The 71,857-nt window shown below is 47.8% G+C and overlaps 1 protein-coding gene across 1 annotated transcript; it reads right to left on the minus strand.

Moving 5' to 3' along the window:
* Positions 1-19,730: 19,730 nt before the first annotated feature.
* ZDHHC22 (zinc finger DHHC-type palmitoyltransferase 22) lies at positions 19,731-27,872 on the minus strand. The gene is made up of 3 exons (XM_004371069.1): positions 27,684-27,872; positions 25,323-25,862; positions 19,731-20,371 (listed from the first exon to the last, which is right to left on the minus strand). Exons 2-3 carry the CDS (start codon positions 25,846-25,848, stop codon positions 20,106-20,108), a joined length of 792 nt encoding a protein of 263 aa, XP_004371126.1. The 5' UTR covers positions 25,849-25,862; positions 27,684-27,872; the 3' UTR covers positions 19,731-20,105.
* Positions 27,873-71,857: the final 43,985 nt, after the last annotated feature.

Raw genomic sequence — 71,857 nt, forward strand, 5'->3', positions numbered from 1 at the left:
GTTCTTAGTGTTCAGGTAAGCTGATTTTCTATTACAGTGTTCTGTCAGATTTTTAACTTCTTATATGTGACTCTGGGGGCAGGAACATCTTGCCAGTCTGCACTGGCTTTGCCTTTCTTGTGATTATGTGGTTGCTGCTAACGTGGATTCACTACTTCCCACGTAAAGACTGCTCGGAATCAAAGAATTCTGATTCACCCAAAAGGAGAATAATTTGGAATTAAATCGTGTCCTTCCCTGGTCAGTCATCTCCAAACCTTTTCATCTGAGGTGAAAGACGTAACTGGTTTGACATTTTAGAAAGTATGTTAATTAACTTTTGTTTCCTTCCAGAGTTCTCTCCCCACCAGGAGCGGATTAACCAGTAAGCAAGGTTCGCATTGGCTTTACTTACTCATCTGTAGTGCATCATTTCACATGAGTTTCACCCCATCTTTGATGTGGTGAAAAACAAGTGAAATTGTGCCCTGTAGATGAGTGAGTAAGCGCAAGTAAGCCCCGCGTGTACCTTGCTTGTTGGGTATTCTGTCCCTGCTGCCCACAACCAGGGATCATTTCTGCGGGAATTATAAGGAGCCTCTGGGGTTGATGTAATATTTTTCACTGTAAACAGTCACAGACTACGTAGATGCTGTGGCACTCTGAGGTCTTTATTCTGATCCCAGCCTTCTGTGTGTCATGCTTCTCCACTCTGAAAGAGAGACTAGAGATGAAAAGAGGTCTGCCTGGGTGACGCGTCATGATCAGAGTGGCTGGGGCGGAAGAGGCAGCAGGAAGCAGTGAACGTGTTCTGGCTCTGGCAGCCTTTATCTCAGTTTCGTTTATCATAGAGGAGGGGGTGGGGTGATCGCTGCTGTACACTTGGCATCCTGAGATTATGATGAAGTGCAAAAATGATGTCTCTTCATGTTTCAAAGTTGCTCTTCAGAGTAAGTCTACCTCACTGCACACAAACCAAGCAATGGAATTCAGTGATGGCATTCAGCCCCTCAAGGGTTGTTATTTGCTTGGAATAATTAAGACTATCTTCTACCAAAATCTCATTTACAGCTAATGGGAAGAGAGTAGATACCAACCCAGGACAGTTATTCTTTGGCTGGCTTCCTGGAAGGAGATGTTCTGTGAATCCATAAAATCCTGTGACCACTTCAGCTTTTTTCCTCTCCGAATTCTTCCTTCATTCCTAGACCACGTGGTTTTCCTATCTCGTTCCATCTCTGAAGGATGGTTATGCAAGGCATTAGAGAATTGCTTGAAAGAACAGTGTGCATGGTTCCAGCCTCAAATTACAGCAGCTGGAGGAGATGAGCAAGAAAAAAAGAGAAAAGCCCATGGAGTATGTCTTTAACAGCAAGTGGGTGGCTGGAAGCTGTTAGGAAATGAAGGGGAATAAAAAAGTAGGATTCTGAGGCCAGCCGCGTGAGGGCCCCAGTCAGGTTAAATGATTAGCATTCTCAGTGAGGCTTTCAGAGTGACTGGAGAGCTGCTTTTAATTTTCCTAAAGACTCTACCTCAGGAATTGCAGTGGTGCCAAAGGGTGCTTCTCCTGGTAAATGTTTCTGTCACAGAGGTCCCAGGGCCTTCATCCTCTGGAAGCAGCTCATAGGACTTCGCCTGCTGTGTGGGGTGTTGGGGCACCTTTGGCTGAGGGCCTAGCCCTTTGTGGGTGAGAGACCTGCAGCTCCTAGTTCTAGATAAACAACTGGGCAGGAAAATCAGGACCTGCTACTGCTCGTAGGTGGTAAAACCACAAGAACCTCTCTATAGAGAGCTGGGTTGAAATCACCATCTCCACAAACCAACAAATTGCCCCAAAGTCAGTAGAAGAAAAGAAACTTGAAGAAGTGACACACAGATGGAAAACTGCACGCTCAGCGGGTCCTGCATCATCTTTAACGAATGCAGGAAAATCCGGCTCAGGAGGCCCCGCGATCCTCCCAGGGAAGGTTGAATTCTGATTTCCCGCTCTCTCCAGCAAGGCTTCTGGGCTTCTGCTCACTTGTCACTGGGCAGCTCAGGAAATGCAAATGAGCATCCACTTAAACACACAGGAAGGGCGATGAACCGCCAAAACAAAGAGGCCAGGATGCTGCAGCTCACACTGCAGTGACAGGCCTTGTTTGGACAGCGTGTTTTCTCGAATGTCCCCTGCACTCCAGCGGGGCAGGAGGGACCAGGCTAACTTTAAGGTGAAAGCTTTTTTTTTTTTTTTTAATTTAAAAAAAGGATCTTGAAGTCAATGCTTGTCTAGTCAAGATGCATGTAGAGGTACTGTGCTACTGTGCTGTTCGTATTCTTGAGCCTTTTACAAGCCTCAGCTATGCTGAGAAGCTCCCAGCTAGTAAGTTTCTAATACTGCTGATTGCACTAGTCAGGTTTGGCTGCAGTGACACGTCACTTCTACTCAAGCTGGCCAGGACTGGCATCCTGGCGCCAACCACAGGAGGGTTAGGAAACGTGGGAGAGCACGCACTTAGTGATAGTGTCACTGCCACACTGACTTTTTTTTTTTTTTTGGGAAAAAAAGGGTTCTGGGTCCCACAGGGTTAAAGTGAGTAGGGACCAACCAGCATAGGTCAGCTCCGGGGAAGCCCCCACTTGGGGAATCTGTAAAAATCCTCAACCATGTGGTCCTCATCACAGGACTTTTCACACACACCCCAAAATTTTTGTATCATTCTTAAACTTTGATCATGTCCATTTCTGCTGAAAATGTTCATGATTTTGCAAGACCTGGTAGCACAATAGTTAAGTGCTCAACTGCCAACTGAAAGGTTGGTGTTAGGAACCCACCAGCCGCTCCAGAGGAGAAAAGACTGCTCCCATAAAGATTACAGCCTTGGAAACCCTATTGGGCAGTTCTACTGTGTCCTATAGGGTCGCTATGATTTGGAATCGATTCAATGCATACAACAACAAAGCTCACTTGACCAAGGCATTGTCATTGTTATTTCAGGGTAATGTATACGTTAAATTGTTTATGTTTTCACTCAACACCGTAATGTCCAGTTGTAGGGTAAAAATGGTTGATGAAACCAATGGTTCTGCTTATATTCTAGTGGGAGGGTAGCAATGACCACTAGCCAATCTCCCTTCAATGGTTTTGGTCTCAGTAGAGTGTTCCAAGTTCACAGTTGGGTGTGTAAGCCAGGGCAAGGTGCGGCATCCTACTCGTTTCTATTTTTATTTTAAAGATTGATGTGATAACCTTTGGGTTTAATGCCTTTTGATTAGGGCAAGAGTCCTTAATATTAAACTACTAGGCTGGGAACAGAAGTATTGTTATAAGCGCTATCTATTAATTAGCAGATAAGTCCACCCCCAACACCCAAGCACACATGGTGAGAATTCTCGGAAGTGGACTATCCTGTTCAGTGACTCACCGTCAGACTTCTGAGCTCACACACAGCTTGGCCTCTGCTTTCCTCAGGCTCCCTCAGCTGCTGCCAGCAGAAGCATTTCCATGACCCCGAGAGTGAGGACCTCCTTCAATATTGTGCATCAGTGCTTCACTTTCTTAGTTCCAGCCCAGGCATCATCACACACTTACGGAGGCCCAGGGCCTACAGAGAGATTCGTGTCGTCTTTGGCCTCGGAGCCCCGTATCTGAGCCAGGACACTGACTCATGGAAAACATAGCAACAAAAGGTCATGTGTGCCTGGTGCCTAGAACTTCAAACCAGTTTGTTTCGGTTCGAAGATGTTAAAATGTTATGATCTATAAGAATCACCTGGGGATCTTGTTAAAATGTAGATTCTGATTCAGTATTGTATCTGTGGTGGAAATGCAAATTCTCAGCAGTGGGTCGAACCAAAACAAACCAGTTAGAAGCCCTGCCTGGTGCCCAAGAAAAATTTCAGACCGGAGTTGCAGGGAGCTCTCCAAGGCCTGGAAAGGAACTCAAGGCAAGTTGAGATTTGAGCTCAGCCTTGGCATATGATGGTGCTTAGATAATTTTAGGAGAAGAGGAATGGCGTGTTAGCCAAAGGAAAGAGCACGAGCAGAAGCTGGGTGGCATCATACCAATAAAATCAAGCCCTTGCTGTTGAAATCAATTCCAGCTTATGGCGACCTCATGTGTTACAGACTAGAACTGCTCCATAGGGTTTTCTTGGCTATTATCTTTACCAAAGCAGATTGTCAGGCCTTTCTTACACTGTGCTGCTGCGTGGTTTTGGACCACCAACCTTTAGGGTAGTAGATGAGCACAAACCGGTTGGTTGCACCACCTGGGTTAAGCCCAAGCCTGCTCAAATGATGCCACCTTTTTATGCTTCTCCTCCTTCCCATCCCCCTAGCTGTTCTCTACTCTGTACCACCTAGGGAGGCAGGCATCATGGTGAGGTGGAAATATCATGGCTTTGGATCTGGATCTGGTTGCTGTGTGATCCTGGCAAGTTACGTAATCTCTCTGGGCCTGTTTCCTCATTTGCTAGGTTAATGTTTAAAAGATTGTTGTGCCCTAATGTGCAAAGTGCCTAGAAAATAAAACAGTAATTAATGGTAAGATTGTTACTGCAGGAGAACCATGCCCATGTATTCCACTGGGCCAGCTGAGCTGGGTCTGTACAAGGCCAGCCTTCCACCTTGTACATATGGGCAGTGACAGCAAACCATCCCAGCTCCCTGCCTGCCTTCCGCACCCTGCTGCACCCAGAACAGAGACCCTCCTTAGTACACACCCTGCAGAGTACCTACCAAGCGAGCTCTCCAGCCAGTCCCAGGCCTCACCCCTCTTTAGAGCTATACAGCCAGCAGGTGGGGAGCTGTAGAGGAATCAGGAATATTGATTGCCAGCCCCACCCTAGCCAGGTCCTTAATCTCACATCTGGCCCAGCCTCCAGTTTCCCCTACAAGCCGTCCTCCACACCTGTATCAGGTGAACTTCCTCAACCCCCCTTTGCTCACATTACTAGCCCTCCTCAGATTCCTCCACTGCAGGGGTTCTCAATCTTGGCTTCGTAATAGAATCCCTTGGGGAGCTTTAAAAATCCCAATGCCCAGGCCACAGCCAGACCAATTCCATCAGACTCTCTGGGAGGTAGGGCCCTCTCTGCCCAAGTAATTTTTAAGCTCCTCAGGTGATTGCAAATGTGCAAGGTTAATAAGAGCTACTGCAATGACTCTCTATTGTGGGCTTGGGGTTGAGGGTGGGGACTGAGGGGGGTGGGGTAGAGAGTAGCTCCTCACTACCCCAAGTGTGATCCTCAGGCCAGCAGCAGCAGCAGCATGGGAAATCACGGCCCCGCCTGGACCTGCTGGTTCAGTATCTGCATTTTAACAAAAATCCACAGGTGATTCCCACACACTGTCAAGTTTGATTAGCGTTGGCACCAGCTTGCGCTAAATGCTCAAGCGGTCCAGGTGTGGTACCGGGTGTTTTATACACACCACCTCATTTAATCCTGACACCCCTTCTTAGCTATGAGCACCCCATTTGGCAAACGAGACCCGCCCACCATTCAGTCACAAAGCTTACTGAGCCCCTACCATATGAAAGGCCCTGGGCTAGGGGCTCGGGATCAAAACAGGTGCCCCCTTGCTGGGGATAAGTGCAGAGCACATTTGGGTGTGAATTTCAACATAATCACATACCAGTGGGGTGTCCCTGGGCGAGCTCTTCCGCCTGAGATCCAGTTTCCACTTCTGCAAAACAGGGCTTATAATTAGCGCTCACAGGGCTGAGTCACGATTCGGGGAGCTCCTGTTAGCCAAGCACTCGCCACCGGGCCTGGGATAGCACGAGCTCAAGAAATGAGTTTATTGTTACAAAGAAAAATAGCACCAGGTGGTAAAGAGGAGGGGAGGTAGGGGAACACACTGAGCCATCCTGGCGTCTGAGAGGGGAGCAAGGTCTTGAGCGCTAAGGACCTCCCAGGAGGGGCTCGGGCTGGGAGCGCGCTCTCTGGAAGCCTTGCTCGGGGCGAGACTGTGATGGCATGTGGACAAGGCTGCTCCATTCTCGTACTCCCTCTCTCCCATTTTCCTGGGTCAGTCAGGCCCCACTTTACTGCCACTTAGATGAGTCTCGGGTCAGACCACCGTGAGCAGAGTGGTCACAAGTCCGGCCTCCATCTCGCCCTTTCCCCTCTGAAGCAGAAGGTGCAGCGAGGGTAATAAGCGCCCAGGGGCAATCTCTAAATTGCACCCCCCCCCCATTTCAAGATGAATAGACGTTGATAGCAGAGACCCGTTAACAGAAACGCCTTCCGCCCCCCTTGTCTGGCTGCCTCAGCCTGGCTGCCTCAGGCATCTTTCCTATTTGTGGCGCCTGGGAATGTCATTCCACGCCTCGTCTGCGGCCCCTTGGACTTGCGTTCGGGCAAATCCCCCTTCTGCCTCCCCCCCCTTCCACGCCTCTGTCTTGAAGCCCCCTTCAAGGCTCAGCAAGGCAGAAAACCCAGCAGCCCTCCAGTTGGTTGGCCCCCAGTCCTTTTCCGAGCCTCCTCGGCTAGCGCCGAGAAGCGGCCACCCCACCTTTGGCCGTGGAGCCCGAGGCGCGGGCGTCGTCCCGGGACAGAAAGCGCGGCGTCCCCGTGGCGCCCCCTCCCGGCAGCCCCCATCCACGGCAGCGGGTCCTGGCGGCGTCGGCGCTGCTGCGCGCGACAAGGACGCTCAGTCCCAGCCTGAGTGGAAGAAAACCCAGCCCCGCGCGGCCCTCGTCCCCTGGGACGAGGCTGGGGACCTGGACCGTGGCAATGCGGCTCGGGCGCGCGCGGCGGGGTGGGAGGGGTGAGTCTCAGGAGTCGGCTTAGGGGTTTGTGATCCTCGGAGTACACCACTGTTTCCTGTAATTTAATTTTCTCTCCTGAAAGCGTTGCTAATTAAATCCTTTCTCCGGCGAGCCATCGCACCCTCCCCTGCTCCTGTGTTTATTAATTACCCGAACATGCGAGGAAATTTTCGGCCTGGCTGGCAGGCACTGTCAGACTGGTGGGCCTCGCTGCCCACTCAACTGGTAGCCTACTTGGCTTCCTTCCTCGGGTCTCCTTTCCGCTGGTCCGTGAAAGCAACCCTTACAGTCTTTGATAAAAGCAGGAACAGCCCTTCCCCTGCGGCTGGTGACCTCTGCTGGCTCTGAATTCATCAAAATCAAATTTGTGTCATTTCATCTCCCCTGTCTTTCCATCTCTGAAGTCATATCCTTCACTGCTTTTTCTTTAAACGCCCAATTCCTGCCTTCTCCCTGATTCCTTCCTCTCCCCCACTGACAGCACAACATGCTAGGCAGAAGGTTTGAGGAATTCGTCCCAGTGGCTTGTGGAAGGTCTTCTGAAGCTTGGCCTTTCAGGGCTTATAAACTCAGAAGCCTTCGGAGGCCAAGCAGGTAGGGGAAGAGTGTAGAGGAGGGGTGGAGTCTGTGGCAGAGTAGAATGTGCATGCAGTGCATTAAGACATTGTCCTGCCCAGCAACACATCGTTGGGGTCAATCTGCCCCACTGTGTGCCAAGAGGATCCAATCCTTGATAAGTCTAAAGGATGAATCCGGTGTCCAAAGACTTGCTCAGGGCCACACAGGAACTCAGCAGGGACCACTGTGCTCTCTGGACTCACAGTTGGGTGGTCTTTCCAGGATGCCAGTTACTGGATGGGGACTCGTGAGCACCACCCTCAGGCCAGCCCACCGGAGCACTCAGGCTTAGTTCCTGCCCCAGGTGGTGAAGGAGTTACCCAGGCTGGGGGTCTCCTATGGCTCTTTTTTTTTTTCTTAATTGTGGTAAATATGTATGTAACAAAGCATTTGCCATTTCAACATTCTTCACAGTTCTGTGACATTCTTTGTATTCTTCATGTGGCACTCTGGCAGGGCCCTCCCCCCGCCCACCCACTCCAGAGTATCTCATGCCTGGGTCACCACTCTTTCCTCCCCTCTATCTAAAACTACCCGCTTTTGGCTCAGCTCTCAGCAAGCTGTCAGGGAGGAAAAGAAGGCAACCTAATTTCAAGGTGTTTAGTAGCAAACCAGCACTCGTTTGTCAGTTTGTCGTATTGTGGTGGCTTGCGTGTTGCAGTGATGCTGGAAGCTATGCCACCAGTATTTCAAATACTAGCAGTGACACCCATGGTGGACGGGTTTCAGTGGAGCTCCCAAACTAAAACAGACTAGGAAGAAGGAACTAGCGAACTACTTCTAAAAAAATTGGCCAGTGAAAACCTTACGAATAGCAGCAGAACATTGTCTGATACAGTGCCAGAAGATGAGCCCCTCAGGTTGGAAGGCACTCAAAACATGACCGGGAAAGAGCTGCCTCCTCAAAGTAGAGTTGACCTTAATGACATGGAAGGAGTAAAGCTTTCGAGACCTTCCTTTGTTGATATGGTACAAATCAAAATGACAAGAAACAGCTACAAACATCCATTAATAATCGGAATGTGGAATGTACGAGTATGAATCTAGGAAAATTGGAAGTTATCAAAAATGAAATGAAGTGCTTGAAGATCGATATGATGTTGATGATACCCTAGGTATTAGTGAGCTGAATGGACTGGCACTGGCCACTTTGAATCAGACAGTCATATGGTCTACTGTGCCAGGAATGACAAATTGAAGAGGAACACGTTGCACTCATTGCCAAAAAAAAAAAAATTCAAAAATCTATCCTGAAGTACAATGCTGTCAGTGATAGGATAATATCCATACGCCCACAAGGAAGACGAGTTAACGTGGCAGTTATGCAAATTTACACACAAACCACTAATGCCAAAGAAGAAGAAATTGAAGATTTTACTAACTTCTGCAGTCTGAAATTGATCAAACATGCAATCACGATGCATTGATAATTAGTGATTATTGGAATGCCAAACTTGGAAACTAAGAAGGATCAGTAGTTGGAAGATATGACCTTGGTGATAGAAATGACGCTGGAGATCTCGCATGACAGAATTTTGTAAGAACAAAGACCTATTCATTGAAAATATCTTTTTTCAACAACATAAATGGCAACTAGATATGTAGGCCTCACCAGATGGAATACACAGGAATCAAATCGACTACATCTGTGGAAAGAGACGACAGAAAAGCTCAATATCATCAGTCAAAACAAGGCCGGGGCCAACTGCAGAACAGACCATCAGTTGCCCACATGCAAGTTCAAGTTGAAACTGAAGAGAATTAAAACAAGTCTATGGGAGCCAAAGTATGTCCCACCTGAATTTAGAGACTATCTCAAGAATAGACTTGACGCATTAAACACTAATGACCAAAGACTAGACGAGCTGTGGGATGGCATCAAGGACATCATACATGAAGAAAGCAAAAGGTCATTAAAAAGACAGGAAAGAAAGAAAAAGACCAAAATGGATGTCAGAAGAGACTCTGAAACTTACTCTTGAACATAGGGTAGCTAAAGTAAAAGTAATAAATGATGAAGTAAAAGAGCTGAACAGCAGATTTCAAAGGGCGGCTCAAGAAGACAAAGTATTATAATGACATGTGCAAAGACCTGGAGTTAGAAAACCAAAAAGAAAGAACACATTCACCATTTCTCAAGCTGAAAGAACTGAAGAAAAAATTCAAGCCTCAAGTTGCAATATTGAAGGAATCTATGGGCAAAATATTGAATGATGCAGAAAGCATTAAAAGAAGATGGAAGGAATACACAGAGTCACTGCATCAAAAAGAATTGGTTGATGTTCAACCATTTCAGGAGGTAGCCTATGATCAAGAACTGATGATACTGAAGGAAGAAATCCAAGCTGCACTGAAGGTATTGATGAAAAACAAGACTCCAGGAATTGATGGAATACCGATTGAAATGTTTCAACAGGTGGATGTAGCACTGGAGATGCTCACTCATCTATGCCAAGAAATTTAGAAGACAGCTCCCTGACCAACTAATTGGAAGAGATCCATATTCGTGCCCATTCCAAAGAAAGGTGATCCAACAGAATGTGGAATTTATCAAACAATATCATTAATATCACACACAAGTAAAACTTTGCTGAAGATCATTCAAAAGCAATTGCAGCAGTACTTCGACAGGGAACTGCCAGAAATTCAAGCCAGATTCAGAAGAGGACGTGGAAAGTGGGATATCATTGCTGATGTCAGATGGATCTTGGCTGAAAGCAGAGAATACCAGAAACATGTTTACTTTTTACTTGTGTTTTATTGACTATGCAAAGGCATTCGACTGTGTGGATCATAACAAGTTATGGATAACGTTGCGAAGAATGGGAATTCCAGAACACTTAACTGTGCTCATGAGGGACCTCTCCATAGACCAAGATGCAGTCGTTGGAACAGAACAAGGGGATACTGTGTGGTTTAAAGTCAGGAAAGGTGTGTTTCGGGGTTGTATCCTTTCACCATACTTATTCAATCTGTATGCTGAGCAAATATTCAGAGAAGCTGGACTATATGAAGAAGAACAGGGCATTAGGATTGAAGGAAGACTCATTAACAACCTGTGATATGCAGATGACACATCTTTGCTTTCTGAAAGTGGACTTGAAGTACTTACTGATGAAGATTAAAGACTACAGCCTTTAGTATGGATTACACTTCAACATAAAGAAAACAAAAATCCTCACAACGGGACCAACGTGCAACATCATGATAAACGGAGAGATTGAAGTTGTCAACAATTTCATTTTACTTGGATCCACAATCAACGCCCATGGAAGCAGCAGTCAAGAAATCAAGCAATGCACTGCATTGGGCAAATCTGTTGTAAAAGACTACTTTAAAGGGTTAAAAAGCAAAGATGTCACTTTGAGGACTAAGGTGTGCCTGTCCCACGCCATGGTGTTTTCAGTCACCTCATGTGCATGCGAAAGGTAGACAATGACTAAGGAAGACTGAAGATTTGACACCTTTGAATTATGGTGTTGGCAAAGAATATTGAATATACCATGGACTGTCAAAAGAACAGACAAATCTGTCTTGGAGAAGTACAGCCAGAATGCTCCTTAGAAGGGAAGATGGTGAGACTTTGTCTCACATACTTTGGACATGATATCAGGAGGGGCCAATCCCTGGAGAAGGATGTTATGCTTGGTAAAGTAGAGGGTCAGCGAAAAAGAGGAAGACCCTCAACAAGACAGATTGACACAGTGGCTGCAACGATAGGCTCAAACATAGCAACGATTGTGAGGATGGCGCAGGATGGGGCCGTGTTTAGTTCTGTTGTACATAGGGTCGCTATGAGTCGGAACCAACTCGATGGCACCTAACAACAACAACAAGTAACAAACACCTCCCAGAATTTGAAACTAGGGATTCTGAGGGCCAAATGCTTTAGATGTTTTAAGGAGATATTAATGGTGGGATTTCAGCATTACGAACAGGCCAGGAAGGGGGACATTTGGGGCCAGAGTTGCTAGGAAGGAGCCTTCAGCTCACGTGGAAATGCCTCCTCTCTGGAAGGTTCCAGGTCAACGCCCTGCTCCCTGCCTCTGGAGCTTTGTGCGAACTCCACCTTTCGGTGGGGAGGATGGCAAGATGTGCTACAGCCTCCCTTTGGCCCCTCTGGTGTCTTCTCTTTCCCCACATGTCGTAGATGAGCTTTTGCAGACGTTTTTCTCCTCACAGCACACTCCCATTTTAGGGTCTTTTGGTGCCTCCCTGTCCTGGTCTTCAGGGGGTGGATGGGGGGATGTGCAGGGCTGTGCTCAGCCCTCTGGTGGGGCTGGTCCTTTCCTGTAGCCCCCTTGTCCCTGCTGCAGACGGCAGCCCAGAAATAGCTGGGGCCTTTTTGCCTGGTTATGCATTATCTTTGAGCCCTGGGGTAGGGTCCCCAACCTGGACTTTCCTCAGACCTTCACAGGTGCTTAGCCTCCAGAAGCAGCTTTATCTAGGGCAACTTGCCCATAATCATTAGAGTGGAAAGGACACAGATAAGCCTCCTAAGCTCTGAAGTCAGCCTGTTTTCACCTGCAGGGTCACCTTCAGCAGCAGACTGTCTGCTCTGTGAAGGTGGAGGCTGAGTCTAATTCCTTTCTCTGGATCCCCAGTGCCTGTTACATAGTAAACCAGTTGCTGGTGAGTGGACATTGACTCATGGTGACCCCATATGTGTCAGAGTAGAACTGTGCTCCATAGGGTTGTCAATGGCTGTGATCTTCCGGAAGCATGTCACCAGGTCTTTCTTCCGTGTCACCTCTGGGTGGATTTGAACCAACAATTTTTTGATTAGTAGCCAAGTATTTAACTATTTGTGCCACCCAGGGACTCCAGAGTAGGTGCTCAGAAAATGTTTTCAATGAATGAATGAATGAAAACTTGATCCCTTGTTAGTTTTCAGCAGGGAATTTACTGGGTGTCTACCAAGAAAAACCAAACCTGTTGCTGTTGAGTTAATTCCGATTCATGATGACCCCAAGTATTACAGAGTAGAACTACTCTATAGAGTTTTGTTGGCTATAATCGTTACAGAAGCAGTTTGCCAGGCCTTTCTTCTGTGGAGCTGCTGAGTGTGTTTGAACCACTAACTTTTAGGTTAGCAGCCAATCACAAACCGCTTGTGCCACCCAATCTCCTTTACTGGGTGTCTACAACAGTCCGCAATAGAAGGACAGTCTAGTGTCTGGGTTAAAAGCATAGCCTCTGGAGCAGGCAGGCTGGGTTTGAATCCCAGCTCTACCACTTACAAGCTGGGTGGCTTTAGACAAGTTATATACCCTTCTGTGACTCAGTTCCTTCATCTGGAAAATAGGGATAGTAATAAAACCTGCCTCCTAGGGTTGCTCTGAAGAATAATGAGTTAGTAGTGGTAAAGTGTGAGTATGATAAGGGCTGGGCTCATCATGATTGCTCAGTGGCAGTCATTATTACCAGTAGTAGCATCACAACAGTGTCAGTGCCCTATAGAGGATTCTACACCTCCATTTCTGCCCTCCAGGGGTTTGCAGTAGCGTTAGGAGACAAAGGCCACACAAGAGGGAATGAGTCAGACTGACAGAGAGCTGCTGAGTGTAGTGGGAGTTTGGGATGGAACATTCCCCAGGGGGCTGGACTGGCTGAGGAAAAGCCCTGTGGAGAAGTGGGAGGCAGTGGGGGCTGGGAGAGACCCAGGCTGAAGGAGGTACATCAGGGCCACCAGGCTATAGAAGGGGTGCCCACTGGGATGCAGATGGCCATGAAGAGGCGCGAGCCTTGATGGTCAGGATGGGCAATGATATAAAACAGAAGGTCACTTCCTACATTACAGGGTTTCAGCTTTTTCAATTCTCCTACTCTAGCTCCTGGATGTCATCTTGGTAGGAATAGCTGAGAATGTACTATTGGCTGAGAATGTACTAGAAGGAAAGATTGACAGGCACTCCCTGAGGCCTCTCGTTGGGCCCAGAGAGAGGTCTCTGGATCTCGATGTTCCTAGCTGAGCTCTCCAGCACCCTCCTGCTGACTCCTTGGGAAATTAGTGTGATCTTCTGCTTAGGGCTCCAACCTGGAGGACTCATTTCCTGTGGATTACTTAGAAAAACTAGACATCAACTCATGCTTGACTCACCCAAGTAGGACACGCATGAGCTGGGGTGAATCAGGGTTTTGTGAGAAGTGATCAGAGGACAGAGGCAGGGGCCTTGGAGAACCACGCTTTGTCCAGGTGGCCTGAGGACTAAAAATTTCTCTGGCCGTGACTGCAGGATACGTACTCATGTCCCAATTACTCCTCAATGCAGACTCATGATTCCCAGAAATCACTGGGCATCCCTGCCTCTAACCCTACTCCTGCCTCAAACCAAAATGACCAAACCAGTTGTCATCAAGTGGATTTCAACTCATGACACCCCCATGTGTGCAGAGTAGAACTACACTCCACAGGGTTTTCATGGCTGTGATCTTTCAGGAGCAGATCACCAGGCCTTTCTTCCAAGGAGCCTCTGTGTGGGTTTGAACTGCCAACTTTTTGGTTAACAGTCAAACTCTTAACTGGTCGCACTACCCAGGGACTCCATTATTCCTCCTTGTAGCCCTGCTTTTCTACCTGTCCCACTCCTATTCATCCTGCATGACTCAGGTGTCACATTCTCTGGGGAATCTCCCCACCCTATCCATGGCCAAGCGAGTGCTCTCCTCTGGGCTTCTGGAGAGCCCCATCCTTCTCCCAACAGCGCTCTCATGCACTGAGCCTGGGCTGTGTGAACCACTGTGATTCGTCCATGAGCTTCCTGAGGTCAGGTATTAGGTCTCATTCATCTTTGCATTCCTGGTTCTTGGCATTGTGCCCTGCATCAAGTCAGCATTAATGAATGTTTGAGGAATGAATGGAGGAGCTGGGTCAGCACCACCCACAGAAAGAGGGACAAGGGCAAAGGCAAATGCCAACATCAGGAGCAGATGAGCTACTCCAGACACCTGCACCCCTACAGCAGGCTCACCTCGGCTGGGAGCAGGTCCAAAGTTCTGCCCCATCTCTGAAGCATCTCAGATAAGGCAGGAGCCCTGCATCCTTGCTCCCTGCCCATCCCCCCTCTTCTCCCCAGCAGAAGAAGGGCCTTGAAAGCCAAGCTAAGAAATCTGGATTTTGAGCAAGGGAGTAGCATGACTAGAGCTAGATTTCAGAAAATGAAGCTTTGGAAAATAGACTGGCTGCCTCCCACCATCCCTGAGAGCAAGCCCAGAGGCAGGAGGGAGATGGAGGGGGTGGGGGGGTCGGTGAGGCCAGCTGGAGGACAAAGGGTGCAGAGAAGAGCCAGAGCATGGAGAGTAACAAGGACAATCATGTTCCTAGGGGAGGAGACTGGCTTTAAGATGGTCCCTGGGACCTAAAGACTGGCTTCCTTGTTACAGCAGAAGGAGACATGGGTTCTAGCCTCCTCAAGTTTATCCTTTTCCCAAAGCTCCTTTGGTTCCTGAACTCTGGAGTGAGGCAGTTAATGCTTTGTTCAATCTGATGCTAGGGCATGGGCCAAAGCAGAGTGCCCCCTTTCTGGTTGGGAATATTGAAGACTGGGGAGAAGACCCATGAAGGCCAGAAGACGCATGACCTCTAGTGCCACAAACAGATGCTCTTACCCTGGCTTTGGGAATCTGCGAGTTGTGCTGCAAAGTATGACTAGCAGATATCCCCTGAGCTATTGGTCAAACCCCTTCCTCCATGCAAGTTTGCAGAGTGTTTAGTTAAGAAGCAGAGTGTTTAGTTAAGAAAGACATCATCAACTGCCAACCAGTGGGCTAATGATAGGGCCGAGTGCTTTGGTGGCCTGAACCCAAGGGTCGTGATCTTCTCCCTACCCCAGTGCTCCTGATGGCCTGTTTTTTGAGGCACCTAGGCACATAGTAAGTGCTCAATAAATATTGACTGAATGAATGCACAGGTTTTGTGCATCCTCAACCTTCCAGATTGTCTTGGGTCCTCTCCCTGGCACACATCTGGTCATGTCTGTGAAGTACCCCTGACATCCTTCCCTTCCTTACCAGCCCACAGCCACTATCCCTGCCCAGACCCTCATTATGTCTCACTCAGACCATAGCCAACACCTCTTAGCTCTCCAGTTTCTAACACTTCCAGTCTATCCTCCAACGCTCCACTGTCTGAAATCTAGCTCTAATCACATCACTTCCTTGCTCAAACTCCTTCAGTGGTTCCCGATCACCTACCAAATTAAATCTAGATTTCTTAGCTTGGCATTCAAGACCCTCTCTGCTTAGGTCCCATCTCTCAGCCTTAACTCCCTCTGCCTCTCTTTTATGTTCCCTATGATCACCCTGAGGCTCCAGGTTTGTTCCCTCTACCTGGAGAGCCTCCCTGGCCATCTCCACCTGCTGAAATCCCATCCATCTTCCAGACCCTGCACAAATGGAACCTCCCTGGTCCTGGCCACTAGACGTGCTCTTTCCCCTCTCTGAGCACCCCTAGTGCAGTCTCAAGGAACATCTCCTAGGTTGTGAACACCAGGAGGACAGAGTTGTCCATCCATCCTCTAACCTCACAATGTGCAGAGCACAGCGCTTGGCACATCAGGGGAATAAGAGGTGTGGAGTGAGCAAATGAGCACAAAATCTGTGCCTTCACTCAGTCAATATTTATTGATCACCTACTATATGCCTAGCCCCTGCTAGGCAAGCATCGAGGATATAATGGTGTACAAGCCGGGTGTGGTGTCTGTCCTGTGGGGTGAGGGCAGCCCACGCTCTGGAATGTGCTGCAGATTAACCACAGCTCCTTTCATCCCGCTGCCCCAGCACATCTGTGGCTCCCTGTTGGGGTGTGTTCAGGGAATGCAGACCATCACAACACTGGCCTAGGCTTAAGGTTCTTCCACAGCCCAAACAGAATCAGCACTTTGCAGTTGTGCCCTCCGTGAATCCAGGCCTGCATTAGAGGTCACGCCCACTCCTCCCCTCCGGGCTCTACCCCCTCGGCTGCCCTCAGGTCTGGGCCTCTGAGGTCTCAGATGTTGTAGGGGCTGAGAGGCAGGGGCTCTTGCTGGGAAGCAGGGGCAGATGGGCTCTCCTCTTCATTCTCTTCCCCACCTGCCCTCTGACATGGGGAAGGGAACGGGAGGAGGAGAATGAGGAAGAGGAGGAAAAGAAAAGTTGCCAATTTAGACACTCCATTCCTGGTCCCTGTGGGTCCATAGATCCCAGCATCACAGAACTGCTACCAACCACGGGTGACATTCACATACTTACTGTCTTGGTTATCTAGTGGTGGTATAACAATTACCACAAGTGGGTGGCTTTAACAAACAGAGGTTTATTCTCTCTCAGTCTAGGAGACTGGAAGTCTGAATTCAGGGTGTCAGCTCCAGGGGAAGCCTCTCTCTCTCTGTTGGTTCCGGGGGAAGGTCCTTGTCATCAATCTTCCCCTGGTCTAGGAGCTTGTCAGTGCAGGAACCTTGGGTCCAAAAGATGCGCTCTGCTCCTAACACTGCCTTCTTTGTGGCATGACGTTTCCATGTCTCTCTGCTCGCTTCTCTCTTTTACATCTCAAAAGAGATTGATTTAAGACACAACCTAGTCTTGCAGATTAGTCCTGCCTCATTAACATAACTGTCTCATTAGCATCACAGAGGTAGGATTTACAACACATAGGAAAATCACATTAGATGACAAAATGGTGGACAATCACGCAATACTGGGAATCATGGCCTAGCCAAGTTGACCCACATTTTGGAGGGACTCAATTCAATCCATAACACTAACCAACCACACGGCATGGCCCTGACCAATCCTGGCTGAAGGGTTGAAGCAGAGTCCTGGGATCCATGAGGGTGCCAGATGTTACCCCCCTTAGTTGCTAGATTGTGGGGTGAGTCAGGAGGTCCAGGGGAGGAGCAGGCACAGCTGGGGCAGGGGGGTTGGGCCACTTAGGGAATCTGGGCAATGGTTATTTACCAACTGGGACAGAAGTATTTTTAATACTTATTTTAAGTATTTTAGCAACCAGTATGACTGCATCAGTGCATTCCTGCGAGTACCAGCCCTGAGACCAACCACAGCGCCCATATGATCACATCGAATCCAGTTTAAAACTACATATTTTATTAACATTCTTCATCAACAATACAGGGCCATGTGTACAAATGCTATTCAAGTCCCACACCCGGCAACCTCCCACCATCACCCCCCACTGACCAACCAGCCAGGAGCCGACTCCCCTGCAGGTCTCCCTTTTGCCCTCCTCCCTTATGTTGGGCCTCACAGAGCTAAGCCTCCAGGAGGCTGGGAATGGCAGGGCTGGCTTCCAAGCTTGAGCTCTGAGGTCATGAGAGGGCAAAGGCTTGGATTCCCTGGGCCCTTTCCCCCTCCCCCTTGCCCTCCTCCTCCCACTCCAGGTGTGGGGTGATTAAGTATGGCCAGAATTGGGGTGGGGAAGCCCCCCATGACTCCTCCATCAAGGCTTGTTGAGCAGCAGCATGGGCTCCCTTTCAGCCCTCTCTGCCACATCCTTTCCCTCCAAGTGACCTCCCTGCTGACCGTCAAGATGGCAGAGAGACCATTGTTCAATGGAAGTCCGTGCACAGGAGGCTGTGACAAACATGGTGCCTTTGATGGTATAGATCTCATCCTCTTGTTTGCCACTGTATCACCAGTGCCTGGAAGGGACTGGGCACATAGTTGGCACTCAGTAAATGAGCGCTGGTGGTGCAATAGGTAAAGCGCTTGGCTGCTAACCAAAAGGTTGGCAGTTTGAACCCACCAGCCACTCTGCAGGAGAAAAGACTTGGAGATTTGCTCCCGTAAATATTACAGCCTAAGAAACTCTATGGGGTAGTTCTACCCTGTCGTAAAGAGTCGCTATGAGTCAGAATCCACTCAACAGTACACAATAACAACAGGGTGGATGAATGAATGAATGAAATATTGTGAGAGAGAGAAATATAGGTAGGACAAGTCATTACCACATTAGCCCTCTACAGGGCATGAAGGCAGGATGGGCTAAAGTCATCCCAGGCTTTGCTTGTGAACTCAGGGTGTTGTGCAACCATTGGGGTTGCTGTGGCCATCGCCTGGACACTGCAGGGGTGTGGGCTTCAGCACTGCTGCCTGCAAGGGTGGCAGACCAGCTTTGGGAGCCAGTCAGGGTGGGGGTGTTTGTGTTGTCCCCACTCCCTCAAAGCCCAGGCATCTGGTCCTCTGAGACCCAGAGCCCACAGCAGTGCCCCATCCAGAACCAGTCAGATGAGCAGGGATAGTCTGGCAACTGCACCCCTATATTCTGGTCTCCCCCATTCCCCAGCCTCAACCCTCCCAATGTTCCCCTCAGAGTTGACCTTGACCTTCTGGCTTCTCTATCCCCACTACTGCCTCCATCTGACCCTGTCCCCAAATTCCAGCCCCCTTAACTACCAATAACATCCAGGTAGTCCTGTCTCCCCAGAGACTCTCCTCAGTGGCTAGGTTGGGTCCTGGAAGTTTGCATCACGAAACAGTAACTCACAGGCATCTCTGCAGATCTTGTCTTTGGGCCTCGAATTGTGAAGATGTCGCCAGAATCTCAGGATGGGAAGGATCTCTAAGCTTGTCTAGGCTGACCCTGTGCAGAAATCCCTTGTAGGCCATGTCTGGCAGATGACTGCCCAGTCTCTGCTGGGATACCTCCAGCAGTGGACACGGAGCTCTTGCTACCTCCCCGGGCAGCCATTCCAACACTGAACCACGTTAGCTATTAGAATGTCCTTTATACAAGGTAGAAATGAATCCATTTGCCCCTCCCACTTCTCTTTCCCCAAATATCCCAGCCTCTGCATGACCCTCTCCTCTCTACTCTGTGTCCATAACAATGCTCCTCACCATTTGCCTCTTGCTCTGTCTGTCTGTCTCTCTCTCACACACAGACACACACATCTACTCCCTCTCCTTTTATATGGTAATACAGTCACATGCCTCCATCATTTATCTGTACCTCCCTTCTTCCTCTCTCTCCTTCTTTGCTTTCCCAGCAAAGACCTGGAGGCTGGAGACCAAGGAGAAAGGCTGGAAGAGTGCCAAGGCAAGCAAGCATTCAGCCAGGTTCTGAATTGGGCTGGGGTGGCTGCTGAGGCAGGGTGGACGGGGAACAGCAGCTAGAAATACTAGGCTATTGGCTGCCATCTCCCAGAGCAAGGGCTCTGCAACTTGGCTGGGGAGAGCAGGACAGCAGGCTACTGAGTTCTCTTTCCCTTCACTGCCCACAGTTCCAGAGAGGACAAGGACACACCTGTCCCTTCCCAACTTCCCTAGCAGTTGGCAAGGGTAACTTGGCTGCCTTTCACACGTGGCAATTCTAAATACATTTTGCCAGCCTCAAGGTCCAGGAGAGCCTCCTACCAGCAGCAAGAATCCACTGCCCACTCCCTGCTCCCAGCATGGCGGCTGAGAGGAAGGGTTCTAGCAGATAGCAGTGATGACATCAGACTCACTAGAGAGTGGATGAGCCAGGCAGAGGGGAAAAGCCAGGACCCCCAAAGATAAGAAATAAAAGCAGAGGCATCCTAAGAGTTAGAAGCTACCTGTCTAGCTTGTGGGAAACCTAGCAATGCCTGGGTGGCCATTTTTCCTCCTTGTCATGATCCACCAGCCAATGAAGTTCTCTATGGGTCACAGACCAGGGGTGGACGCTGGGACCTTACCAGCCCAAGCTTGTAGTGGGTCATGGGTGGATTCAAGGTCGTGTGGTCTTATGTTCAGGAGGAATCAAGACACAGAGAGAAAGAGAGATGATGGGAGGGCCTGCTACTTGTCCCGCTGCTTGGCGCTCTCACTTCCAACATTGAACATGGGGACCAGCAGGCCCAGCAGCCACCTCTTCCCGAAGACCTCCTGTAAGTTCTTGCGCCAAGGCCGGGCCCGCACAGCCACCCCCTTTCGCACCTGGTGGCGGGTCTGTCCCCGGAGGATCAACAGCAGCTGGTGGCAGCAGAAGCCAGCGCAGGCCAGGCCGATGGCAAACCAGAGGTAGAGCATGAGGATGACGAACATTTCAGAACCAAGGACAGCTCCTGCAGGGGGAAGGGAGACACCAGACCCACTTTACACCCAGACCACGTACAGAAATGCGATCCAGGCAGGCACCTTCCGCTGGGAGCGAGGGAGATTAATGAGATGGAAGCTACATTTTGTAGCAATCTCAGCGCTGCAGGGAGGGAGAGGAAGAATGGACTAATCGCCCCAACTTTTCCATGGTGCTGATGGCTCCTGAGACAACAGGGAAGAACTGGGGGTGTGGGGGAGACGGAAGGGAGTTTGATGAGCTCAGCATAGAAAGCCCTCAGCTTCTCTGGGCTGCACCTAGATGCTGTGAACATTTCAGTAGAGTCAGGGATGCACGTCTCTGCCTGCTTTTTCTGGGCTGGAAGCAGGGAGAGGGAGCTTTTCTTAGGAGAGAAGGGTGAGTTGAGAAGAAGCTGGTGCCTGGGCAGCTGTCTTGACTGCAGCAGCACCTGCTCCCTGTGAAGCTGGGAGCACTGGCTGGGAGGATTCAGGAAAGCAATGACAGGATGGAGTCCAGGGCCTAGTCATTGAGAAGAATAAATCACAAGCTAGGCTCAAGGGCAGTGCAGAGCACTGACTGAGAGAATAATTCAGTCATTAATGTTAACAAGGGGGCAGTGTGGCCACCAGCACATTAGGCCAAAGGTGTTCCATCCATAGGAGCTTGCTAATGCTGGAAGAGGCCCCCAGGGTCATGAAGCTAGCCCCCTGCGTTGGGGAAGGATTACCCCCAAGCCCCTCCAAACCAAGCACTCTCCGTTACTGGTTTTAAACATCCACTGAGTAAGAGCTCCCACTCTCTCCCTCAAAGTTTGAGTGACCGAACCATGCTAGGTTTGAATTTCCCAGCCGTGTGGACTTGCACAAGTTTCTTAACCTCTCTGAATTTCAGTTTGCTCATTTATAAAACAGGCATAATAATACTGATTTCACAGGGTTGCATAAGTCAAGAAATTGTGTGCCAATGAATCAGCATTCTCAGTGCAGTGCTCCCTGCTGAGGACCATTTAGCAGATCCAAAAGGGGCTCAAGTATAACTCCTAAAATCACCAAGCTTTCCCCTTCTCGTTTCCAGGGCTTGGAGTCCTGCAACTCCAAGCTGCAACTATGGCAGCTGTGGTAAAGACACCCACCTTGACCACCCAGCAGCCAGGGGGGTGGCCCCAGGAGAGAACTCAAAAGCCCTCCTCGGCCCTTCTCTCCCTGTAGGACAATTCCACACAATCTGCTCCAGAGACCCCACCTTACAACCTATTCTGCCACTGCAAATCTCTACCATATCCCTCCCTTCCTCCAGTTTCCCCTAGTCCATCTCTTCCTTGGTCTCCCCAGGATCCAATTTCCAGACCCTTGAGGGCTGGGCTTTAAAACTTGTCCAGTGTGAGCAGCAAATGGACTCAGCATCCAAGGAGGATGCAGATCTGGTTCAGGTTTGCTCATTAGCAGCCTCCTCTCGCCCTAGTCCCCGGGAGTTTTGACAGCAGGTTTTTCTTTGCAAAGTTGGAGACAAATAAGTCCAGATGCCCAGGGGCTGCACAGCTCGTTCCAGCTGGCATGTAGAGCAGCCCCTCCATAGGCACTAGGCAGCAGCAGGACAGGTCTCACACGGGGCTGCGCCATTCCTCTGACCCACTTCTTCCTTGTCAGCACAGGTGAGCTGGGGCAGCCACGTGAGGAATAGAGGACCACAGGCCATGCTGCCCTTTGGGCTCAAGGAATGCTGATGGCCAAGGACAGCCCTACAGCTAGGATGTGAGACATCAGACGAGCCTGGGTTGACGGAAGCTGTTTCCCACAGGCTTCTTTTCTGGCACTAAAACAAGGCACGAGGAAGACCTTGCAGCCTTTTCCTGGCCCCATGCAGCAGCTACAAAAGGCTATTCTTGGGACCTACTTTCTCTCAAAGTGTTTGAAGTTGCCTAGCCTGGCTGTCTTGGCACCTCTGAACTATTTAATAATAGTTATGCTTCTTTTAGAAAATCACAGACTCTTCCCAAAGGGCCTGAAAAGGTTGCACCATCCAATCTCCCCTTCGCCTGCTTCCCACCAAGCATCTATACACCTTTGACCAACACCCAGCATCTTCTTTAATGCATCCAGGGACAGGAAGCTTCCTCCCTCCTTAAGTAGCTCATTCATCAGGAAGCAGCTCCAACGAGAGCTCCAGAGAGGCAATGTGGTACAGTGGAAAGGGCATGAGCTTTGGAGACTAATAGCCCTGAGTCCAAATCTTGGGTGGGAATCACACAAGCTGTGTGGCTTTGAAGCAACTTGACCTTGCTGAGCCTTTGATTCCTCATCTTTAAAATGGACTTGATGATACCTACCTGACAGACTTGTCATGAGGATTAGATGAAAGGAGATATGCACAGTAGGTGGCATATAATAGATGTTCATCAAACGCTAGTCCCCTTCCCCTCCCACTGGACCTTCCAGTGGTCCCCACCATGCTCTGCACTTTTCCAACTGCCATGACACAGGTCAGATGGTATCATCTCCATTTTCCGGATGAGAAGATTGAGGTTCAGAGAGGTGATACAACCTATACTGGTCACACAAAGTCAAAAGAGAAGACGCTTCTAGAACCTAGCTGGCCAGTCCTCTACCTCTTTGGCATCAGCCAAAGGTCTATAGTTAGCAGCCACCTTCATTTTAGAAGACTCCTTCCCACTTCTAGCTTGCAGAGCCCACACTCATAGCCATTCCAGGTGTTGGCAGCTGATCTGACTCAGGGGCAGTACTAGAACTGGGGACACTCAATTTCTATTAAACAACTTGTGACTTCTTACTCCCTCTTGTCGACCTGTCCTCCTGGGCATGTGAGAGGGGGTGCGCTCTCAACCATTTGGATTGGAGAAGGAGAGATGTGGGGGGAACTGAGCAGGTGAGGTGAATGTGAGGGGATGGGGAGAGAGAGATGGAGGGTGGCCAGGACAAAGAGGAAATGTTGGCAATGGAGGAAGACTGAGATGGGACTCCTTCATTCTGCTGGACAGGGCTCTGGGCCCCAAGGTAGCCAGAGACTGGCTGTTTTCTTATCAGCAAGAGGTCCTTCTTCCTTTCTTTCCTGTCCCCCAAACTTGGCACATACAGACAGGCCTCAGGCCCAGGCTTATCATGAACCAAGTCATTTTAAGAGCCTCTCTTTGCAACCACCCATTTTTGTGTGGTGAGACTACTTGGAAAAGAAAGTTTAACCATGCTCTCTGGCTCCCCTCATCCCTCCACCTGCCTGTGCTCACACTCCACCCTCTGGCCCACCCACCCACACTCCCCTGTCCTGGTTATTTTGGTCCCAGCTGCCTTCTTTGCCAGCACCCAGATCCAGAAGGTCTGAGAGCTCTGAGTTCTGGGTCCAGCTCAGCCACCACCCCTTAAGGCAGCTCCCATAGGCAGGTCCTCTCTGTGCCTGTGTTCTCACTGCCACATGGCATGAGAATTCATGCCTGGGAAGAACCGGCCTGCAGAAAGTCATGCCAGCCCCACCAAAGACCAAAATGATGGCTTCCCCCATAGTGGAGCAGAATTTTTATGAATGCCTAGCCCAGGCACATCAAGATAATCTTGGTGTCTCAGTGCAAGCGGTTGCACCCTGTCTGTCTTTGTCCCCGAAAGCTCAGTGAGTGAGGGAATATGTTGTATTCCCTATGCTATTGAGGAAGAGCATCAGACTGTGGTCTAAAAACCTGGGAGCAGGGCAGACGCTGCTACTCAGTAGTAGTATGATCCTGGGCAAGCCATTGAATTCCATCTGAACCTCAGTTTCCTCATCTGAGAAATGGGAGTAACAATTACACACACTTACACACATATACACACGTTACCTATTGTGACACCAAGCCAGTCAGAGTCAAAGGCCAGGATGGTGAGGTAGTGGAAGGAAATGAGATGGGGCAAATTTCAAGGCCAGGTAAAGTGACAAGAACTGCCACCAGGAGCTGGGTGCCCTAGGGCTAGATCACTCCGTGGGACGTGCTACATAAAATGCAGTCCTCACCAGGACACCCAGCTGAGCACCAGTGTGGCAGCTCATGTGCCTGGCACATGCAGGTCTGAGAGCCTCCTGGAGGGTCTGATCCCACACCAGTTCTACAGCTCTTTGGGGTGTAGATGGAACCATTAAAGACGGCTGCAGCTCACCCACAGTGCTTCCTGCTCTGAGCCATCTGCAGGCTGGAGAACTTGGTGGGGTCAAATGGAGTGGGCAGGAAGGTGAGGCTTAGCTTCCTGCTGGGGATGGGGTGGTACCATGTTCAGCCTTCCTGTGGTGGTTGGCAAGACCTTTGGAAAGTGAAGTCCTTGGGGAATGTGCGAACAGGATTTGGGTTCAGGCAGAAGAGGGTCATAGCATGGGCATACCTCACAGGGGTGCATGGGGCCATGGCCTGCACTCAGCCCTGCCTGGCACAAAGCAGGTGTATTGCCTGGATCACCACAATTCTATGAGCAAATAGGAGAGAACAAGGAGTAGATGATAGGTGGGGTGGGGGAAATGTTCACCAGATAAAATATAGCACACCCAGTTAAATTTGAATTTCAGAGAGACAATGCATACTTTTTTTAGTATAAATATGTCCCAAATAGAAGCCCTGGTGGCGCAGTGGTTAAGAGCTTGGCTGCTAACTGAAAGGTCAGCAGTTCGAACCCACTCGAATCCATGACCTGCTCTGGGAAAGAAAGATGTGGCAGTCTGCTTCTGTAAAGATTACAGCCTTGGAAACACCATGGGGCAGTTCTACTCTGTCCTATGGGGTCATTATGAGTTGGAATCCACTCAGTGGCAATGGGTTCGGATGTTCCAAATACTGCATGGGACATACACTGAAAAATTATGTGTTGTTTATCTGAAATTCGATTTTAACTGGGTGTCCTGTGTTCTGATTTGTTAAATCTAGCAATTTTGGGGGTGGGGGTGAGGGACTCTGAGTAGGGCCCAACCCGCCTGTCAAGGCCACTCACCGGAGAAGAACTGGCTGATGGAGGTGGGCAGGAGCGTGAGGAAGGCCAGGGGGTGGGAGAAGGAGATGGAAAGGACTGCGGAGATGTAGGCCACGCCGGCCACCATGGAGTAGAGGCAGGCGAGGGAGGTGTAGAGGCAGAACAGGACGAAGTTGCGCATGTTCCTGCTGCCGATGCAGTTGCCCGTGAAGAAACAGTGGTGGTCGTGCCTCAGAGTGACCCTGGCGCACACTCGGCAGAAGTGGGTGCTGGGCGGGGGGCATGGCGCCCTCCTGGCTGAGGTCCCCTGGCAGGCGCCCAGATCGTCTGGGGAGTTCTGGATGACCAGGACGTAATTGCCCAGGGCGTTGGCAGAGAGGAATAGAAAGAATGCCCCATGGAGCAGGGCGGGCGAGAAGAGCGGGGCGGCTGCAGGGTCCTCGCGCATGCTGGGCAGGAAGAGGAAGAGCTGCAGCACAAAGGTCACCAGGGCGATGCACAGGAAGTAGGCAGGGGCCACCACGTTGAGCAGCCGAAGGGCCAGCATCCTCGATTACATTCCTGCGGGCCCCGAGCGAGAGGGAGACTTACCGCGGCGTCCAGGGGGGCGCCCTAGCGCGCTCCTTGGGCGACGCCTGTCGGTCCGACTCCGCGCCAATCCATGCCTTCACCCCTCCCCCTCCAATCACCCCTCCCGCTTCCCTAATGGGTGGCAAGCAGGCGTGAGACGCTCGAAGCTACAGCAGACTCCGGGGGCCAGGCCCAACCTCGGGGTGCCAGCTCCCTCGGTTTTTGCACGACCTCGGCTCCTTGGAGTCCCGGGGTCAGGCACAAGGGCGGCGGGGGCTGCTAGTTTGCGCTCAGTAGGGGATGCAGGATGGGGCCGAGAGCTCCTCTTCTCTATGGCAGTGGAAACAAGCCTGAGTTTGGGATTTCTCGTTCAGATCCCCTTAGGAGGAGAAGGCCAAGGATTTGGGGTGGGGTGGGGAGAGCAAAGGGAAATGCACAATTTGACCGACTGGAAGTCCTACTTCACCGCCCGCTCCCCAACACACACAGGGACAAAGCGCAGGGACTTCACGGGTACCGTCTTTAGAGGTATGTGTGCGTGTAAGCTCGTGGTGCGTGTGTATGTTTCCGTGACTGACTCAGTACGTGTAATCTGTGTGCGCCTGGATATCTGTCTGTATTTATATCTGTGTATGTGTCTGTGTACACACACGCACACACGCAGCCGCTGCCACCTGTCTTTTAAAAAATCGATTAAAACAATCGATTCATTCAAACACGCGCTCAGGAACGGGGTGGGGTGGCGGGCGCAACCAGAATACCTGTATCAGCGGGTCCTGGTCGGCTCATCTCTCCGACGCTGGCTGTCCTGGCTATTTCTTTGCAAAAAGCGTTTTCATTTGAGGCGACGGAATTAAAATCCCTCTTTAGCGTCTGCCTCCCGCCCTCCTGGCGTGAGAAACCCAAACAACCCCCATGACGACGAGACCCTTTCGGTGCCGACAAGCCAGCCCTGGGCTCATGAATGGATGCTTGCCCAGTCTTTCCCGGGATCGAGCCACCGCCTCCGAGCGCAGCCCCCGCCGCATGCCCATCCCACCCCGTCGCCCACAGCCCCGGCTGCTGCCCAGCTTCAGAAGCCCCCGGAAAATAGGATTCCGGGCGCCATAGAGAACTTTTCCAGAGGCTAAGGAGAGGCGCGAGAAAAGTTCTGGGAAGGCAGCTGCGCCCAGGGTGGGCGGATGCCACAGTGCCTCGGTTCAGGCCGTCCCGTCTGGACTGGGCGGCTGATCACCTTGGAGTCCCCTTTGCAGGTGCCTACGCCTCCGGGGACCCTCGGCCGCCGTGGGGAGCGCGGGCTTCTCTCTGCAGCAGGGGCGCTGCGCAGAGCACGCTCAGGGGTGGTTGCTGGAGACTCAGCACCGCCCTCGCTATGCGCCCACCGGGGGCCGCAGCGGTGCTGACCACCCCAGGGAGCCCGTAGCCCCGGGCTCCGGAGAAGCAAGTGTCTTCCCCGCGCCAGTCGCCAGGGGGACGCAGGAACTGCCTCCAGATGCGCCGCGGCGTAGGGAAGGCAAAGCACAGGGGCTGGGAGAGTGAGGGGCGCTCGGCGGGCGGTCGCAGCCGCGGGCCTGCGCCGGGGCTTGGATGGCCGAGGCCGCCTAGGCGCCTGCAGACCCGTGGTGCGGGGAGCTGTCCGTTCAGCACCGGCGCCGCCTCGCCGGTGGCAGAGGGCGGCACAGCCCGAGCCCTAGCGAGGCAAGCAGCGCCGGCGGCTGCCGGCTGCTGGGCCACCGCCTCCTGGGCGCCCGGGAAGCCGCCCGCCGGTTGCCCCCGCCGCATCGCCGCAGAGGACTAGGGAAATGAACTCACCGAGCTCCGGTCGCCGACAAGAGGAGCTCTGGACGTCGGCACTCGTCCTCTTCGAGGCCGCAAAGTTATGGGCTCGGCCCGGCTGGCTCGCTGCCTCCTCACGCTTCGCTTCGGGGACTGGGCAGGTAGCCGGGGTGTGGGGAGGAGGGAGCGGGCAGCTGCCGTCCTCCCACTCGGGCGCCAGCGAGTGGGGACCAGGAGGCGGCGGGGATAGCAGCTGGGCACCCCCAGCTCTGCCTCCCCTCCCTTCCCTCCTGGGGGCGGCGCTCTGGTCACCCCTCTTGTTCCACCTCCCGCCTCACCCCACCCCACCCCCGTTCTTGGTCCCTCTGGAGTGGGCTGGGGGCGCCCTGCCTGACTCCAGCTGCTGGTTCCAACTGGGAGATTCAGCCCTGATGTGGCTGCTCTAGCCATCCTCGTCGCTTTCCCTCCCCTCTACGACCAGCAACCCTCCTGCTCTCGCTCTGACTCTGACGGCTCTGACCCTCTGACCGAAGGAGACATGGAGGTTTGAGAGCTCAGCTCACCAGGGGCAACATGCATACAGACCATTGCCATCTCCTCAGAAGGGCTGTGCACAGAGGGGTTCAGATCTGAACCCTGGAGCCTGGCTTCGTGGGTTTGAATGGCCACCATTCTCTACTGTGTGATCTTGGATTACACTTTCCTCGTCTGAGAAGTAAAGAAGTGAGGATTAAGACAATGTATGGAAAGCCCTTAAATAGAGCCTGCACATGGTAAATGCTATTTGGCTATTAGTTCATAATTACTGACACTATTTATTAGGCCCTTACTGTGTACCAAGCACTGTGCTTTTAGCACAAGACAGCTTCGTCTATCCTGTCAACATGATCTAGGAAGCTCCAGGATCCCCATTCTGCAGATGAGGAGGTCGAGGCTCAGAAGGGCTAAGTTACGTACCTAAGGTCATCCAGTAGGTGGGTGATAGAGCCTGGATTTGAACTCAGTTCTAGCACGAGTGCTCCTGCACTCAGTTTGTATGCAACCCAGCTTCACCCTGAGACCCAGAAGGAGCTCTGATTTGGGAGAAAGGAGTTTATCCAGACACAGACCAGGAGCTTCTGCCTGGAGCTTCACTCCCATCTCCTTGTTCCTATTCCCTTCTCCTTCCCTGACTCTACTATTCTGAGGTGGGTACCACCAAGAAGGTGGTGACACCAGCTAGTGTGGAATGGGGACAGGCAGAGACCACCTTAGCAGCACTGCAGAAATATTGGTGCCACCATCGTCCTCGGTTTCCTGGGCTGTCATAGCTCACCCACTTGCTCTTTTCCACTCCTCTTGGTGAATGCAAACATAATAAATAAACAATTGTTTATTGCTTTCTCAACCAGTTGATTAATGCAGGAGCAATCCCTGGATGTGAGGGCCATATGCTTATCAGCTCAGTCTCTTTTTGAATCCAGACACTGTTTTCTCTGCGTTTTAGCAGTATGCAACAAAACAAAAAAGGGGCCAGGAAACCTTTTCGTGTTCTGAAAGGGACTCACATTTAAGCAAAAGAACAGCATGCCAGGTGTTTGCCTCCAGTAGCTCTGAGTTCCAGTGGTCACAGGGCAGACCCAGGGAAGCACCAATGGCCTTTTCCCCTTCAGAGCAGCTTTTTGTCAAGATCATGGCTGTCTCAGCCCTTTTCACAAGCTCTGCCAGCTCCTTACACTGGCTTGGGAGGGAGGGAGCCTGGAGTGCTTTGGTTTTGGCTATACTGATTGAAGATCTCCGTTCCCTAAATACGTTGAGAGTTGGGCGGTATTTCTAATTTTATTTTGCATATGGGTGTGTGGTGGGAAGGTGTGTGTCTGGATATGTGTGTGTGAGGGGAGGGAAAGAGAGAGAGAGAGAGAAGCTAGGAGAATGTGGGAAGATGTCAGTGGGGGAAGGGAGTATTTCACCATGAAAAAGGAGATCTGGCAATGCAAATGAAAATGGACAACAGTGATTTGTTTAGAAATATAGTTGAACAACAAAAAAGGACATTAAAGCTTCAAATCGAGAGCTAGTGGTTCCTCAGCCCCCCCCCCTTAAGTGAGATGAGTGAAAGGAAATACAGCCAAATGTTGTCTTGTTTCTCTAAAATTGGTGCTTATTCCTGACAAAATCAATAGGGAGGTCAATTTTAAAAGTCCACTTTGATTCTGGCCCCATCAGAGGTAAGCAGACTGAAAACTAACACTTTATTGCCGCTTACCAGCTGTGTGAGCTTGAGCAAGTCATTTGACCACTCTGCTCTCAGTATCCTCATCCATGAAATGGGAATAACACCATTGCCTTATGGTGATGAGGACTAAATGAGACAACGTAATTTAAGTGACTCGGTCCAGGCAGAAGACTGGACAGCGTTAATGTCTCCCACCTCCTATCTCTCTCTTGGATGCTGACCATTATCTGCAGATGTCTTATCTTTCCACCTAAAATGAGAGCTTCTGGCCTATGGCAGAAACCCTTTGCGGGGTCCTCCGTAGTACCTACCAGGATGACTTTCCCAGAGTAGGCACTGAGTAAGATGTATCGAATAATGAGTTGATATCGATCTTTCTCTCTGAGAGGAAAAGCTATGTTTCGAGGCCTTTGAGATACCTCATGAGGACACATTTGCTACTTATCTTGCACCCTGCTGCCCACCCCAACTATAGTCTCAACCTCCATGAACAGCATCAGAAAAATGACTATAAACCACATCCCCCGTTGCCCTTGTCATATATTCTTCAGTTCAGCTGCGACTGCACCTGCAGACGGTCCCAGGTGGGTGGGAACACAGGCATCTGATTGCCACCGAGCACTTTCCCGGAGATCCAGGCCATAAATCTTGCTTGCTATTTGACGATGTCATTTGAGTAAAATGAATTCCCTTCCAAGCAGCAATCATTCCATTTTGCCTCAAAATGCTCTGTACAAAAAGAGAAGCTCTATGAAACAAGCAACGTCTCCCTTGGGTGAGGAACCCACCTACACTTATCTGTCTGGTCCTTTAATTCCCCAAGTGTTTGAGGCAGAGAACATTACAAGATGCAAGAAGCCACATCTAAGGAGGCTGGTGGAGTTTTTCTTTCATTCCCACACTCTTATTTCAGATTGATCAGGAGGAAGATCGGCTGCGGCCTTGATTTTAACTGGTGCCCCAAAATTAAGATTATAATAGACATCCTCAGACAGGATTCTCTTAACTGTCAATAACAACCACAAAGTGCTCCCCAAGCCTCAGAAGACTTAGTAAGACGCCATCCCTGCCTGCCCAGATCCAGAAAACATATAAGTGTAATATTCATTCTAGCCAACTGAATATTTGAATTATCACAGAATTTTTGTTTGGAGCTAGTAATTTACTTTGCCGTCTACGTCTTCATTTTAACAACAACATTATTTTGATGTAGTAAATTGTTTTGCAGGTTACAAAGTACACCCACAGAATTATAATTTCAATCCATGAGTCTCAGTGGCCCTGTAAGCTAACTGGAGAGAGAATTATGAAACCGATTTTTCTTATGAGGAAACTGAGGTTTAGAGATTTGCTGCATGTTAATCAGCAAGCTTTGCCTATTTTAATTTAAAATGCAATTTAATATGCAAAAATCTCATTGATACTTAACTTTTCCGGAGCATGTCACTTGCATAAAGGAATCACAGATGTAACGTATGCACTCCGTCAGTAAAAGACCTGCATGATCTCCTTTTATAGAAAATTGTTCCCCTCTTCACTCTGTGCGCCATCTACTCTGCTCCATTTGTCTTCAACAGCACTTATCACCACCTGACACAGTATATGTTTACTGTCTGCCTCTTCCCACTAGAATGTTAACTCCCTGAGCACAGGATTTTGACTGTTTTGTTCACTGCTGTATCCCCAGTGCCTGTAACAGTGCCTGGTGCATAGTCAGTACTCAATAAATATCTGTTGAATGAATGAATATACCAGGCGTCAATACGCATGTAAGCCTGCAGCATATTTATCAAATACTCTCAAACCCTCTGCAGTTTGTGGGTGGTGTGGGTGGGGGCAGGGATGCTCACCATCCAGCCCACGTGTCCAGGTAGAAGCAGCAGGTCTGAATGCCACCCTCTGGGTAACAGATAGCCCCAGCGGTCTCCGCGGGTGACTGATGCATCAGCATGGAAATCTTGGTTTATCTTGAAAGAGCTCCCTTTGGATTGTTCAGGCTGTGGAAGAAGGAATACGATCTTTTACCAATTAGCCGTGGTTTCCAGGGACCGCTTAGGCAGTCCTGGCAGGGATGCCTGTGCCTGCGGATCAGCATGCAGCTCATGTGGCCTGGCGGTGGTGGGTGACAGTGGCAAGATTAATAGGTCCTTTCCTTGTCAGAGCATGTAGGAGGAAGAGGGAGGGCAATAGAGAGGACAGAGGGAAGGAGAGGAGGAGGGAGGGAGAAGGCAGAAGGGAGAAGAAGGAAAAGAGAAAGAAGGAAAAGAGAGGAAAAGAAAGGGCAAGGGAGTGAGAGCACCAGCTCACTCATTTGACACAACCTTGGTTTATGTCTTTTTGTTGGAGGAAGCTCAGGAGGTGCAAGTGGAGGCCAGCTGAGAGCCCACAGTGTCAGCTGTCCGGAATGGGAGGGAATGGGGCGGAAGATCAATGTCTCCATTAGGGAAAGAGGGAGCGAGGCCACTGCAGAGTCCTTGGCTGTTTGGAGGCCTCTTGGACATATTGTAATGGTCACAGAGCAGGGGGCGCTGCCCAGACCTCACAGCCCTGACCTCTCCTTTCTCCCTCCCTCCTCCTGGCTAAAAGGGATGGTCGCTGGCCCCGGAGAGAAGTAGTGTGGTGTGATGAACAACGCACAATTTCTTGGAGTCCTCTGACTTAGGTTTGAATTCCTGCTTTCTCATTCACTAGCTGTGTGACCTTGAGCAACTTCCTTAACCTCTCTCAGCCTCAATTTCCCTCTCCATTAAATGGGGATTTTAGCTAACTTAGAGCATTTGTTGTGTTTTAAATGGCAAAGATGTGAGTTTGACAGCACTTGCTCTGCGTGAAATAGCCCCAGCTACCAGCTACCAAACAATTCTGCTGACTGTGTAGCACTACTGCCTCTAGGACGATTAGGATGATGTTGTTTGTTCATTTACTTGTACTAACGTGGCATGATCCAAAATGAGAAGAAACAGCTGCAAACATCCATTAATAAGCAGAATGTGGAATGTACAAAGTATGAATCTAGGAAGAGTGAAAGTCGTTAAAAATTAAATGGAATGCATAAAGATTGAAATCCTAGGCATTAGTGAGCTGAATGGACTGGCACTGGCCATTTTGAATCGGACAATCATATGGTCTACTATGTTGGGAATGACAAATTGAAGAGGAATGGAGTTGCATTCATCATCACAAAGAACATTTCAAGATCTATCTTGAAGTGCAATGTGTGGATAATATCCACACGCCTACAAGGAAGACCAGTTAATACAACTATTATTCAAATTTACACACCAACCACCAATCCAAAGATGAAGAAATTGAAGATTTTTACCAACTTTTGCAGTCTGAAATTGATCAAACATGCAATTAAGATGCATTGATAGTTACTGGTGATTGGAATGTGAAAGTTGGAAACAAAGAAGAAGGATCAGTAGTTGGAAAATATGGCCTTGATGATAGAAATGATGCAGGAGACTGCCTGATAGAATTTTGTAAGACCAATGACTTATTCATTGTAAATACCTTTTTTCAGCAACATAAACTGTGACTATATACGTGGACCTAGCTGGATGGAAAGCACAGGAATCAAATCGACTACATCTGTAGACAGAGGTGATGGAGAAGCTCAATATCATCAGTCAGAACAAGACCAGGGGCAACTGCGGAACAGATCATCAACTGCTCATATGCAAGTTCAAGTTGAAACTGAAGAAAATCAAAACAATTTCATAAGATCCAAAGTACAACCTTGGGTATATCCCACCTGAATTTAGATACCATCTCAAGAATAGATTTGACATATTGAACAGTAATGACTGAAGACCAGATAGGTTGTGGGATTACATCAAGGACATCATACATGAAGAAAGCAAAAGGTCATTAAAAAGACAGGAAAGAAAGAAAAGACCAAATTGGATGTCAGAAGAGTCTGTGAAACTTGCTCTTGAACATAGAGTGGCTATAGCAAAAGGAAGAAATGATAAAGTAAAAGAGCTGAATAGAAGATTTCAAAGGGCAGCTCGAGAAGACAAAGTAAAGTATTATAATGAAATGTGCAAAGACCTAGAGTTAGAAAACCAAAAGGGAAGAACATATTTGGCATTTCTCAAGCTGAAAGAACTGAAGAAAAAATTCAAGCCTTGAGTTGCAATATTGAAGGATTCTATGAGGAAAATATTGAACAATGCAGGAAACATCAAAAGAAGATGGAAGGAATACACAGAGTCACTGTACTAAAAAGAATTAGTCGATGTTTAACCATTTCAAGAGTTAGCATATGATCAAGAACCGATGGTATTGAGGGAAGAAGTCCAAGCTGCACTGAAGGCATTGGTGAAAAACAGGCTCCAGGAATTGACACAATACCAACTGAGATGTTTCAACAAATGGATGCAATGCTGGAAGTGCTCACTAGTCTATGCCAAGAAATTTGGAAGACAGCTGCCTGGCCAACCAACTAGAAGAGATCTATATCTGTGTTCATTGCAAAGAAAGGTGATCCAACAGAATGTGGGAATTATTAAACAATATCATTAATATCACATGCAAGTAAAATTTTGCTGAAGATAATTCAAAAATGGCTGCAGCGGTACATTGACAGGGAACTGCCAGAACTTCAAGCTGGATTCAGAAGAGGATGTGGAACCAGGGATATCATTGCTGATGTCAGATGGATCTTGGCTGAAAGCAGAGACTACCAGAAAGATGTTTACCTGTGTTTTATTGACCATGCAAAGGCATTCGACTGTGTGGATCATAAGAAATTATGGATAACATTGTGAAGAATTGTGCTTATGAGGAACCTGTACATAGACTAAGAGGTAGTAGCTCGAACAGAACAAGCGGATACAGCGTGGTTTAGAGTCAGGAAAGGCGTGTGTCAGGTTGTTTACTTTCACCATACTTAGTTAATCTGTATGCTGAGCAAATAATCAGATAAACTGGACTATATGATGAAGAATGTGGCATCAGGATTGGAAGAAGACTCATTAACAACCTGCGATATGTAGATGACACAATCTAGCTTGCTGAAAGTAAACAGGACTTGAAGCACTTACTGATAAAGATCAAAGACTACAGCCTTCAGTATGGATTGCACCTCAACATAAAGAAAACAAAAATCCTCACAACTGGACCAATAAACAACATCATGATAAACGGAGAAAAGATTGAAGTTGTCAAGGATTTCATTTTTCTTGGATCCACAATCAACACCTACAGAAACAGCAGTCAAGAAATCATATAATGTAGTGCATTGGACAAATACGCTGCAAAAAACTTCCTTAAAGTGTTAAAAAGCTAAGATGTCACTTTCAGGACTAAGGTGCACCTGATTCAAGCCATGGTGTTTTCAATCACCTCATATGCATGCAAAAGCTGGACAATGAGTAAGGCAGATGGAAGAAGAATTGATGCCTTTGAATTATGGTGTTGGTGAAGAATATTGCATATACCATGGACTGTCAGAAGAACAAATAAGTTTGTCTTGGAAGAAGTACAGCCAGAGTGCTGCTTAGAAGCAAGAATGGTGAGACTTTGTCTCTTATGCTTGGACGTGTCATCAGGAGGGGCCAGTCCCTGGAGAAGGACATCATACTTGGTAAAGTGGAGGGTCATCGAAAGAGAGGAAGACCCTCGACGAGATGGATTGACACAGTGGCTTCAACAATGGGCTCAAACATAGCAATGATTGTGAGGATGGTGCAGGACCGGGCAGAGTTTTGTTCTGTTGTACATAGGGTCGCTATGAGTAGGAACCGACTCGGTGGCACCTAACAACAAGCACAACACCAGCTACCAAAAAATCTTGCTGACTTCGTAGCACTACTGCCTCTAGGGTATGTTGTTGGTTTATTTACTTCCTTATTGCTTCTTTCCATTGTAGATTACAAACCCCATAAAGCTGGAGACTTACCTGTCAGTTTTGTTTCTGTAGTCCAGCACCCAGCACCCAGCACAGGGCCTGGCAAATAGTGTTGTTGTTGTATGCTGTTGAGTCAATTGTGAGTCATAGCAACCTTATAGGACAGAGTAGAACTGCCCCATCGGATTTCCTAGACTGTAATCTTTACAGGACCAGATTACCAAGTCTTTTCTCCCATGGAGCTGCTGGGTGGGTTCTAACTGCTGACTTTTTGGGTAGCAGCTGAGTGCTTAACCACTGCACCACCAGAGCTCATAGTAAGTACTCAATAAACATTTAAATAAATAAAAAATAATCTGGGGGGGGCAAAGGGGCATGAGGAAACTATTTGGGGTGATGGAAATCCATCTGGATTGAGACGTAGATATGTGACTGTATGTTGTTGTTGTTAGCTGCCGCTGAGTTGATTCTGACTCATGGCAGCTCCCTGGGTTGCAGAGTAGAACTGCTTCATAGGGTTTTCAAGAAGCAGATCACCCACCAAGCCTGTCTTCCAAGGCTCCTCTCGGTGGGTTTGAACTGCCAGTCTTTCAGTTAGTAGTCAGGCACTTAACCATTTGTGCCACCCAGGGACTCCTCATGACTTTGATGTTTGTCAAAACTTATAGAACTGCATACCTCAAAAGGGTGAATGCTATTGTATATAAATTACACCTCAATACCTGACTTAAAAAAAATAGTCTGAGGGGAGCAATGGATAATAAGTGGGATTCAACTAAATAAAGATTCAGTCAATATTCAGACACCTGTTACTGACACCTATTGACGTCAGTGGGCTCAAACATATCAAGGATTATGAATATGGCACAGGACCGGATAACATTTTGCTGTGTTATACATAATGTCATCATGAGTCAGATGTGACTCAAGGGCAACTAACAACAACAGTGTTCTGTCAGGTCGATAGGGAGCCAGGTACTTTCACATGGGTTATTCCAGTTAATCATTAGCTTGCCTAATGTAGGTCTGATTCTACCCATTTTATAGAGGGAAAAATGGAAGCTTAGAGTGGTCAACAGATTTGCTGCGGTCACACAGTTTGCTGGCAGCAGAATTAAAATCCAGATCATTTGGTTCCAAAGCCCAAACCCCACACAATGTGCTTCCTGTCTCACAGAGCAACCTCACACTGACAGAAATAGCCTATTTTTCTCCTCTAGAGTTAACATATTGTGCTGGTGTTGATCTCTTACACTTGAGTATGAATTAGAACCTTTCCCCAGTAAAACAGAGTGTAGAGAAAATGGGATTTTTTGCTGGAGATGGTAGTTCAGGGGTAGTAAAGTTAATGTAAACAGGCCCGCAGTTGGGTACGGAAGTGTCAGATGGGCCAGAGGATAAAAGGGGGCCAAGGGTGAGGGTCCAGCCAAGCAACGGGAGGACAGGCTCTGGGGTCTGATGACCGAGGTTCAGATTTCAGTTCCACCAGTCACTTGTTGTGTGACCTTGAGCAAGTCAGTTAAATTCTGTGTTTCAGCCTCCTGATTTGTAAAGCAGTGTTAATTACATATTGAAAAAACAACATGTTGCCATCAAGTTGATTACCAACTCATAGCAACCCTATAGGACCAAGTAGAACTGCCCCATAGGGTTTCCAAGGCTATAATCTTTAAAGAAGCAGATTGCCACATCTTTCTCCCATGGAGCAGCTGGTGGGTTTGAACCGCTGAGCTTTCCGTTAGCATCTGAGTGCTTTAACCATTGTGCCACCAAGGTTCCTTGGGTTAATTATAGTTACCACCTAGTAGGGTTGTTATATGAATTACACAAGATAATATCTGTAAAACACTTGGAATAGTGGCTGGCATAGTAAGCACTAAATAATTGCTAGCTATTATAATTAATTAAGATTACGTTGCATTGCATGTGACAGAAACTCCAAAAAAAACACTGGAAGTTTATTTCACTCTCCCATAAATGAAGTTTAAAGGAGCCAGTCTGGGGCTAGTGTGGAGACTTCATGGTCGTCTGGGACTCAGACTCTATCTTGTTGTTTCTTCATCCTGAGTATGCTGCTTCATGGTCCAAAATGGTTGCTTGTGTCCCAGCCATCAGTCATGTCCATACTCCAGCCAGCAAGGAGAAAAGGAGAAAGGACATGCCTCTCTCTTTAAGGATATTTCCTGGAAGTTGCATACAGTACATCCACTTATTTCTCATTGGCTGGAATTTAGTCACATGGCCACACCTAGCTACAAGGGAGGCTGGGAAATGTAGTCCTTTTCTATGTAACCAGTTAAAACTAGTGAATTGTATACAGGGTGCTTATGAGTCGAAATCAACTTGAGGGCAACAGGTTTTTTTGTTTTTTTATGAGTCAGAATCGATTCAAAGGCAATGGGTTTTTTTTTGGGGGGGTGGTTATTGATAAAGAGGAAGAGAAAAATGGATTTGGGGACCAACCCTGCAGCTCTTTCTCTTTTACTGTGGAAAAGCATTCAAGTTATCCATCCCCTGAGCCTCAGGACAGAAGCAGGATTTTCCTGGCACTTCCAGCCTCTCTGAGATTCCATTTCCTCACTGATCAAATGGGGCTAGTACCCCTGCTGTTCCCACCCTCCCACCAATCCTTGCTTTCCTCTTGGCATTTCTTCTTCACAAAAACAGGCTTAGGAAAGGCAGCTCTAACCCATCATGGCTGTGACCCTTGAATTAACATGGATGGGGATGGGGTGGAGGTAGGAATGGAGCAGCTCAGGCCATCTGGCCAGCTCAACAAGCTTAAAATCTGGCCCTGGAGAAAAAGAAAGAAAGGACCCATTTCAATATTTTTTAAAAAGCCATATGAGAAGCATGCTATGTAAGAAAATGAAAAAGAAATTTAAAAAAATTAATAACAAAACAGAAACCTTTTAATCCTACACTCAGAGATAATCATTGTTAACATTTTGTATGTGTTTTCCAACCTTTTATCTATTCAGATTTTTCTCCCTTAATTACAAATTTGGGCTCACATCTTCATCCTCTTTTATCACCAGCTTTTAAAATTCAGCAATAGTAAGACAATCCTTTCATGCCGATAAATACATTTCCCCAACATCATTTTTAATGCATATGTAATGTGTCCCTCTGATAGAAATGACACTGTTTAGTAGGGATGTATCAAAATTTGGCTTTGACCTCAGTATCCGGCCAAAATATGTTCTTTAGCCTTATCTTTGGCTTTGGGCTTTGAAAGGCTGAATAGCCAAGTACCCACTTCAGCACCATTTCTAGCTTCCCTGGACTCGCCATGCATGTTCCATGATCCTGTCATGGTGCCACATTACCTTTGCATCCCATAAGCAAAGTTATACACACATGGCATATCATTCACACTTACTGTTAATAATCACTTCAAAATATAGATAACCTTCTGGACGTCACTTGGAATCAATATCTCCTTTCAGGCTCTATTTGTTTAAATTCTATGAGTGAGTTAAAGTATAAACGTATATTTATTATTGCAAGAGTAAAATGCTATAATCATTCATGAAGATTATAAACACTGTCCGTTTCATGTACAGAAATAATTACTAACAACTTTCAAGTGTTTAGTTATAGCAGGAAACATAGACAGCTAATGCAAATATTGATAAAACATGTGAGCTAGACACTTTAGAACTTTTTTTTTGGTTCAACAACAATAAAACATTAAAATAATATACAAAGTAGGATAATAGAGATTAGATTATATCAAAGTTCTAATCTTCATAGAATTTTTCAGGGTACTAGTATTCACAACACTAAACAAAACAGTCTTTAAAAACTGTCTTCAACTTTTAATTTCTTTATTCTATTTAGACCACAAGGCTTAAAAAGACCTGTTTCTAATTCTTCGCGCCTTGTAAGCTAAAAACAGAATGTCAAATTAACCAACCTCACAATTTCATGAGGAGGAAAATCTCTAAAATCATGTGTAACAATATCCATGGTAAATCATAGTTGCTCCAACACAGGAAGCTGACATGTGTCCTTCTGCCATCACATCACACTAAGCTGTAATGGCCTGTTCACTTGCCTGTGTCCTCTGTTGGACTGTGAGCTCAGGAAGGGCAGGGACTGGGTTCTGCCCATGTTGTGTCTGCATGACCAGCATGGAACATGGCCCAGAGTAGAAAAGATGGAAGGATGAATGGGCCATGGGTGGAGAAACTGTGGGAGACATACCCTCTGCTTGGGCCAAGGACTCCTAGGCAAGAACTAAGAGGACAAGACTCAAGCCACCATGGTGATAGAGACCCTGTCCTTGTTCATTCTCTTAAGCAAGATCAGGTACATCTAGAACTACCCTGTACAGTTGTTCAGGTTCTGCACTATACAATTCCAGGGGGCATCATTTTCACATCTGACTCTACGGCAACGGGTATCATAGATATGTATGGTGATTATGACAATTTCCAGCAGATGGCAGTAAAGCATCTAGAGGAAGGGGCACCTTTTCCTGTTCGTGCAAATATACTGGGCTATCGGAAGGGCAGGGCCCTGGTGGTGCAGTGGTTAAGAGCACAGCTGCTAACCAAAAGTTCTGCAGTTCAAATCCACCTCTACTCTGTCCTATAGGGTTGCTATGAGTCGGAATAGACACACAGCGATGGAAATCCAAAGGAATGGGTGCATCTGTCTACCAGCCCTCCAAGCTTCTGGGAGGTTGCCCGACACCCCTTCCCTCTCTTGTCCCACCTCCTCTTCACCGCAGGGCTTCACAAACCCCATTGAGGGTCTCAGTGTTGGACTGGGGAGTTCAGGGGAAAGCAACATTAAAGCTGGAAATTCCCAATTTCGTCCTTTGTTCTAAAGAAGGGGACGTTTGCAATCAGAAGCCCTGGGTTCAGGTTCCAGCTCCTGCATTTTCTGGTGATCTTGGGCAAGTCACCTCACAGCTCTGGACCCATTTTTCTCTTCTGAAAAGAGTGCAGCAATAACCCCTGCCCTTGGGCTTGTGAGGAACAAATGTGATCCTGAACACCGCCATGTGTCATCAGCCGTACAGCACCCCTGCCCAGGACAGCCCTCCACTTATAAGATGCAGAACTTGCCCAGCTGACCCAGAAGGGACATGCTGCACTATTGGGGGAGTGGTGTGGCGCAGACCATGTGGCCCCGGCTTTTTCCCCTCAGGTATCATCTCCTAGGGGATCTCTCTCCTGCGTCTCCATTGCCACCACTACTCCATCCCTGGGGGGTCCAGTGGCTCCTTTCAAGGTCTGTCCAAAATCCTTAGTACAGTACAGTTGGGGCCCTTATAGAGCACCTACTATGTGCTGGGCTCTGTGCTAGTCTCTACCCTCAATTTGCTTACAGTCCAGTGGGGGCAATAAAGTTAGAGTAGTCACCATCTTGTTTTTGAGCCTTCAGTCCTCATCCCATTCCTTTGGGACCCTAAGGAGAAAGAGGCCTTGCTTAGTCCCTCTGTTTCTAGTTCTTCAGCCCCCTCATGACTGGACACTATCTTGGCTCCCACCACTGTAGATACCCTTCAAGGCCCAGACAAAAAAACTTAGCTGGGGTCTTCCCTCCCCTTCTCAGAGTAGGGGAAGCCCAGGAGGGGGAAGCGGGGAAAAACTGACTATGGATTTCACTTAGGATTTTTTTCTTATTTATTTTATTTTTGCTGTTGTTGAGAATATACACAGCAGAACATATACCAGTTCAACAATTTCTACATGTACAATTCAGTGACACTGATTACATTCTTCAAGTTGTGCAATCATTCTCGTCCTCTTTTTCCAAGTTGTTCCCCCCCATTAACATGAACTCACTGCCCCCGAAGTTTTTCCTATCTAATCTTTCAAGTTGCTATTGTCAATGTGATCTCATATACATAATTCTTAAAAGAGCACAATGCTCAAGACAGACATTCTTTACTAGTCAAGCTAAGCTATTGTTTGGTTTTAAGAAGACTGCAGGGGATATTTTTGGTTTAAGGTTTAAAGACTATATCGGGCAACAGTTTTAGAGGTTCATCAGCCCCCATGACACCAAAATGTCTGGATTCCATGATAATCTGAAATCCTGCTCTGCACTTCCACCACTTTGATCAGGATTCTTCTATAGAATCTTTGGTTAAAATGTTCAGTAATTAAAATGTTCAGTAATTAAAATGTTCAACCAGGCACCATCCAGTTGTGGTCTCACAGCAAAAGAGGCAGTTATTCATGGAGGCAATCAGCCACACATTCCATATCCTCCTCCTATTCCTGACTCACCTTCTTCCTCTGTTGCTCCAGGCGAATACAGAACAATTGTTGCATCTTGGATGGCTGCTTGCAAGATTTTAAGACCCCAGGTGCTACGCAATGAATTAGGAGATAGATCAGAAGCACTAAACACGTTGTTAGGTCAATTAACTGAGATGTCTCATGAGGTTTCATTTAGGATTTGGTTCGTCTGGGAGAGACAAGAAACTCAAAGTACTGGTGGCTTAAATGAGATAAATGTGTATTGTCTTCTCATGTAAAAGAAGTTCAGAGGCAAGCAGTCTGGAGCTAATCTGGCCCCCTACAGTGTCCAGAGGGATCGGGCTCTTCCCAGTTTCTTGTTCTGCTGTCCTTCAGGTGTAGTCCTCATCCTCATGGTAGAAGTAGTAATTCAGGGCTGTCAAAGCCCTGCATGATATCAGGACCCAGGCTTCTTCCATATCTTTTCTCCATCATTCTTAGCATATGGCTTCCACCTCATGGTCCAAGATAGCTGCTCAAGTTCCAGCCATTGAGTCAATATTCTAGCGTCAGGAAGGAGGAAAGGAGGAGTGGGCAAGGCCGTAAGAAATGTCTCTAAGGGCATTTCCTGGAAATTATGTGATACTTCCGTTTGCCTCCCATTGGTTAGAACTTTATCATATCACCATATCTAGCTGCAAATAAGGTTGGGAGATGGGTCTTTATTCCAGTTAGCCCTCTGCCTAGCTAAAAATTATGGGTCTAATTCCTAGGGAATAAGAAGAGATGGTTATTAAGGAATCATAAGAATTCTCTCCCACATCTTATGAGGTAGCATCTCCTGCCTACAGGGGGTGTCTTTACTTTGTAGGTTCTTGGGCATAAATGAACCAGGACAATAACCATAAAATCACAGAACAAGAATGATAGGGAATAATGGGATAATTTCCTCTAGGCTCATAAATGTCATTTGTGTTCTGTTATAATTATCATCACTGCCAACATTCAATACTACAAAGCCTGACTCTCCCATACACTCTGCTGCCCACAGCTGAGTCCCTGCCCATCCATCTAGCCTTGTCCCTACCCATCCATCCAGCCCTGTCCCTCCCTCTCCCCGACTACCTGAGACAAACCCCGCTATGCACCCACCACTCCGCTACCCGCCTTCCTAGAGTGGAGTCCTGCTAAAGTGAAGGCCTGGGGAGAAGTGTGGGGGAGGTTCTGTGACAGCCGCTGCTGCACAGCAGGGACCAGGGACCAGCAGTGGTTGCCGTGGTGAGCTGGGCAGAGGTTTCTGTGATGCTGATAAATGTATCTTCCTGACCTGCCACTGCCTTCTCTTTCTTGCTTAGGAGACAACTTTCTGGGCACTCAGACCCACATTTTTCTCTCCTCACCACCCTTTTAAAATATTCATTTTCCTGCTTACTCTTCTCTCCGTAAAAGGGGTCTGGAGCCCTCAGGCTCCCTGTGGTGGGGTCGTGTACTGGGGATTACCATCAGGTGAGCCCGTACAGATGCTCTTCACTCATGCTCTTGCCACCCTGTAAAGAGGTCCTCTCGTACCTGTGGGAGTCAGAGCTGCCCAGTCACACAGCTCCTAGGTGGCAGCCCTGGGATTGGAACCTGCTCCCTCTGACCCTAAAGCCCATGACACCTTCAGGAGTTATCCATCTCAGGTAGGATTCTGATGGCAGAATTTCAAGCAGAAGCCAGATTATGGGAGATGTTTGGGTGCTAGAGAATGTTCACAGCACTGACTGGCCCCTAGCTTTTCAGGAATAAATTTGGAGCAGGCAGACAAAATATGACCCTACCAGTAATGTCAACAAGAGGCCACATACCCTGGCCCATGATTTGGGTAGTCGCTTGAGACAAGAGCTGTGGGTACCGTTACCTGCTCCCCTTGTCCTGTAAGCCTCCACGGCCCCAGGCCACTTCCCTATCACCCTAATCCCTGATCTTCGGGCACCCTGCCCTCTAGCCACAATCTCTTGAGAATCTCCACTCTTTTCAAGCCCATAACAATCATCCCTCCACATACCCAAGTTTCAGTTCCTCCACTTGGTTCTGGGCCTGCTTGGCTCCCGGCCCATCATCCTCCCTCCCTGCTTCTCAGACCCATCGTTGTTGGGAACTTCTCAGGGGCCCCAAAAGGTGAGGGTGTCTTCTCCCCTCTGCCGGGGCTGCACCTGGAGGCCTGTCCCAGCAACCTGCTGACATTCCCCCCACGCCTCACTTCCCCCACAGCTCCACTCAGCAATCTAGCAAGGAGAGAAGGGGAGAAGGTGGGGAGACAGGACTTGGGGACCAGGAACTGGATGTTTGGACTGTGTATATACGTACACCCACTTGTGCATACAAGCACACACTCACTCATACACAAACATACTCCCACACTCATACATCCATATCCATCCACAAATACCCATTCACACATGCACACTCACACGCACACATGCCCACATACTCACACATGTGCCAACACCCATACATACTCTGGCACGTGTACACTCTCATACACGTACACACATGCACACACAGGCGCACACATTCACACTTACACACATACCCACATACACACATATACACACACTCACACACATACACACTGCAGTCCAAACTCTTCTACGGCAGTGCACTCTCGTGGTTAAGAGTTTGAGCACTGAAGTCAGACAGACGGGGAGTTTTCTTTTACATACAGCATTACAGTTTTTAAACAATAGTCTTTCATTTTCAGAAGGCAGTAAATGAGATTTGAACTGTTGGAAGGCTCAATCAGTGCAGAGAGAGTTTTCTTCCTCCCCCTGTTTCTGAGCCCCTTGTCCCCCTCCCCAGGGGCGATCACTGTCAACACTTTCTCGTATCTCCTTCTAGAGTTGTCTGCAGATGAGAGCATCTATGAGGACATACACCGACTTTACACACACACACACACACACACACACAGTGCCCACTGCCACACAGCTCAGCACTCTGCTTTCCTTGCTGATTGAGGGATCTTGGTGATTGCTCCATACCCACGCACACACAGAGTACCTCGTTCTTGTTAATGGCTGCACAGTACTGTGTTTATTTAATGTGTTCTACTGGGTGACCAGGAGCCCCTGGGTGGCAGAAACAGTTAAGTGCTTGACCAATAGCCGAAAGGTTGGTAGTTTGAACCCACTCAAAGGCACCTTGGAAGAAAGACCTGGCAGTCTTTTTCCTTAAAGTCATAGCCTTGAAAACCCTATGGAGCAATTCTACTCCACACATTTGAAGTCACCAAGAGTCAGACTCAGTCACGACTAGGAACAACAACTGGGTAAGCACAGATGGTTTCCTGCTTTTTGTTTTGTTTTATCTGCTGCTGCAACTCCTTGGTGCATGTCCCTGCCTGTGTACATTAGCACCGTGGGTGTGCATACATCAGTCCAGGTATAAATGAGTGACCACTGCCCTTGTTTGGCCTCTCTGACTTCACTTTCTGAATCTGCAGATGACAGCAATCAGAGCAGGAACCTCCTGGCCGAGGAGGGAAAGGAATCATGCATGCCAAGTGCCTAGCGAAGTGTCTGGCATGAATGTTAGCTCCTGAGGGGAGAAGCAATCACGATGGGGAAGGGTGAGAGGTGAGTGAGGGGCCAGTGTCACCTGAGGGTAGGCTGACCAGCCTCTCCTCCACAAGACCACCAAGGTTAGACGTCAGGGGCCTCAGTCTCTCAGCTGGCGGGTGGCACAAGGAGGAGAAAAGGGGGGCAGAGTGCCCAGTTGGGGTGGGGTGGGGGAGCCAGCCACAGCACCAGAGCCAGAGTGAAGAGCAGGCCTGGTTTTCTTGCTGAGTCATTCCCACTGGAGCTTGGAAGGTGGGAGGCTGGCCTGCTTAGAGAGAGAGAGAGAGAAAGGAGAGAGAACTTGGTGAGCAGGAGACAGAGGGGTGACACACACACACACACACACACACACACACACACACACACACACACACACTTCCCAGCTTCTAGAAAAGGAACCTCTTCCGGCAGAGAGGCTTTGTTTCCCACAAGCTGTAAAAGCCATGGAGACAAAGGAAAGGCAGCTCTCCTTGCCCCTCTCCCTCAGCTGCCATCCCCACCCCGCTTCCACCAGCCTTCTCCCCGTCGAGCCCCAGTCGCCCACAGACCATCCTGGATGGCCCAGCAATGAGGGGCTTTGGGGATGCAGGACTTTCAGTGATAAAACAAAATAGTCCCAGGCGAACTGGGGAAATCGGGACAAGTTGGTTGCCCTACCTGTCTCTTTTCACTCTTGTCATCATCCTGCCCCCCAACCCCGGCCCCATTCCCCTGTCACTCCCCCGACCTGGCCCCTCCGTGGGGATAGAAGCTTTCCTGGCTCTGAGGTGGTGGTGGTGTTTTTGCTGTAACAGGCTTTGATGAGTCTCATCTCCTTGCTGTGGGGCACAGAGATGAGTGAACCTGGGTCCCTGTCTCCGGAGGGGCTGATTCTCTGGGGTGTGAGGAGGCTGGGGATGGAGTTCACCCACCTACTGCTGGGTGGGTGCTGGGCCACGGTAAATGGCAGGAGTCTCGATGGGCTAAAGAGAGGCTTAGGGGCAGGCTGGTGGGAGGACGTCACTTTTCTATTCTTTGAAAATCACTTTTTACCTTAGTTCAAAATCCCAAAACCCAACCGTTATTAGCTCCCTGCTCTATACCCCTCCCCGCACATGTCTATTCATACGGAACTGTTTATGGACAAGCCTGGATTTGATAGGATTCAAACCGGAAACGTTTTTGCTTTATCTCTAACCACAGCCTTCAGCTGTGCTTTGTCAAATCTCTTCTGGCCTTTAACAACCTCCCTGACAGAATCCCAGCTTTTCCAGTTCTTAAAAACCTGCAAAAGCTTGGTCCAATTTAAAAGTTAAATCTCATATGCAAATGCAGGGTGATTTCCCCTCCCGCCCAGTGCCAAGCAAGGCTAGGAAGGGGCAGAGGGGCACTTCTCCTCCTTCCCTCTCCCTTTCATCTCCAGGGTTTGAAATCGAGGTGCCATGGGCTGGGGCTGGGTGGGAGGACGTGGAGGGAGAACAGCCACAGGTCTTTCTCTCTTGGCCAGCACTGCCTGAGGGTCAACACCTTCTGCAAGGCAGACTCTAAGTGGGGTGCATGGGTGAGTTCCCTGGGGAGGAGGCTATTCTGGCTCTAGCCTCTGGAGGCCCACTGCCCAAATTCCTCCCCAGCTATCTCCCCAGTGTTTACTTGACCATAGGAAACCCCTGCACTCTTGTCCTGCCTATGGGGGCATGCAGGCCACCTTTGCTGCCCCGACTCCGCCCTGCTGTCTCTGTTCAGTTCCCCACCCCTTGTCTGTCTCTCTGTGTCCTTCTCTTTCATAAGGACACCAAAATGATTGGTTTAGGACCCACCCTATTCCATTAGGACCTCGTGCTAACTTAACTGATAACGTCTTCAAGAACTTTATTTCCAAACAAAGTCATGTTCATAGGTACCACAGGTTAGGACTTCAACGTATCTTTTTTGGGAGCACAGTTTAATCCATAACACTATCTAAACTGGGAATTGAATAGATTCAGATCATGTGTGTTATTGTTGTTATAACAATGAGACCCTAGTGTACATACCTTTTTATAGCCTGCTTTTTTAACTTCACAATGTCATAAATATATTTTCATGTCAAAAATATTCATCTACAATCTAACATTCAGGATCTGGTTCAGTTCACTATTGCTGTGTAACTAACCACCCCAAAACCTAACGGCTTAAACCAACAATAATTTTTTGTTTTTCGGTGTTCTCTGGGTTGACCAGGCAGTTCTCCTGACCGTCCACAAGAAACACAGCATCTAGAGGGACAGAAACTGGGTTCTGGTCTTGCTGGGCCACTTTCTGCTTTTGTGACCTTGGCCAAGTTATTGAACCTCAGTTTCCTCATTTGTAAAGTGTTATAGATGATAACAGTGATGTCTCCCTTACATGAGGTATTTTGAAGATTAAATGAGAGCTATAATAATATCTAGGAACAAAGACCCGGTAATCTATTTTTAAAAAAAATCTCCCAGTGAAAACCTTATGGATCGCAAAGGTCCAATCCCATACTGCACGGGGTCACCATGAGTTTTAGGCTGGCTTGATGGCAGCAAACAACGTCAACATAATAATAATAATGTCTACCTTATAGGGTTGTCATGAGAATTAGGTGAGTTGACACAGGTGAAGTATAACAAATATTCGCTGTTACTGTTATTGGTGGTGGTGGTGTTATTTGGAAGTGCCTTGGTAAGGGGCTGGGCCAGTGAGGGGATGGCTAGGGCAGGGAGGTCACTGGTTCTCCACCTCTTCACTCCGTGAGGCACAGGATGGGGATTTTCTGCTGGGAATAGAAGGATCTGAAAGGCCGCAGTGAGCAGAGCTGAGAATATTAAGCTCCGCCAAGGGGGGGAATGAAGGCCAACGGAGGCGTCACCTCGCTGCAGCATACAGTCACTTACTTATTAGCCCTATTTTCCTGCAGACTAATAATATGCTGGTAATAAAGTCCAGGGTAAAATAAGCCTGAAAGCAGGCAGTGCCCGCGAAGAGGCGCCAGACTTAACAAACGGCTCATGGGCGTCCTTGGCCTCTATCCCTGCTCATCCACCACAAGGGAGTTGTTTGGCTCCCTTAGCTATTTCAGGAAACAGAGGGAGTAGGTAGCAAACCAAGGAAGCATCCTTGAGGGCCCAAAATGTGTGCCCAAAATATGTATTGGAATCCTAATCCCTATACATGTGGATGCAATCCCACTTGGGAATAGGGTTTTCTTTATTAGGTTAATAAGGCTGTATCAGCGTAAAGTGTGTCTTAAGCCAATCGGCTTTGAGATATAAAAAGAGCAAATTAGACGCAGAAGCAAGCAAGCACAGATGGGGGAGGACAGATGCCACGCCACATGAAGACTGCCAAGGAACCGAGGAACAGAAGCTGAAAGGAGACATGGGCCTTCCCCCAGAGCCGACAGAGAGAAAGCCTTTCCCTAGAGCTGGTGCCCTAAATTCAGACTTCCAGCTGCCTAAACTGTGAGATAATAAAATTCTGTTCATTAAAGCCACCCACTTGTGGTATTTCTGTTATAGCAGCACTAAGAAACTAAAATGTGCCCTGAATATTCTTATTTCAATTCTTTTGTTACACATTCAAAGATTCTAACATGGAAAGATTCATGTCTTTGCGTTTTTTAATTATGTAATATTTAAAACAAAGATATAAAGAATAACACAAGAAAACCCATGTTCTTGCCACCAGCTTAAGAACTAAAGCATTGCCAGTATAGTCAGATTCCCCTGATGTACTTTCCGCCACCTCCTCCTACCTCCCCCGAGAGGTAAACACTACCCTAAACCCTGGTGTTGGTTATGCCCATGCATTCTTTTTTTTTTTTTCAAATACAGAGATAAATCTGATAGAAAAGTTGGGTTGCTTTATAAAGATTTGAGTTGCTGGTGAAGGGCTTTTGGGTTCTCCAGCAGGATTTAGATGGCTTTTAAAGAGGCTACAGGAGAACCAAAGGCAGGACACTTGGCCACAGCTCCAGGCCCAAGCTCCTTGCCCTTAAGAGGGAGTTGGTTCCACTGAGCTGAAGACTGGATACTCAGCTAAGGTCAGGCAACCAGCATAAAGTCACATCTCACCAGCTGTCTATACCTGCCTGAAACCTCCAGGCTGGTAAGTCCATGAACCAGAGGTCTGGATGCCAGGGAAGGGGGGCGGGGGATAAGGATGAGCATAGCCAGGAGACTCAAAGAAAGTCAGGATTCAGGTGACTGAAAGGAGAGGCTATTCCAATGGGACTTTGAAAAGACCACACTGAGACCCATCCAAAAAAGACCTTGCTTCTCTGGGGTCTGAGAGATAGTACACTCAATCCAGGATGGGAATGAGTGGATTAGTGTGAAAATGTGTAACAACCTCCACAGTTTACCCAAATTGTTGGTCCCACCCTCTTTTTTGCGATTTTTTTTCTTTATTGTGGTAAACATATATATAAAAAAACCTGTTGCCATCGAGTCGATTCTGACTCATAACAACCCCGTAAGACAGAGTAGAACTGCCTCATACAGTTTGCAAGGAGAGGCTGGTAGATTCGAACTGCCAACCCTCTGGTTGGCAGCCAAGCTCTTAACCACAGTGCCACCAGGGCTCCAAACATATGTAGATAACATATATAGGTGACAAGCCATTTGCCATTTAAACAGTCGTCACATGTACAGTTCAGTGACATTAAATATGTTTATCATGTTGTTCAACCATCACCGTTCCCAAATTTTTCAGTCACCTTTAACAGAAGCTCAGTGTCCCCTACCCCGTCTTTTGATCTTCCAAAGGCTTTGTCCATAGTTATCATTCTGTGTTGTCAACATCTATTCCACCTACTGGACTGTGAACTCCTGAGGTCAGGGAACACATTGTATTTAGCATCCCCAGAGCCTGGCACGGTGCTAGACATATAGCTGGTGTTCACTACATATTGTTGATTAAGTACATAAATGAAGACCATAGGGAGAGCCTGTTGACCAGAAAGAAGGGAAACAGGGAAAGCCCAGGAAAAAGAAACTAAGCCCTGCTTCAAGCCCATGGTGAGATGATTGAAAACCATGAGATTTGGTACCTGGTAGTGTTTGAGTGTGGGTGCTCCCTCTGACACTTGAGATAACTCAGTGTTATTTGAGTGTTTAGATTAACACTGGATTACAGATGGCCCTGGTGTCTGGTTACTCATGAAGCTGATTTAGCAGTGGACAGAGTAGAGAGGCTATTGGCCACAGAGTAGGGTAGAGAGTTTCCAAAGATGGCCGACTCAATTGCTCCCATCCTGGTGCACACATGCTGCTCCTCCCATCAAGCTGTGGGGTCTATTCCCCAACTCTTTGAATCTTTTCTAGACCTGTGACTTGCTTTGACCAATAGAATGAGGCAGAGGGACACTGTCAGTTCCAGGGTTAACCTGTCAGAAGCCTGACATCTTTTGCTTTCATTCTCTTTGAACCAGCCACCATACTGTAAGGAAGTCCAAGATATCCTGCTGGAGAGAGAGGATATGTGAAAAGACCTTGGAGAATGAGACACTATATAGAAAGAGAAGCCACATAGAAGAGAGGTGCCCTAGTCAACAGTCAGCACCAAAACTCAAGACATGTGAGCGGGGCTTTCTTGGCTGTTCCAGCCCAACCTATCTCCAGATAAAAACAGTCATATAATAAGTGACCTCAGCCAATACTACATAAGGCAAAAGAACTACCCAGAAAACCCATAGAATCATTATCATTATTTTTTCAAACCATTAAGTTTTGGAGTAGTTAGTTACACAGCCCTGGTGATGCTGCAGTTAAAGCTCTCAACTACTAACCTAAAGGTTGGCAGTTTAAAACCACCAGCGACTTCATGGGAGAAAGATGTGGCAGTCAGCTTCTGTAAAGATTTACAGCCTTGGAAACCCTATGAGTTGGACTCAAATCAATGGCAGTGGGTTTGGTTTTTTGGGTTTTTTTTGCTTGTTTTTGTTTTTGGTAGTTACACAGCAATAGGATAGCCATTCCTTAAAGTTATACAATAATTTCATATGTCACCTCTCGCAGATCCCCACAGAAGAGGTTGTATGAAGCAGCCAAGAAGAAAGAGAAGTCATGAGTCCTGAGTTCAAGTCTCACTCTACCTCCCACTGTTCATATAATGTTGGATCAATTAGTATGCCAGACCTTGGTTTCCCTCAAATGTAAGTCAGGATAACAATATCTCATAGGGTTGCTGTAGGGCCAGTAGGAGATAACGGATGTGAAATGTGAATCATTTTGTAAAGTGCTAAGTAAAGGTTAGCAAACACTATTTTATTTGTAGGAAAAATAAATATTATTACCCCCTCCCCCATTTTATAGTTATGAAAACAAAAGCACAGACAGTTTTAGCTGAAAGTTAGAAAGGGAAAGTTCCAGGACATGGTTTAAAAAAAAATTCATTAAAGAAAATTTCAATTATGTGCAAAAATAGAGAGAATAGAATAATGAACCCCCATGTACCCATTATTCAGCTTCAGCAGTTATTAATTCATAGCCAATCATATTTCATCCACATGCCTCTGCTATCAGATTTTCCTGAAGCCAATCCCAGATATATCATTTCATTTATAAATATTTCAGGAAGGGCATGATGGTCTTGTTAGTTTCCTTTAGATGAGGCTACCAAAACCACCTAACAGAGTGGCATAGTACTATGTCAAGAAGTGTCTGCTGTCAGTAGGCTTAAGAAACAAATTATTAGGCCTGAGATTTTGCCCCATGAAAGACCTGACCAGTACCAACAACTGACACAAACAGGCCCATCCAATCCTGCTTTCATCCCCAAAGAAATGTTATGTATCTCTGGGCAAAGCCTGGCTCACCCTCTGAAAAGCCAGGCCCTGGAGGGGAGTGAAGTAGAGGAGAGGTGGGAGGAAAGTATAAGGCAGCAGGACCAAGATCTAGATGCCAGCTTCAGACTTTCTAATTCCTAAAGGGGAGGAAAGTTGGAGGAGTGAGGAGTAAACTGTCTTCAAGAACAGGTTGATTGACTTCCTCCTCCTATAATGGAAAGTTAGATAATTAAGAGTAACCCACCCACTGGACAATGAAAAAAAAAGGATGAAAAATTAACACAACACACCTTATTTTTACAAGCATTAAATAGGACTTCAGTTTCCAGTCATGACATAGTAATAGGTACTGGAGCAACCCTTTCATAGTTATAGAACTTTGAAACTGGACAAAATATATGAAATAATTGCTTTCAAACATTGGGCAAAAGGCAATATAGAAAGATGATTCTTAAGAGGGGGGAAACAAATAAGGTGAGTCCCATAGACACCCCAGATTTTTGCCTGGAGGCACTTTCATAACTGTGATAGGAGTTCAGGATACTGATGAGGCTGGAATTTACAGGGAAGGGTCTAGAGAGATGGGAGTTTTGCAGAGAAGAAGCTCAAGAAATTTATATAAGGATCCCCTTGAGTTTACTGGCAACCAACAACATGTGTATGTGCAAGACAAGACTCCAGAAGGCCAGGCAAGAACAACTACTGAGGAAAGAAAAATGAGCACAGAGCAGTGAACTGAACTACTTTACTGGAGATTTTTCTTTTTTCATGTGGCTTCAAGTTACTGTCTAGCGTCCTTTCATTTCAACCTGAAGGACTCTCTTTAGCATTTCTTGTAGGGCAGGTATTCTGGTAAGAAACTCCCTCAGCTTTTGTATATCTGGAAATGTCATAGTTTCTCTTTCATTTTTGAAGGATAACTTTGCTGGATATAGAATTCTTGGTGTTTTTTTCCTTTCAGCACTTTAAATATCTCATTGTCTTCTGGCCTTCATAGTTTCTGGTGAGAACTGGCTGTCAGTCTTCATGAGGATCCCTTGTACATGATAAATCACTTCTCTCTCACTCCTTTCAAGATTCTCTTTGTCTTTGTTTTTCAACAATTTGATTATAAAGTGTCTTGATGTGACTTTCTTTGAGTTTATCCTACTTAGAGTTTGTTGAGCTTCTTGGATGTGGAGATTTATTTTTTAAAAACAAATTTGGAAACTTTTTGGCCATTATTTCTTCAAATATTCTGCCTTCCCCCTTCTCTCTCTCTTCTCCTTCTGGGACTCCCATTATACATATGGTGATATGTTTGATGATATCCCACAGGTCTCTTAGGCTCGTTCATTTTTCCCTATTCTTTTTTTCCTCTGCTCCTCAGATTGGATAGTCTTGGTTGACCTATCTTCAATATTACTGATTCTTTTGCCTGCTCAAATTTGCTGCTGAGCCTCTCTAGTAAATTTTTTTCATTTCAGTTACTGTACTTTTCAACTCCAGAATTTTTATTTGGTTCTTTTTTTATTTATGACTTCTATGTCTTTATTCTCTATTTGGTCATTCTCATATTTCCTTTAGTTCTTTGTACATGGTTTTCTTTAGCATATTTAAAATAGTTGATTTAAAATCTTTGCAAGTAAGTCCAATGTCTGGGCTTCCTCAGGGACAATTTCTATTAATTGTGGGTGTTTTTCTTGTGTATGGGCCATACTTCCTTGTTTGTTTGCATGACCCATAACTTTTTGTTGAAAACTGGACATTTTGAATATTATAACATGGCAACTCTGGAAATCAGATTCTTACCCCTTCCCCAGGATTTGTTGTCGCTCCTTGTTGTAGTTATTATTGTTCGTTTAGTGTCTTTTCTGAACTAATTTTGTAAAGGCTGCAATTTTTTTCTTTTTATTGTACTTCTGGTGGAGGTTTACAGAACAAATAGTTTCTCATTAAACAGTAGTACACATATTGTTTTATGACATTGGTTAACAACCCCACAACATGTCAACCCTCTCCCTTCTCGCCCTTTTTTTTTTTGGTGAAAATATACATAGCCCAAGATACACCATTTCAAAAATTTCTACATGCACAGTTCAGTGACATCAACTACACTCTTTTGATTGTGCTGCTATTCTCACTTTAGATGAAGGTTTACAGATCAAAATAATTTCTCATTAAACAGTACACATGTTGCCTTATGACAATGGTTAACAACCTCACATCAACACTGTCCTTACTCGACCTTGCGTTCCCTATCTCCAGCTTTCCTGTCCCCTTCTGCCTTCTAGCCCTTGTCCCTGGACTGCTGTGCCTCATTAGTCCCATTTGGTTTTATGGGGCTGTCTGCTCCCTGGCTGAATGATGAACCTCGGAAGTGACTTCACCACTGAGGTAAAAGGGTGTCTGGCTGCCATACTCTTGGGGTTCCTCCAGTCTCCCTTAGGCAAAGGCTGCATTTTTTAATAATTTATTTTATTTTATTTTTTCATTGAAAATATACACAGCAAAACATACACCAATTCAACAGTTTCTACATGTACAATTCAGTGACATTAATTATATTCTTTGAGTTGTGCAACCATTGTCACCCTCCTTTCTTAGTTATTCCTCCCGCATTAACATAAACTCACTGCCCCTTAAGGTTTCTATCTAATCTTTCAAGTTGCTGTTGTCAGTGTGATCCCGTATAGCTAGATCTTAAAAGAGCGTAATGCTTGAGGCAGACATTCTTTAGCAGTTAAGCTCAACCATTGTCTGGTTTTAAGAAGACTTCAAGGGATATTTTTGGTTTAAGTTTTTAAAGATTATCTCAGGGCAGTAGTTTCAAGGGTTCATTCAGCCTCCATGGCTCCAGAAAGTCTGGAGTCCATGAGAATTTTAAATTATGTTCCACATTTTCCCCTTTTTGATCAGGATTCTTCTATAAAATCTTTGACCACAATATTCAGTAATGTAGCTGGGCATCATCTGGTTCTTCTAGTCTCATGGAAAAGGAGGCAGTTGTTTATGGAAGCAATTAGCCACACATTCCACTTTCTCCTCCTATTCCTAACTCTCCTTCTTTCTCTTTTGCTACAGGTAAATAGAAACCAATTATTGTGTAAAGTTTATCTTTTGTCGTGTGTAGACACTGAAGTCTCTATTCTGTTAGCTTAGTGATCAGCTAATAATTGGGCAAAAATTTCCTTAAACACCTGGAACCAAAAAATAAGCAAACAAAAAAACTTTCCAGTCTTTGCAGAGGGGTTCTGTTTGTGTGTTTACACACACCTTCAAGACTCAGTCAGGCAATTTACAACTCAACCTTAGCCTTCATTTCTTGCTGGTGCAGAGCCTGAAGGTCAGTCAGAGGTGAGAGCTTAGGGTTTCTCACGTCTTTTCTGAGAATGAGCTTAGCCCTAGGACATGTCAGAGCTTTTCAAAGCCCTTAGTCCCCAAATCATCTCATTCCCCAGTCTTTCCTTCCAAACTTTTTGATTAGTCTGTTTTTCACCCCAACAGTTATTCAATGACCCAAGCAGCAGCTTTAAATACAGTGAAACCTGTAAGAGTTGGAACTCGATGGGACTGCATTGTTTTTCTGGTCTTGCAGGTTTTCTGTCTTTGACAGGATGCAGTCTTACCACTTTTCTATTGCTCATTTTAGTGGAAAATATTTGAGTTTTCCTTCTCTGACAGGTTTCCACCGTACGGCATGTTGTGGCTTTCACAGGTTTTATTGTATTTTAAGCAAATGCCTCTGGGTAGCCACCTTAGCACTGGGAGAGTTCAGCATTAGGTGAGATAATGAGATGATTCTCTAGGGAGCCACCTGACAGGTCAAAATCAACAATTACAATTCATTGAGAATAAGGTCAGTTCTACAACCTCTCAGTGCCGGTACCGGTACTGAGAATGTGGCCCACTGTCTTCAAAGTCACTGCCAAGCATGGGGCAGGGAGTGGCATCAGGGTGTGTTAAAATACCACAAAGGTCTCTTATTGGGATTTAGCTGTGTTTCCTTTATTAAGCATTCCCCTGGTTGCTGCAAGCTTCCAGTTAGTCTCTAGAGTTCTGTAAAAGTTGATTTTTTTTTTTTTCAATTTGTTCATTGTTTTGTGGATAGGATTAACTTTTGGAATTCCCTACTCTGCCATCTTCACTGATATCCCTCCAGGTAGATTTTAGACTTAAAGGTAAAATGCAAAAAACAGAAAGCTTTTAGGAGACAGTGCAGAATATCTTCAAGACCTTGAGGCAGGGAAAGACTTCTTAAACATGATAAAAGAATGCCAGCCTCAAAGAAGAGATAGATGAATTTTACTAAATTAAAATGAAGAACTCTTGTTCATTGAAGAACATTATAAAAAGATTGAAAAGGCAAGTCACAAAACAAGAGCAGATAAATACAACTATAACTGACCAAAAAAAAAAAACTTTATTCATAATTTCCTTCAAATCAATTAGAAAAAGGCAGACCACATGCAGTAAATAAGGGGCAAAGTGGGCAAATCACACGCTTGTTGCTAACTGGTAGTAAGGATCAGCATGAATCCAGTCTCCCAAATGTGGGGATGGATCCAGTCCTCACCATCCTACTTTCCATCCTCATCACCAGTCACGCAAGAATCACTCTCTCTCTGATCCCAGCCACCCAGAGCTGGGACACAGCTCACAGGTCAGAAGGACATCTTCTTTCAGACCTGTTGCCCATGCAACATTTCTTTTACTCTAGCCACTTGGACCTAGGTCATAGCTCACAAGTCAGAAGGACACCTTTTAGATTGCAAATAGGCAGATGCCAACACCTGCTGGCTCTCACTGCCATTGTGGGTTCAATAATTCACTGGAGCAACTCACAAAATCTCACAGAGTATATCATACTTACGACTACAGATATATTACAACCAAAAGGGACACCAATGAAGAGACACACACTATGAAGCCTGGGAGGGGTCCCAGTGTGGAGCTTCCGTGTCCCAAAGGGGGATGTGCTAACTTCTCCTTTGCATAGTCACCAGCCAGAAAGCCCATATAAGCCTTAGGTTTCAGGATTCCTATCAGCCTCCCCGCATGGCCATGATAAATTACGTCATGCCTCCCTAGGCTTAGTCAACTTTGGGTCCCAAGATGGTTCTTCTTGGTCTGGTCAGTCCCCTACTCATTAGCATCAGGTGTGGTCTAACTTGAAAGACTTGAGAATAAAGGCCAAACTATTTTCTACAAGATGATTCCACACCTTGAAAATCCCAATAGAAAAATGGGTAAAAGGCTTGAACAAGCACCTCCAAAAAGAGGAACTCCAAATGGCCAATAAACATATGACCACATATCTCACCTCATTAGTAATTCAGAAAATGCATATAAAAATCGTTAGACACTACTACAAACCCAACAGAATGGTTACTATTAAACCCACCAATGCCAAACATTGAAAAGGATGTGGAACATCTGGAACTTTCCATCCACTGCTGGTGGGGGTGTAAACAGGTACAACTCTACTTTGGAAAACATTTTAGTATTGACTAATAAAGTTGATTCAGAAGAGGACATGGAACGAAGGATATCATTGCTGATGTCAGATGGATCCTGGCTGAAAGCAGAGAATACCAGAAAGATGTTTACTTGACTATGTTTACTTGACTATGTTGACTTGTTTCATTGACTATGCAACGGCATTGGACCGTGTGGATCATAACAAATTATGGATTACATTGTGAAGAATGGGAATTACAGGACTCTTAACTGTGCCTATCAGGAACCTGTACATAGACAAAGAGGCAGTCGTTCCAATAGAACAAGGGGATACTGCATGGTTTAACATCAGGAAAAGTGTGCATCAGTATTCCTTTCACCATACTTATTCAATCTGTATGCTGAGTAAATAATCTGAGGAGTTGGACTATATGAAGAAAACGTGACATCAGGATTGGAGGAAGACTCATTAACAACCTGCTTTATGCAGATAACACAACCTTGCTTGCTGAAAGTGAAGAGAACTTGAAGCACTTACTGATACAGATCAAAAACTACAGCCTTCGGTATGGATTTTACCTCAACATAAAGAAAACAAAAACGCTCACAACTAGACCAATAAGCAATATCATGATAAATGGAGAAAAGATTGACGTTGTCAAAGATTTCAGTTTACTTGGATCCACAATCAACACCCATGGAAGCAGCAGTCAAGAAATCAAAAGACAGATTGCATTGGACAAATCTGCTGAAAAAGACCTCTTTAAAGTGTTAAAAAGCAAAGGTGTCACTTTAAGGACTAAAGCGCGCCTGACTCAAGCCAGGGTGTTTTCAATTGCCTTATATGCATTCGAAAGGTGGACAATGAATAAGGAAAACCAGCAGAGAACTGATGCCTTTGAATTATGGTGTTGGTGAAGAATATTGAATATACCATGGACTGCCAGAAGAATGAGCAAATCTGTCTTGGGAGAAGTACAGCCAGAATGCTCTTTAGAAGCGACGATGACAAGCCTTCATCTAACGTACTTTGGACATGTTATCAGGAGGGACCAGCCCCTGGAGGAGGATATCATGCTTGGTAAAGTAGATGGTCAGCGAAGAAGAGGAAGACCCTCAACGAGATGGATTGGCACAGTGGCCGCAACAATGGGCTCAAACATAACAACCATCATGAGGATGGTGCACAACCGGGCAGTGTTTCGTTCTGTTGTACACACGGTTGCTTTGAGTCAGAACGGCACCTAACAACAGCAATAAAGCTGAAGATACATACACCTAATGACCCTGTAATTTCACTCTTGGTCTGCAGAAACTCACACTCTGTGAGCTAGGCATAGCAAAAATAAACAAACAAACAACTGGAAATAACCCAAATGTTCACCAACATGGATAAATAATTATAACATAGTCAAATAATGGAGTGTCATATAGAAATGACAATAAATAAATGACAACTGCATGCCATAATATGCATGAATCTTAAAAATATGTTGAGTAAAAGAAGCCTGACACGCAAGTATATATACACTGATTATGTTTATGTACACTTAAAAAACAGACCAAACCGAACTAGGGATGCATAATCAAGTGATAAAAGTATAAAGAAAAACAAGGAGGAGTTGCAATTAAAGTCAGAATAGACTTACCTTTTGCATGGAAAGTGGGGTGTCATTGGGAAAGGACATCCAGGGAACTGATAATGTTCTATTTCTTGAGTAGTAGTTACACAAGTGTTTGCTTTATGATTATTCATTATAGTGTTCATTTATATTTTATATACTTTTCTGTATGAGTATCATATTTCACAAAGTTAATGAAAGTTATAAAACAAAGAATGGGTACATCCTTGAAAATAGATGTCAACTCCCAGTGGAATGAACAAAATGGAGCTGATTTCAAGAGTCTGAGCCTGCCTGAGATGTGGAGAGGGAATCTTCACTTTTGTGGTCAAAACAACAGCGACAACAACAACAAAAACCTAGGAAAGCCATATTTCCAGTCCATGAGTATCTGCTAAGGAGACATTTTGCCAGTAACCCAGAAAATATCAACAGGATGAGCCATTTATTGATGACCTAATCCTGCCGAGTGTCAACCAGGCTCAAGATAAAGTTGATGAGAACCGACACAGGGCTTCAAATGCACAGATCTGTCTGAAGATGCCCAGTCTAGCTCAATCCTGGTTGGGAAACCCTCCCTGTCAAATGTCTTCAGAGTTCCAGCACAACAGTAGTGCTTCCTTTGTGATGTCATCGGCACCTGCCTTCTGACCTGGCCTACCAGAAGTTTCCGATATGGATAATTAGTAGTGGCTGTCAATAGTGGCTGGCAGCGACTTCACACCAACCGTGAGTTTCCTCTCTCCCAGGAGAGGGGTGCTGGCAAAAGAGGCTGCTGCTGGCTAAGAGTCCCTGGTGGAGCCTTGGTGAGTAGGGACCAGCTGGAGGCAAGGGGTCAGGGAGGGCAAGGGCATACAGGGAGGCCAGGACTGGCCTTGGAGAAGGGAGGCCTGGATTCTCTGTCATGGGAAAGCCAAGTGATTCTAAGGGCCTGGCTACCTCACTCAGGCCCCCCAGCCTGGGGAATGCCAGCCCCCAGTGAGGGGGCAGTGCTGTGTGTCTGGATTTAAGCCTGAGGACTTCTCTCTAGAAATTTAGAACTTGTGTCTGGTTAGACAGAGGACACTGGAAAAATGGTTTTCCTTCCAAATATATTGCACTCATACCTTCTGCAGAGGAAATCAAATTTCCTTCTGCCCAGAGAGGCAGATTAGAGTATATGACAGGAGCCCAAGCTCCCAAAATGGACTCACTTTTTTGAAGAGACTTGATTTGGTTCTTAGGGACAGATGATCCCCAGAGTGTCTGCTTTGTCACTTAAAATGTGAATAGTGTCTTGGTTCTGCCTTGAAAATACAATCCCTATGAATGGCATAGGTGATATTCTGGATTCTGTAGCAAAATCTGCAGAGTCTGACTCTCATCACCTTCAGGCCCACTGCCGTCCAGTTCACCCCCTACCTAGCAGTCTCACCCAGTACTGGTTCTGGGTGACAAGAACACCAGTGTGTGGCTCCCCTGCCTCGGGGTCTAACTTAACTAGAGTCAAACTGATGAGAGAGAGGCAGTGAGCACACCTAGCTGACTGTGTCTCCTGGGCCTCCCATCTTTTCGCTCTCATTCTGAGTTTTCCTGGACATCTCAGGTGGGCAGTACAGAAAGGCCATGTACAGTTGAGTAGGTTAGATACAGTTGTGGTTGCTTTTGGCAATTATAAACAATTGTGCAATGAACATCCTTGTACATGTTGATCTTTGTGAACTCGGATGAGTTGTTTCTGCTGAAATCATTTTTAAACAGAGGGTGAGGGGCCAGGGTCACCATGAGCTCACTAACACCCTGGGCTGTGAGGGCTGTGTCCCTGCAGCTTGTCATGGAGTGGTCTAGGGCCTCAGGCAATTTCACTGATCAATATGCCAAAGCAGGTAATGGGGCCCTGCTAAGCTGTGGCAACTAAGTTAACACAGATTTCACCCCCATAACCATTAATAAATATTTACTGAGTCAGGGGTACTGTGTTAGATACTAGGAATAAGAAGAAAAAAGAGACACAATTCTACCTTAAAAGGATTTATTATCTAGTGGGAAAGAAGATAAATATCAATGAATCAAAAATTTGACCTTCTGACCCTTGAGAAAAGGCATCATTTTAGATGGCTGGATTTTCTGGGTGCTGAAGGTTTCTCCCTTTAGCATACAAAATTTTGTTTTAACCATTTTGATGGGAAATAATTTCCAAACATATTATATAATTGCTTTCCCTTTCAAATGAACTATTTGGTCAAGAACTTAACCTTCTCTTAAGGACTCAGAAGCATTGTTCTGAGCATATTTTCAATATTGCCCTGTAAAATGCTGATGTCCTCAAAGCCTACTGAAATGGCCTAGAGCTAAATGACTCTAAACTTCTAACTTTGTTTTACAGTTGTTCTGGCTCCTCTCTTGCTTTTGCTGGTTTCACTGTGCTTGCTTTTTACATCCTTTCTCTTTCCACTATGCTCCTGCTCATCTGCTGTGGGCTTGAGAATCAGGAAGCTAGGTTCATCAGGCTGTAACAGAGACCGAACTATAGTGGTTTTACAAGATTTATTGCTCTCTCACGTAAAAGTCCAAGGTGGTCGGCAGTCCAGGGCTCTTCTCCTCTAGGTCATCACGGAACCCCACTTCTTTCTGTCCTATTGGTTTTGATGATTCTGACAAGGACAAGGTTTAATCCTTGTCAAAATCATCAAAACTGGCCTCCCTTCCATCCCCACATCCACGTTCCAGTCTGCACAAAGGGGAAAGAGGAAATGGAGAGCAGGCAACTTTCTTTTGAGGATGTGACCCAGAAGTTAAATATATCACTTTCATGCACATCCCACTGGCTAGGGCTTAGTTACATAGCTGCACGTAGCTGCAAGGGAGGCTGGGATACATAGTCGATAGCAGCATAGCCATGAACCCAGGTTTTAACCTTGGGAGTTCTACTACTAAAAGGAATGGATAAAGAAAGAATATGAAGTGGCACTTAGCAGTGTCTGCCACACCGGGTCTGTTGAAATTGTGTGTGGAGTAAATGTAGGTGGGCTGTCATTGAGGGCAGAAGGTGCTCTTTTGTGGAGAAAGCACCTGAATTTTGACAGACAGCTCCATCTCTTTCAGAGGCCTTTTGTTCCTTTTTTTAATTGTCTGGATTATATTCCCAGACAAGACATTGGAGTATAACAAAGCAGAATGAAGACAATAATGGTCATAGTCATTCAGAGATGATAACCCAGGCCAAGGGCACTCCCACCCCCAGCCACATGAGTGAAAGCATGAAAAAAGTTCTCAGTGCCCGCAGGCCAGAAGGGGCTTTTCTCCAAAAGCTTCTCAAGGCCATGAAGTCTCAGTCATTCATTTCCACACACCTTTCTCGAACCCCTTTTATGAGCCAAACACAGATCTAGGCGGTTGGTGTTTAGTTGGTCAACATCATCTCTTGCACCACTGTCGAGCCCACCTGGTATTTCCGTGGGTTCTCCTTCCTCCTTTTCTGAATCTCCCTCTATTTCACATCCTCAATGTTTATCAGGCCTCTCCTCCAGGAGCTGGAGTAGGTTGGATGAGGGCCCAACAATCTCATCCCTCAGCGCTGCTCAAAAATATTCTGTGGCTCCCTTTTGCCTACTAAGTAAATCTCCTGAACCCGGCACTTGAGGTCTTTCAAGACCTGCTTCCAGCCTCCCTTCCTGGCCTCAGCTCCCACCACAGGGCATAGTCAGGGACTGGGGACATCCAGAGAGGCTGGGGCACAGGTTTGTGTGGATGGAACGTTGGCAAAGGGAACGGGAGAGCAGCTGAAGCCAGCTCTGGGTCTGGGTTAGAATATCAACAACCCAGTCTCCTCAAAGGACTCTCTATCAAGGATGCCAGAGAATTTCAGCCCCAGGGTCTCCCCTCCATTCTACCTAGATCCAGGAAGGGAGTGGTTGACACTGACCAGGCATCTTCTGCGTGTGAAGAACTGAGCTAAGCACCTTACATGCATTATCTCATCTTATACACACAGCCACCCTATGAGATAGGTACTATTCATAGACTCCTATTATCTGCTCCATGGCTCCCATTTTATAGGTGTGGAAATGAATCTCAGAGAGATTAAGTAACTTCTCCAAGGTCACACAGCTAGTAAGAGGCCTCATTTGAACCAAGGTTCTTCTGGATACAAAGACCATTGTCTTCCTACTTAAACCCAAGGCCTTTCTAAAGGAATAGCTATTACCCTCACCTTAGTCCTTTGGCCCTGGGTCAGAGACTAGTTGTGTGATGAGGAAGGAGAGGAAGAGGGAACGAGCTGCTTTTGTCCATTCTTTACACTCCTCCACCAGGTATGAGTACCATAAAAACAACAACGACAACCATTAGTATTTACAGAGCATTTACTTTGTATGCAGTATTTCATTTAATCCTCACAACCACCCTTTAAAGTTACTAGTATTATTTCAACATTTTTACATAAGCAAAAAAAAGCTTACAGAGATTAAATCACATATTAACTGTCTGTCTTAGTTATCTAGTGCTGCTGTAACAGAAGTACAAAAGGATGACTTTAACAAACAGAAATTTGTTCTCTCACAATTTAGAAGGCTAGAAGTCCAAATTCAGGGCGAAGGCTCCAGGGGAAGGCTGTCTCTCTCTGTTGGTTCTGGGGGAAGGTCCTTGTCATCAGTCTTCCCCTGGTCTAGGAGCTTCTCAGTGCAGAAACCCTGGGTCCAAAGGATGTGCTCCACTCCTGGCTTTTCTTGCTTGGTGGTAATGAGGTCCCTCTCTTCTCTGCTTGATTCTCTTTTTTATACCTCAAAAGAAACTGACTCAAGATGCAATCTAATCCTGTAGATTGAGTTCTGCTTTATCAATATAACTGCCTCTAATCCTGCCTCATTAACATTATAGAGGTTAAGATTTACAATATATAGGATAATCACATCAGATCACAAAATGGTGGACAATCACACAATACTGGAAATCATGGCCTAGCCAAGTTGACACACATTTTGGGGGGACCCAATTCAATCCACAACAATGGCCCAGCTGGGATTTGAATCCAAACAGGTAGGGTTCTTAAGCACTACTCATCTATATCTGGTTTATCTTTATACCCACCAGCCTTTATCCTAGAAAAGGGTAATAGAGTGTTAGGGCCAGAGGAGCCTTAGATTCCAACTAAACTAGCCCTCTCCTATTACAGATGAGAGGAAAAAAAGTTACCTAAGTTACCTAAGATTGCACAGCACATTTACAACTGTGGGCTGGAACCCAGACCCCTGATACCTTCTTGTCACTGCATAACATGTTCAAAAGCCTTCCCGTCCCATGAATGAATGAGTGAGTAAACGAATAGACCTTGACGGAATCTGTCTAGTGGCTCACACTGGGTTTCCATGGGGCAGGTGGGAGGTGGGGTGAGAGACAGGTGCATGGGGGAGGGTGCATAACCAGACTGTTGGGAGGGCATACTCTGCTGTTGGTTATGGGGTAACCAATCTGTGAAAATATAGCTGTCCTTTGACCCCCTCTTCTAGCATCTCATGACCTTCTGTTCACACTGCCTCCTCTACCACCTTCTTATCATCTTGCTAACTATATCTTCCAGCTATCAAACTGTTGAAAGGAAGCCACTTTCAGAGACTGTCCAGCAGTGGCTCCTTCCCCATTAGCTACCGTGCTGCAAGCTCGGATAACTTATTAAGTACACAAACGTGCCTAGGCCCCAGCATGGGGGATTACAGTTTCCCACGGTCCCTAACTTTGCAAACCGATTTTTGGGGGTTCTAACACTGGCACCTGCCCCAGGGTAAAACCAGTAGCCTAGCAGGGCAGCCAGGACATGGACGAAACTCGGAGACCGGCAGGAGGTGTGTGGCCGATGGAAGCCCTTGCCAATTCGTAGATCTTTTTCTTGCTGACGAAGGAGCCTGAGCTGGGTACCAGCCCCAGCGCCGGTACCAGGAGCTGGTCCCTGGGCGGGGCTACAGCGCTACCTTTGTGGGCCTGCTAGTCTTTTCTTGCTCCTGTCTGCCGGGGGTGGAGGGACATAGGAAGGGACGTGCCTCAGATGAGAGTTTAGGGGGTGGGGATAAGGTTTACAGAGAGTAGCGAGACAGCTGACGAGACCCAGGAAGGCGCGGAGCATCCGTGGGTGCTGGATCGTCCGCAGCAAGGGACAGTCAGCCCTGTACGTTTGCGATGGTAATTTGCAGATGGTTTCTGGTAGCGACAAGGTCTCCGGGGGCGGAGGCAGGCCTTGGCAGATGATAATCCTGCCTGGGTTCCCCGGCGGGTCAGAGCAGTCAAGGGGCGGGGCCAAGGTGGCTCCTGCTGGGGAGGAGCCGGGATGCTGCTCCCCGGGTGATGCGGAGGGGAATTTGCTGACAGTCCCTGGCCAGGTGGGGCCGGCTTCACCAGGCCCGCGAGGAGGAGGACCGGCTGGCAGTCTCCTCCCAGGTAGGGAGCGTGTCGCCTGTCACCGCACCCGGCGGCCTGAGCACCTTGCCTGGGGCTGGGGCCTTGGCGCTGAGGGCGCAGTTGTGGTGAGCACGCGGCGTGTAGGAGCCTGGACTGAGCGGGTCGGGAAAGGGGGCGCAGAATCCGGTTCCTGGACGCGGGAGGGGGTGGGGAAAGAGCCGGATGGGATTGCTTGTTTCTCTGCTTTCCTGGACCTCGGACCGGGAGGGGTGGGGGTGGGAGAGACTGCGCCACAGTTACTTGACACGCTGGCTTTCCCCCAGCTTGTATTCAGGGAAGAGTGGACTGAGCCGCACACCAGAGAGGGCAGTGGCTTAGTCGATCCGTCTTCATTGGGAAGCCGGCTCCCTGCCTGACAGCCAGGTGGGAGTTACCTCTCAGGACCACCCCCACCCAGGGATTTCCCCGTCTCTGCCTCTCACTGGGCTGGGATGGGAGGAGGTGCCCTCTTCCCCCATAGTCGGCTCCATCGTTATGACAACGTCACTGCTGTGATGCTGCTGAGTGGGGGCCCTGTTCTGTGCTTTCCGGTGGGCTGGGCTCCTGGGCCTCCAGGGACAAAGGACACCACCTATCCCCCATGTGCTTCCAAAGGAAGGTTCTTGTCTCCATCCTTACCTTGGCCTTGCGTGAGGAACTTTGGGTTGGGTCATGGCCCTAGGGAAACTGAGGCCCAGGGGTGCTGTGGCTTGACCAAGGTCACTTAGCAGGCCTGACAGAGCTGGCCTCCCAGGCACTGCCTTTCCCCAGGCTCTCTGGAGGAGTGGGGGCTATTCTTGCTCTGCCTCCCACCCTGACACCCCCTTTCCTCATCCCCAAGATGGAGGCAGTTACAACTTCACATCATGGATGTGAACACTGCAGGAATCGGAACTGTCTTGTGACAGGAGAAAACTGCTCATGAAGAATACTCAACGGAGGAGAGGGGGCTGTGGGGCCCCTGCTACCGTTGGAGGGTGAGGTGATAACGAGAGTTGGCTTGGGAAGAGGAAGGTCTACAGGAGCCTCTGAGTTCTCACTTTTGTCTGGTGTATCAGCCCTGATGGAGGCCAGTGGAAGTTTCCAGGCTGCTGTGGGAAGGATGGTGCTGACAGGCATGAGGAGATGGACTTTCTCCTTTAATGGCCCGTGAAACTCTGGAAGTAGAGTGTCTGTTGAGAAGGGCTAGAGAACCATGCTGGTGAGTCAGCCTTCTCTTAGATCACCCCCTGGGTATCAACTTAACCTTGTTCTCTGTCTGACTCCTGTCTCTGAGACAGGTGGACTAAATAGGAAACAGTGCAGGTCTGTTGTCCTTGGAGGTGAACTTTTCCTGAATTCACCTTGTCCTCCTTTTTTCTGGGGCAAATGCCTTTCTCCGGAGGGAAACTGAGGCAGGAGGTAAGCTATAGTATTTTAGAGCTGGAGCCAGCCATTGTCATTGTGCAGGTGAGGAAACCGAGGCACAGAGGGTACACTGAGTTGCTACTGGTCTCTTACCTACATGGTAGCAGAGGCTGGGGTTTCACACAGGTCTCCTGCCTCCCTGGCCCACCTCAGGGCAGACTAGACATGGCCTCCTCCTCTCTCCTCTTCTGTCTTCCTCTCCTCACAGCCCCCAGCCTTGGCAAGGTGAGGCTGTGAGTGCTTTCTCCTTTAAGATATATGTTTTCTAGTTACTTGGGCAGGAAGCAGCTTGAAGCAGGGAGCCAAAGTCACGTGATTACCTTCCCATCATGCCCCATAGGGGCTATGAAATTTCTATGGGCCTGTCAGGGCCCAGGAGCAGATATCTCCACTGCTGTGGTGCCAGCCGCTCTGAACACAACCAGGGAGCAGAGACCCACGGGCAGAGGGATGTCAGTGATCTTTCTGGCAGCATCGTAGGATGGGAGGTTCTGACCAGCCATCATTCTGAGTGAAAGGGAGTTGCCATGCACCTGGCACCTGAGTGACTGCTTTTCAGAGACATCCACTGGAGCAGAGCCCCTGAAGCTGGCCCTGATGACTCCACAGCCTGCCTTAGCTGCACAATGATCACTGGTCATTGCTGGGGTGACCTATGGGAGGGGATGGGGTTCCCAGTAAACCAGGTGGGAACCAGCTGTATGTGGGGTGATAGCACAGTGCCAGACAGGAGAGGACCTACCATACTAAAGGGGGAATGTGTGGCTGGCTTCTCCTCTGGGGTCCCCTGGTGGTCCCTCCCAGCCCTTCTCCAGGAGGAAGGCCCACACCCTACTGTCCCGGGGAGCTGGGGGAGGAGGGTGTGCTTCGCAGCTTGCAGAGGCAGGTCAGACCTTGGGGGGACCTCAGGGTCAGGAAAGAAGAACCAGTCTTGTAGAGTGGAGAGCCTGATTTGGACCAAGAGCCCCTATGGGCTGCCACTCTGCCCTCAGCCTCCCTACCTGACAGCTGGTGATCAGCACGCCTTCCCCAGATGAGTGGGAGGGCTTTGGAACCATGTTAAGTGTTTATTACAGAGAGGAAGTGTTATTCCTGGAGACTCTGGTCTAGATCGAAGCCATCTGCTTCCTGCCTCGCTGGGGGGAAACGTGGTTGTTGCCTCTGTGGAGGATGCCCTCGCCCTCTGTGGCCCGTCTAGGGCACCCTTTGTAGGTTTAGAAGGTAGGCTGACCCTCCCCAACCCACTTCAGGTTGTGCTTTGGCTGCCTGTAATGGTTATCAGGATTTCAGGTTATCGGATTATCAGGATGGTCTAATAGGATTTCCACCCCATAAAATGCTGGTTTCTAATGGCACAGTGAACCCTACTGCAGGGCTGTATCCTCCCCACTTGTTCACGTGGTTCTGGACTACGGTTCTATACTATGGCCCCTATACTACTGTTCTTCCAGGGAGGGGCCTGGAAGAACCAAAGAGCTAATGGGCATACAGTGCTGGGAGCTCTTTGCACAGCGGTGTGGGAATCCACATGACTTCTGGGGCATGGGCAGGCCTGCTCTGGGAAGGGCTATGATGAAAGTGCTTAGGGAAAGAGCTCGGCTTCCAGTGAGATCAGCAGCTGTGAGTGCACTGTTTTGCCTGAGGTGGGGCCTTGGTGCTCTGTCCATTTCCTTCTCCTGGGAGAGCTGTGGTTTTGCAGCTTACTCCTACACCAGCATTGGTGGTGCGAATCTGAGTCTGCATTCTTGCCCGGGAGTTGGCTGGCATAACTCATGCAGGACGAGGTTACAGGGAGAGCAGAGATGAGAACCTGGGGTCACTGAGATGAGAACGTGGGCAGCTCATGAAGTACCATGTGTCCTTATTCTAGATTTTTCTAGATTGCTCAGGGCCAGCTGAGCATGGCTTTTTGCTAGGGCACCCTGTGGCCAGAACTCCACGTCCTGTGTTTCTAGGGCAGGTGTGCACTCAAGCTGCCATGTTCCTCCCCAGAGCTCCTGCAGCTGGTTCTGCAAGACATGGAGAGGTAGGGCAAGAGTGGAGGAGGGCCCTCCTTCTAGTCATTCACAATGTTCCTAATGAGGAGACTAAGGCCTGGGCCTGCTTAGAAACCAGGACTAGAATCCAAGTGTCCCAGGCCCCCACCTTCTGCTTTTCCCACCCTTCCACTCTGCTGTTCTGCATGAGCACCCTCAAGATGAGATCAGAAGAGCTGTCCTGGGGGTGGATGAGTTAAGGCACAGATCTGTGACCGTAGACCCTTGTTTCTGCCAAATCAGGTGTCCTCAGAGGCTCAGAGGCATAGAGGCCAGCCCAGCTTCCTGCGGAGAGCCAAGCCCTCCCCTCCCGCCCCCATCAATGAGTGGCCTCACCAAGGAAGGTGGCCCTGGAGACAAGAGCCTTCTCCTCACTCTGGCTGAGTTTCAGCTGGAGGGACACTGGTCTCAGGTCTTGGGGTCCTGGCAAAAGAGCAAAGGATCCTAAGGCCTTTGGAGATACAGGTGAGGGAGATGGGCCTGTGGCCAACTGGCTGGGGATATGGCTGTGTGTAAGGAGCCCTGGAGGCACAATCGTTAAGCACTCTGCTGCTAACTGAAACATAGGCAGTTTGAACCCCTCCAAAAGCTCCGAGGGAGAAAGCCCTGGCGATCTGCTCCTATAAAGATTACAGTCTAGAAAACCCTATGGGACAGTTCTACTCTGTCACGTGGCATCGCTGAGTCAAAGTCAATTCGACGGCACCTAACAACAGCAACGTGGCTGGGTGTTGGGTTTTTGATGGTGTGGCCTCATCACCTCGAGGTGTCTGAATGGCCATGATTTGGCTGTAGGCTAGAAATGCTGCAGAGGGCAAGAGGACATTCACCCAGGGCCCCTGGGAAACCAGCTGTGCTTTGTGGGGACATGGACCCTGGAGGACCTGGTACTCGTAAAGATACTGCTTCAGGGTCACAAACCTTGGGATCTGGGTTCCCTGCCTCATGACCTGATCGCTTCACCCCCAGAGTCTTCCATATGTAAAGTGGTAAAACAATCCTCTTGCATAGGGCTGCTGGGAGGATGAGTGGGAGGAAGCTGGAAGGTGCCCAGCATGGTGCTTAATGACTGGGCTTCCTTGTCCATTTACTCACACTGACACAGGGGCTGCAACAATGGGCTTCAACATAGCAGTGATTGTGAGGATGACTTGGGAGCGGGCAGTGTTTCCTCCTGTTGTCCGTGGGGCCGCTGTTAGTGAGAACCCACTCCATGGCATCTAACAACAACTACCTGCTCAGTGGCCAGTGGCCAGGGATCTCCGGGGCGGCCGACGTGCTTTGGTGGCACTTGCTGACCAGCCGTGCTGACTTGCTCCAGGCACTGTTAGAACTGAGTTGTTCCCTTCAAAAGAGCTTCAGATCCCTGGGGGCTGGTGGAGGGGAAGTTCTGCTCAGAAGCAGAGGGTGTGTGTGTCAAAGCGAGGGGGGTCCTTCAGGACAAAGAACGAGCTGTTGCTGGGCCAGGGATCCCTCCTGGGAGGGACTGCATGTGATCAGGCCTGTAAATCGGGCCAGGCTTCTCAGGCACTAGAAGAACAAAGAGCAGCTTGAACAGTGGCCCTGGCCTGAGACACTCACTGACCTCCTGTTACTTGTTATTACATTTAATCCTTTCATGCCCCAGGAGAGAGGTGGAGCAGGTATGAGTGGCCCACTTGATGGATGGGAAAACTGAGGCTCAGAGAGGTTGCAATAACCACATACCCGCGCGCACGCGCGCGCTCACACGGCAGCCCCCAGACTAGCCGGGAGGCCGCCTGATCCCTGTGTAGTGCCCTGCTCCCCCGCCCACAGCTGACACATCCTAAACTCACCTTCTGCTGCCGCTGGTGGTTTTGCTGAAGTTGCTTAAGACAAAGGACTGGAAAGTGAAGGTCGTGCATGCATTCCTCCCTTTCCCCTCCATGCTGGGCAGGGTGCCCGGAGCCAGGATCTGCTGAAGGACAGCTTCTGTCAAGAGAGCAATAAAAGGGAAGGATAGGATTGCCCCCACCCCCGCCCCTACCCCACGCTGACGGTGGTTCTGAGGGGCCGTGCCAAGCAGGAGAAGGAGACCTGGGGCAGCCAGGCCCTGGCTGTATGCTCCATGAAGGGCCCCTGGAGCCCCAGCCCTGGCCCGTGCAACTAGCCCCACATGGAGCAGCTGGGATGGAGGGACGGAAGCGATGTGTAGGCCCTTGGCCCAGGTCACGGTGGCTGCACAGTGGAGGAGCTCCTATCCCAGCACTGTCCTGCAGAGCTGGGAGGGAAGTCTGCTCTTTTCCCATCGCCTGATAAACGAGGGAACAGGTTGGGAGGTGCAGGCTTTCCAACGTAAGCCTTATTCCAGGGGCTGGGTGTCCCAGCTATTCTGCTTACTTATCAGATGAATCATCTTTGAGCCCAGCTCTGACCTTGTCACTTCCCAGACCCAAATGTCACAGCCCAAAGTCTGCCCTCCTGCTTCCTCCTTGCACATGGCCCTCTCATGCAGCTCCATGTGCAGGAAGAGGGTGCTGTTTATCAGGTCACCTTGCAGTTTTAAAAAAGTCCACATGCCTGGCCGCTTTTCTGCCACCACTCTGGCAAATTAAGAACCAGTATTCTGGCAAATTAAACGTGCTGTAGACTGCCTCACTCACCTCCTCCTCCCATCCCAGCTAACCCTCATCTCCT

This window comes from Trichechus manatus, unplaced genomic scaffold (genome assembly GCF_000243295.1).
Source record: "Trichechus manatus latirostris isolate Lorelei unplaced genomic scaffold, TriManLat1.0 scaffold00010, whole genome shotgun sequence".
NCBI classification, from domain to species: Eukaryota; Metazoa; Chordata; class Mammalia; order Sirenia; family Trichechidae; genus Trichechus; species Trichechus manatus.

Excerpts from the sequence above, each read along its gene's own strand:
- ZDHHC22 (XM_004371069.1), bottom strand. The coding sequence starts at position 25,848 with ATGCTGGCCCTTCGGCTGCTCAACGTGGTGGCCCCTGCCTACTTCCTG. Across the intron at positions 20,372-25,322 it reads CATCAGCCAGTTCTTCTCCG|GAGCTGTCCTTGGTTCTGAA; the intron begins GTGAGTGGCCTT and ends TTCCCCCTGCAG.